The 58998-nt window shown below is 52.0% G+C and overlaps 1 long non-coding RNA gene and 1 other non-coding gene across 2 annotated transcripts; both read left to right on the top strand.

The window, feature by feature from the left end:
• Nucleotides 1–20839: 20839 nt before the first annotated feature.
• LOC131516345 (uncharacterized) lies at nt 20840–24823 on the top strand. The gene is made up of 2 exons (XR_009264005.1): nt 20840–21764; nt 24567–24823. It is a non-coding gene; the product is annotated as an uncharacterized LOC131516345 (long non-coding RNA).
• Nucleotides 24824–57377: 32554 nt separating this feature from the next.
• Nucleotides 57378–57450, top strand: TRNAK-CUU (transfer RNA lysine (anticodon CUU)). Its single transcript has one exon. It is a non-coding gene; the product is annotated as a tRNA-Lys (tRNA).
• The last annotated feature ends 1548 nt before the right edge of the window (nt 57451–58998 follow it).

The following is a 58998-nucleotide window of genomic DNA, read 5'->3' as shown; positions in this document are numbered from 1 at the left end:
TCAGCTCTGGCCCCGATTCACTTGTGTGAGTGAGACTTTCCTGTGTCTCAGATGTCACACGTGGAAGGGTAGAAGTCGCTCAAATGGTTTCTAAGGCCTCTGCAGGTTCTGACACCTATGATTCTATGAATTAGGATCACTGTAAAGGCTCCTTCAGTTGTTGGTAACAGAAATCCAGCTCCAACCAGCTTAATCAAAAAGATGAATTTATTGACTTCGGTAATTGTAAAGTGTAAAGGTGGGCTAGGATCAGGCATGGCTGGATCCAGGAGCTGACGGAGGAATCCTTAGGCTCTGTCTCCCTCCCACACCATGCCCTGGTTATGCTTTCTTCTCTCTGTGCTGGCTTGTCTTGCCATCAGAAGGAGACAATCTCCCCACGATCCCGCCCTTCTTTAAAAAGTTTATTTATTATGAGAGGGAGAGAGAGAGGGAGAGAGAGAATCCCAAGCAGGCTCTGCACTGTCAATGTGGAGCCCTACATGGGGCTCGAACTCACGAACCATGAGATCATGACCTGAGCCGAAACCAAGTCAGATGCTCAACCGACTGAGCCACCCAGGCGCCCCGATAATCTTTTTTGATGGTTCCAACACACTAACTCCTAGGAGCTCAGTCCCACCAAACCACAGAGAATGGTTTCTTCTAGAAAAGAAGGCTTCACATACCAGCTGAAAGGGGATAGGATAGACAGCAGGCAAAAAATAACAGATGATCTCCACATGGGTCTTGTATGCATTTCAGGTTCAGATAGGAAACGTGGAGGAGGGGAGGAACATTCCCAGGAGAACTGCAGGGTCACAGCTCTGCCACAGGCCTGGCCATAACATTTGTGAGGCCCAGGGCAAGAGCACAGATGGAGGCCACAAACCATATGTCTAAATATTAAAAAGTCATAACTCACACTAATGATCTGTTAAATGAAATAGGTGTCTCTGCTTATCTGGATGCATGTATCTCCATAATGGCCCGAAGGCGGGTTCCTGTTCAGAATTTTCAGAATCCTTGGAATTTTCACCAGATTGAGATAGAGGGTCCCATCCCTCCCCTGACTCTATCCCGTGCCCAGGCGACACCTCAGCACATACACCCAAGCTCTCAACACAGCCCACGTAGACAGCTGGCCCGGGGTGGGCATACTGACCCGGTTCACCTTTTTTTTTTTTTTTTTTTTTAATGTGTATTCATTTCTGAGAGAGAGCGTGAGTGGGGGAGCGGCAGAGAAGGAGGGGGACAGAGGATCCAAAGCGGGCTCTGTGCTGATAGCAGTGAGCCTGGTGTGGGGCTCGAACTCACGAACCATGAGATCATGACCTGAGCTGAAGTCAGACGCTCCACTGACTGAACCACCCAGGAGCCCCTGGCCCTGTTCACCTTTAAGGGACTAGCTTGGGGGGAGGCCTGTGCAGGTCCGGCAAGGGGGCTGGGCCTTCTGGAGCAGTGAATTCTTTAGTTCTGGATACCGGAGTCTGGCATGGGCATGTGGGCTCCCGGTGGGTGCTCCTTCATGGCCCCATAGATTGCTTGTTCCAAGGAGAGGGGCATGGCAAGACACCTGGTCAGACCAGGGCCCCTTCCTTGCCCAGTTCTAGGGCTGGTACTGCAGTGAACGTTCCTGGTGGAGAGCGGGGAAAGCTGGGAAATAAAGCTGAAAAACGTATGGGCTTGAATGAAGACGACATTGAACGTCAGGCTGCAGAAACTGGGCTTGCTCCTATGGGCAATGGGGAGCCTTAGGGTTCTGAGCAGGAGGATGGCAGGACTGGACTCAGGTCCAGAGTGACTCCAGGGACCTGGCATCTGGGAATGCTCCGGAATGCTCCCCCCCACCCCTGCCCTCAGGTGCTTGTTCCCTGCATCTACTCAGGCTCCTTGAGATTTAGCTTTGCTGTGAGGATGGGTCCTTTGGGGGAATCTTGCCCCGAAGCCCGACTGAATGGCTCTTACCCTGGGCTCCTGGTGCCCCTGGGGTTTCTTTCGTCACAGAAACGGTCCTGCAATGCCTAGTCTCGGCAGTTGGGTCTCCTTCCCTCAGCATAGGGACTTCTGTAAACCAGGCCCCCAGAGATGTTGGTGGAAGGAAGGAGATTTGTGCAAGAGATACGAGGGAGGTGGGGTGAAGAGAAGGCATGTTGTAGAAAGCGTCTCATGGACTTCCCTCCTCAGAGACTTGGTTCCCACCCTCCGCTCCCCTTTAGAGCTACATCTAAAACATGGGGTGCCTGGGTGGCTCAGCTGGTTGAGTGTCAGACTTCGGCTCAGGTCACGATCTTGCAGTCCGTGAGTTCGAGCCCCGTATCCGGCTCTGTGCTGACAGCTTGGAGCCTGGAACCTGCTTCGGATTGGGTGTCTCCCTCTCTCTCTCTCCTCCCCAACTCGTGCTCACTCTCTTTCTCTCTCAAAAATAAATAAATGTTAGAAAAAGTTAAAAAAAGGAAAGATCTACATCTAAAACCCGACAGCTTTCACGGCCTCCATCACAGCCAGCCGGAGCCGCAGCCGCTGCCCCTGCTCGGTGGGATTATTGCAGGCCTCTCCTCATTGGCCCCCTCCGCACCCCATCTCTTTTCGACCCAGGAGCCTGTGAAGTGTGAGATCATGCCATCTGTGGTGGTGGCCCATGTCACTCGGAGTGTCAAAGTCCTGACAAAGGTCGGGAAGGAGCTTATATGCACCAGGATCCCCTGATGACAAAGCAGATTCTGATTGAGGAGGTCTGAGGTGGTGCCTGGGACTCTGCATTTCCAGCAGCCCCCGAAGTGAGGCGATGTCGCTGGGTGGAGGCCCACGCCGCGGGGGACAAGGCTCTGGGCTCGAGGCTCCTGGGGCGCCCCTGTTCCCCTTGCCCTCCTTCCAGGGTGACCAACTGTCTCTACTTGCAGAGGATTGTCTTGGGTTTAAAACTGGAAGTCCCATGCCCCAGGCATTCCCTGTGTACTGGGAAAGCTGGGACTACTGGTCCTCCTGCCTCTGACCCTCCCCTCAGCCTCACCTCCTCCGGAGGGGTCCTCTCTCCCGGGCCATCTCTCAGGGAAGCTTCTGTTTCACACCTGCCCTCTCCCCACCCCATGGTCTCTGTCCTCTTCCCCACTGAGTTTTTGTTGTTGTTTAAATTTACTTATTTTTTAAATGTTTATTTATTCTGAGAGAGAGTGAGAGACCGAGAGCGAGTGAGCCTGAGCAGGGGAGAAGGGCAGAGGGAGAGGGAGAAAAAGAATCAAGCAGGCTCCACACTCAGTGTGGAGCCCGGCGTGGGACTTGATCCCACAACCCTGAGATCGTGACCTGAGCCGAAATCAAGAGTCAGACGCTTGACTGACTGAGCCACCCAGGTGCCCCTTCCCCACTTAGTTTTTATCCTGGGAAGTTTTCACCCCGCGGCATACTATTTTATGTGTTTCTCTTATTTATCGTCTGTTTCTTTCCATGAGGAAGCAAGCTCTAGAGTTGGGATATTCTCTCTTGTCACTGATGTACCCCCAGTGCCTATAACAGTGCCAGGCATATCATGGATGCTTAGTAAAAAAAAAAAAAAAAACATATATATATATATATATATATATATATAGAGAGAGAGAGAGAGAGAGAGAGAGGGATTAAATGAATGCCTGATTCTCCAAACCAGTGCTTCTCAGACTTGAATGTGCACACGAATCCCCCGGGGAGATCGTTAAACTCCAGATGCTGACTCAGGAGGTCTGGGGTGGAGGCTGAGATTCTGGACGTCCGAAGGCTCCAGGTGCGGGAGGTTCCGCTAGTCCATGCATGGCTGGAGGCTCTAAATGCTGGTCCCTTTTCTTCTTTCCCACTTGGCCCCTCCCTTCCCGGGGAAAGAGGGAAGTCTGGATTTGGAGGTAGGGTAGGGGGGGCTCTTGGAAGTGAGAGGGGCAGGTGGGGCAATCCCAGTCCCCATGATGAGGGGCATTCGGCTCTGGGGAACTGGGTGGCCAAGCAGCTGGCCCATCTGACTGATTGAGTCAGTGATGAAAACGGCCCGGGCCAAACTTTCCCTGTCCTGTGCTGCCTTTCAGAGAGAGCTGTTACCCCTCCCCCGTGTCTTCGCGGTCTCTACAGCTGGCTTGAATGAGCAAAAGATTTCTCTCCGGAGCTGGGCTCTGCTGGGCTTTGCACCTGCTGCCGGCAGCTGTTGCTGACGTTCCCGTTAATGGCACAAATGGAGTCTCTAATGGCTGGGGCCTAAGCCCTGGTTGGCAGCGGGGCTGGGGGTGTGTGGGCTGTGCAGACAGATGGGAATCCTGCCAGCTACCGGGATCCAGGCTGCGCTGTCAGTCAGACGGCTGGCCAGCCAGACAGCCAGCCAGCTCAGTCTTCGCCCTAACACACTGTTACAGGAGCCTCGGGGGAGTGTAGACAGGCTCTCAGCTCCCCAGGAGCTCGCGGCTTAGTTGAGGTGGGAAGACTTCAATGTAGAAGAGATTTGCACAATAAGATAAGACCCCGGCTAAAAGCCTCGGCTTGTGTCTGTGGAACCAAGTGGAAGAAGTGCAGGAATTCTGATAAACTGGAATATGACTTCCCCCAAAGACTCTGATACACCTTAACAGACTGTTTTAAAATTTGCAACTGGGATGCTGTCTGTTGGACATATATTTGTAAGGACCCGTTAGAAATTTGTGACGTACAATAGCTTTTTAATTTATGGAAGCAAAATGAAATCATGGGTGAGAGCAAATGAAATCATGGATAAACCATTATCTAAAGTTGCTAAGAACGCTAAAGGATTGTAAGGGTTTGCATTCCCTTGTGCTGCTGATTTTTGGAATGTCTTGCTTGTCGATGCACTTACCCTAAAGTTAATAAGGGTGATGCTGATGCACGTGCCAGTGATAGCCACATTCACTGAGAACATTCTCTGTGCCAGGCACATAATCCCACTGCACACGCATGACACGCCGTAGGGTAGTGGTGGTCATCAACCCCGCGGCCAACCAGTTTCATTTGCCTTCATCTGGCCACTGTGTCCCGATTCCCCTGGGGGTCCCCTCTCATCCCCTGACCTCCATTCTTGTGCTTTCGTGGATGACTCCGCCCCCAGTGCAGAGGTGGGATATGTGCCTTGTCAATCACAGGATTTCTCTGGCCTTGGGGTTTGGTTCAGGGATGATCACATGACCCACGGAGAGTCAATGACGCCTGGGGACATGACCTTACCTTTCCCTCAAGGATGTGAAACTGACAGGATATAAGACCGGGAGTTTCTACCTCCAGCTCGTGACCGCGAGAGGAGAGCCTCTCTGGGAGCTATGGGGAAGTGATATCTCCCTAAGGTGGGCAGTGCTGAGCCTGAGGATAGAAACCAGGACCATGTTTCCTAGTTTTTGCTTGAGCCGCTTTGAGCGGTTTGTTACTTGCCACTCAACATGTCTTAGCGGATACGGAAGCAAGTATCATTTTGCAGACAGGAAGGCGCCATCTATGAAGCTCAGGGGTCTCAACAGCGGTGGGCCTGAGAGGAAAGGCAGAAGGCTGGATGGAATTGCTTTCAGATGGGATGGCTGGGTGAATGGTGGAGCCTCTTCCGAGAGAGAAGGTATAGGAGGGCCGATTTGGAGGAAAGGGGATGAATTCAGTCTGTAGAATGCCCAGGTAGGTGGGAAGGGAGTCTGGAATTCTGGAGTGAAGGTGGGTTGGAGACAAGGTTTTGGATGCAAAATAGAACCAACCAGCCAGCACCACTGAGAAACAACAAATCAGCCACTCTGCCGGGAGCCACGTGGTAGGTGATGTCCCTGCAGGAGGGCCAGCTGTAGGGGTGGGGTCTGTTTCCTTGCGCAAGGGTGTTTGGATGTCAGGTGCAGAGGGGCGGAGTTACTTTAGTTCTCAGGTCGTGGCACTCCAGCATTACTGGTCCCCAGAAGGCCCTATACGTTTGTTTATTTATTTATTCCCTGGAGTGCCCCTTCCTCTTCTCCATTCCCACCGCCCCCCCCCCCCGACAGGCGGCCGTTCTAACATGTATGTTGTTGTTTGTATGTGTTCTTGCCAAGTGCACTTTGTTGTTTTATGTGCATGTATCTTTCACCGATGTGAATGAGAGGCTACAACAGAACTCATTCTGGGGGCGCCTGGGTGGCTCAGTCGGTTAAGCGTCGGACTCCGGCTCAGGTCCTGATCTCATGGTTTGTGAGTTCGAGCCCCGCATCGGGCTCTGTGCTGACAGCTCGGAGCCTGGAGCCTGCTTCGGATTCTGTGTCTCCCTCTCTCTACCCCTCCCCAGCTGTACTCTGTCTTCTGTCTTTCTCAAAAATAAATAAACATTAAAAAATTAAAAAAAAAAAAGAACTCATTCTGTAGTTCACATTTTTTCCCCCATGTTTTTTCCCACATTTTAATTCCCGTGCACCATGTCTTATGATGCATGATCCATGTTGCCAGGTGAACATTTTTTAAAAATTTTATTTTAGAGAGAGAGAGTGAGTGAGCAGGAAGGGGCAGAGGGAGAGAGAGAGAGAATCTCAAGCAGCCTTCACACTCACCGCGGAGCCCCATGTGGGGCTCGATCCCACGACCCTGGGATCATGACCTGAGCAGAAACCAAGAGTCGGACGCTCCGCTGACCGAGCCACCCAGGCGCCCCGCCATGTGTACATTTAATTCTTTTACCTGCTGCACAGTGCTCCGTCAGAGAGGGGGATGTGCCCTCCACGTCACCCCCCTGCTCAGAGCACTCCCATCCCCTGCCTCCCCACGTACTGCTGCAGTGACCTTGCACACATCCGCTTCAGGTCCCGGTGAGAACTTCTGGGGGGTGTAGGCCTGTGTCGTTGTCAGCCTGCCGGCTAGCCCAGTGTTCCTGCCTCCTGGAATTCACACCCTCCCCTATGGAGTAGGGCTGGCCTAGGTGGCCGGCAGGATATTGCAGAAAGACTAGGGTGGCTTCCAAGGCGAGGTCATAGGTGAGATTACAAACAAGAGTGCTGTTGGATCACTCACTCACTCTGGGGGCCGGCAATGGCCGTGTAGTGAGGGCACTCGAGCAGTCTTGGGGATCCGGCTCCGTGTGGTGAGAAGCGAGCTTCCTGTCAGCACCCAGCCCTGACGCTCTCTTGGGGTGAGCGAGCCACCTTGCAGGTGGGTCTTTTGGCCGCTGGCAAGCCTTTGGATGACTGAGCCCCAACTGACATCTTGACTGCAAGCCAGAAGCATGTAGTGACACAACTCCTAAGTTTCTGGACCACAGAAGTGGACCTGATGGATGCTTATTGCTGTTTTAAGGCACTAGATTTTGAGGCAATCTGTTACCCAGCGACGGATAACTAATAGAACCCCAGAGGGAAATTGCTGGGTCATACACTGTGCTTGTACAAATTCTGACTGTGGGCATCGTTTAAAAGTCAGTATGTTTTTTAAGTTTTTTTTTTTTTTTTTTTTTTTTTTACTATTTTGAGAGAGAGAAAGAGAGTAGGTGCAAGAGTAGGGGAGGGACAGAGAGAGGGAGAGAGAGAATCCCAAGCGGGGACTTGATCCTACGAACTGTGAGATCATGGTCTGAGCCGAAACCAAGAGTCGGATGCTTAACTGACTGAGCCACACAGGTGCACCGGAAGTCAATAGTTTAAAAGTGTTAAAATATGTTTTATTTATTTATTAAAAAAAATTTTTTTTTCTTAACGTTTATTTTTGAGATAGAGACAGAGCATGAACGGGGGAGGGTCAGAGAGAGAGAGAGAGAGAGAGAGAGAGAGAGAGAGACACAAAATCTGAAACAGGCTCCAGGCTCTAAGCTGTCAGCACAGAGCCCGACGTGGGGCTCGAACTCACAGACCGCGAGATCACGACCTGAGCCGAAGTCGGACGCTCAACCGACTGAGCCACCCAGGCGCCCCTGTTTTATTTATTTTTGAGAGAGAGAGCGCGCATGCAAGTGGGGGAGGAGCAGAGAGAGAGAGGGGGACAGAGATACTGAAGCAGGCTGTGAGCTGTCAGCACAGAGCCCGATGTGAGGCTCGAATTCACAAGCCGCGAGACCATGGTCTGAGCTGAAGTTGGATGCTCAACTGACTAAGCCACCCAGGCGCCCCGAGAGTCAGTGTTTTGTTTTGTTTTTTTTTAAATGTTTATTTATTTTTGAGAGAGAGACAGACAGAGTGTGAGCAGGGGAGGAGCAGAGAGAGAAGGAGACACAGAATCCAAAGCAGGCTCCAGGCTCTGAGCTGTCAGCACAGAGCCCGACGCGGGGCTTGAACTCACAAACCGTGAGATCATGGTCTGAGCTGAAGTTGGATGCTCAACTGCCTGAGCCACCCAGGCGCCCCAAGCGTCAGTATTGTCAAATCTATGATGGAGTTTGTTGTTATTTGGCCACTTCTCCATCTGGGTGGTGGAGAGGTGAACAGATTCCCGAGGCTCTAGAATCGTGTCTGACTCCATTGAATGCTATTGGGAGAAGATTGCACCAGCAGTCGGCATTTCCGGAGAAATCCCGAAGGATTTCCCCAGAGTTGAAGCACCCTAGACCTTGGCTGGGGCCAGAGAGAGCCTGGGGACCCCTGGCATGAGCTGACCCCCCCTCCCCCCCTCTAGAGGGGAGTTCTGCTAACCTGACCTGCCTCATGATATGCTGACAGAAGTGCAATTGCATTTAACGAGGCCGCTGAAGAGCTTCAATTTGTAGACTGAAGCGACAGAAATGCATTTTCTCTTATTTTCCCCATCTTTGTCTGCAAAATAGATTTCTGCAGTGTCATTTCTCTGCTCGCTCCAATCTCTGTTAAGGAAATGAACTGTTGGAGCTGGATGTCTGTTTTATTCAGAGCACTTTAGCAATCTCCAGATACAGGGGCCACTTTGATGTTCTGGACCACTGGAAATTGAATTGCTCTGGCCAAGGATGTTTTCCTTTTCCTTTTTACGTTACTTTCTCACGGTATTTTCTTTTTCTTCCAACTGAAGAATCATTGACACGCAATATCGTGTTAGTTTCAGGTGTAGAATACAATGTATTTGATACATATACACATTACAGAATGGTCACCAGATAAGTCTAGTTACTGTCACCATGCCAACTTGCTACAATATGATTGACTACATTCCTTGTGCTGTGTATTACATCCCGTGTGTTATTTATTTTATAACGGAGCGTTTGTCCTTCTTAATCCCTGTTACTATTTTGTCCTTCTTAACCCCTGTTACTATTTTGTTCATCTCCCGTCCCCCTCCTCTGTGGCAACCATGAGTTTGTTCTCTGTATCTATGAGTCTGTTTCTCTTTTGTTTTGTTTGTTCGCTTGTTGTGGTTTTTTTTTTTTTGTTTTTAGGTTACACGTATAAGTGAAATCATACAGTATTTGTCCTTTTCTGTCTGACTTATTTCACTTCACAAAATACCTCTAGGTCCGTCCATATTGTTGGAAATGGCAAGATTTCATTCTTTTTTATGGCAAGTCATACTCCAATGTGCCTGCTGGCTATCTGTGTGTCTTCTTTGAGAAAATGTTTATTCAGGTCCTTTGCCCATTTTTTGATCAAATTGTTTGTTTTACTGATATTGAGTTGTAGGAGTTCTTTTTTTTTAAATTTCTTTTCATTTTATTTATTTGAGAGGAGAGTGAGAGGATGGGGCAGGTGGGCGGCGGCGGGGGGGAGAGAGAGAGAGAGAGAGGAAGTCTTAAGCAGGCCCCACGATCAGTGCAGAGCCCGATATGGGGCTTGATCTCACAACCCTGGGATCATGACCTGAGCTGAAACCAAGAGTTGGACATTCAACTGACTGAGCCACCCAGGGGCCCCGAGTTGTAGGAGTTCTTTATATATCTTGGATGTTAACCCCTTACTGAATATATCATTCGCAAATATCTTTTCCCATTACTTAGGTTGCCTTTTGTTTTGTTGATAGTTTCCTTTCCTGTGCAGAAGCTCTTTTAGTTTAATGTAGTCCCATTGGTATATTTTTGCTTTTGTTGTCCTTGCCTGAGGAGACAGGTCTAAAAAGATATCCCTGAGACCAAGGTCAAAGAGCTTTATTGCCCAGGATTTCTTCTAAGAGTCTTATAGTTTGAGGTCTTCTACTTAAGTCTTTAATCCATTTTGAGTTTATCGTTGTGTGTGGTATAAGAAAGTGGTCCAGTTTCATTCTCTTGCAAGTAGCTGTCCAGTTTTCCCAACACCGTTTATTGAAGAGACTGTCTTTTCCCTGTTGTATATTATTTTCTAAAATTAAAAAAAATATATTTATTTTTTTATTTTAGAGAGAGAGTGTGAGTAGGGGAGAGGGGCAGAGGGAGAGGGAAAGAATCACAAGCAGGCTTCATGCTGAGCACAGAGCCCGACATGGGGCTTGATCTCACGACCGCGAGATCATGACCTGAGCCAAAACCAAGAGTCGGATGCTTAACTGCTCAGCCACGGGGGCACCCCATATTCCGTTGTATATTCTTGCCTCCTTTGTTGTAGATTAATTGAGCATATGAGTGTGGGTTTATTTCTGTTCCATTGATCTATGTAGCTGGTTGTGTGCCAGTACCATACCATTTTGATTACTGTTGCTTTGTGGTGTAGTTTGAAATCTGGGAGTGGGATACTTCTGGCTTTGGTTTTCTTTCTCAAGATCGCTTTGGCTCTTTGGGGTCTTTTGTGGCTCCATGCAAATTTTAGGCTACGAATTATTTTCTAGTTCTGTGAAAAATGCTGTTGGAATTTTCATAGGGATTGGATGGAATCTGTAGATTGCTTTAGGTAGGTGGACATTTTAACAATATTAATTTTTGCAACCCATGAGCATGGACTATCTCTATGTGTCATCTTCAGTTTCTTTCATCATTTTCTTATAGTTTTCAAGGTACAGATCTTTTACCTCCTTGGTTAAATTTATTCCTAGATATTCTATTCTTTTTGATGCAACTGTAAATGGGACTACTTTTTAAAAATTTATTTATTTATTTAATTTGAGAGAGAGAGAGAGAGAGAGAGAGAGTTTTAAGCAGGTTACACACTCAGCATGGAGCCCACAGTGGGACTTGATCCCATGACCCTGGGATCGTGACCTGAGCCGGTATCAAGGGTCAGCCGCTCAAACAGCTGAGCCACCCAGGTGCCCCTGGGATTGCTTTCTTAATTGCTTTTTATGATACTTTGTTATGAATGTATAGAAACACAGCAGATTTTTCTGTATGCTGCTTTTGTATCCTGAAACTTTACTGGATTAGTTTATTAGTTTGAATACTTTTTGGGTGGAAGTTTTATTGCATCCCTAGAATAAATCCCACTTAATCATGGTGTATGATCCTTTGCGTGTATTGTTGAATTTAGTTAGCTAATATTTTGTTAAGGAGTTTTGCGTCTATGTTCATTAGGGGTATTGCTTGTAATTTTCTTTTTCTTTATCTTTGTACTTAGTATCTTTGTATCTTAGTGTCTTTGGTTTAGGGGTTTAGGTATCAGGGTAATGCTGGCCTCATAGAATGAGCTTGGAAGCATTCCTTCCTTGTCAATTTTTTGGCAATAGTTGGAGAAGCATAGGTATTCACTTGTTTTTGAATGCTTGGTAGAATTCGCCTGTGAAGCCATCTGGTCCTAGACTTTTGTTTGTTGGCAGTCTTTTAATTATGGATTCAATTTCATTATTAGTAATTGGTCTGTTCGGATCTTCTGTTTCTTCCTGATTCAGTCTTGGAAGATTGTATGTTACTAAGAATTTATCCACTTCTTCTAGGTTTTCAAATTTGTTGGCATATTAAAAATTCAGAAATTCAGGAGGGCTGGAGGATAGGGTTCAAGGATGGGTGGCTAGAATGGGGCCTACGGAGGCAGGTAGGGGTTGGATCTGCAGGCCTTATAAGTCCCCCAGTAGCATTTGGACTTTATCCTAGTACAATGGGGAGCCACAGAATGCTGGCATGGGGGTCGTATTCAAATGGAGAAACCTCACTTTCACCATTGAGTAGGGCTAGATCGGTGATGGCAGGGCTATATGTTGGGTCCCTGGCTGGGTGAGTGGGGAGCAGGCTAGATTTCAGCCCCTTTCCCCGCTTTGGACAGGTGCCCTTGTCGAGTGACCAGCCTACACAACCATACGTGATGTTCCTGCTTCTATCAGAAGCGTTTACTAAGGTATCACCTCAAAGTGAGACTGATTTTCCCATAAGATAGATTCTGGGGCCTGCTGCGATGGCAATGACTTTCCTCCACCTCACCCTCACCACGCTCCTATGAGCCGGAGATACTGTCTCCGCTTTATAAGGGAACAAACACAGAAAAGGTTAATTATAGGTCCGAAACCACAGCCAAGCGGGGACTCCAACTGAGGTCTCTCCGAACCTAAAGTTTCTGCTCTCCCTTCCCTCCCCTCGTGCCCTCTGCCCATCCCGCCATCCATGTGCCTCAAACATACTTCACCATGTCACCAAAAATCTAAACACCAAGGGATCTAAACATTCCATTCCCAGATATATATCCCCCAAACCCTGAGAGCAGGGGACTCAGCCAGATACTTGTACAACGACATCCGTATAAGCCTTGCTCGCAACGGCCAAAAGGTGGAAACAATGCAGGTGTTCGTCAACAGAGGGACGGAAAAACAAAATGTGGGAGGTACACACAATGGAATAGTGTTCATCCCTGAGGAGGAACGAAATTCTGACACAGGCTACAACATGGGTGAGCCCTGAAAACGTGATGCTAAGGGAAATAAAGCAGCAGGCAATAAAAGAACAAATATTTTATGATTCCACTTGTGTGAAGTAGCTGGAGTATCAAATTCACAGAGACAGAAAGCAGGACAGCAGTTCCCAGGGGCTGGGGGGAAGGGGGAAGGGGGAGTGACTGCTTAATGGGCATAGAGTTTCAATATGGAATGATGAGAAAACTTCTGGAAATAGGTAGGGGTGATGGTTGCACAGCAATGCGCTTAATGCCAATTAGTGGTACACCTGAAACGGTTCAAATAGTACATTTTATGATTATGTATATTCACCACAAAAATATTTATTTATCTATTTATTTATTGAGAGAGTATGAGCAGGGGAGGGGGGCAGAGGGAGAGGGAGGGAGAGAGAGAATCTCAAGCAGGTGCCATGCTCATGCAGAGCCCAATGTGGGGCTCGATCCCATGACCCGGGGATCATGACCTCAGCTGAAATCACGCGTCGGACGCTTAACCGACTGAGCCACTCAGGTGCCCCTACTACAAAAAGTTTTTATTTTTTATTAAAAAAATTTTTTTTTCAACGTTTTTTATTTATTTTTGGGACAGAGAGAGACAGAGCATGAACGGGGGAGGGGCAGAGAGAGAGAGGGAGACACAGAATCGGAAACAGGCTCCAGGCTCCAAGCCGAGCCATCAGCCCAGAGCCTGACGCGGGGCTCGAACTCACAGACCGTGAGATCGTGACCTGGCTGAAGTCGGACGCTTAACCGACTGCGCCACCCAGGCGCCCCTACAAAAAGTTTTTAAATAAGAAATGTGCCTCAGTTCACACTGCATTATGGCTTTCTGTTCGGGCGAGGGTCTTCTAAGTGGGGGCTGGGGGCTCCTCCCGGGCAAGACCACCTTGAGTTGTCTTCATCTGTGTGTGTCTCGTAGCTTTCAGTCGCCTCCCTGCCTCCGAATCTTGCCCTGTGCTGCAGCGGGACTGGTCGACCTCACGGCCTGGAGACTGGACCTCTTCCCCGCGGTCCTGCAGACACGGCTGGACCAGCTTCATCGTCTGAGTGTAAATAATGCCCCTTCCAGTAACGGCCAAGAGCAGGGCGTAAGCCCCCTCGTCCCCGGCGTCTCCTGACTCTCTCAGGCACCCTTCTCCCAAATGTCCAGGAATCCCCCAACTTTCCAATCGGCCAGTCCCATCTGTTCCCAGAGCTGGAACAAAGAGGCAGGCTCCTGAGGCCAGAGGAGGCTTCACTGGTCTAGAAACCGCAGTGCCACTGGGATCCTCTCCAAGTTAGGGACAGCTGAAGTCTGAGTGGGGGCTCAAAAAGATCCTCAGTCTGCGGCTCCTGGCACTGGAGAGTGGCGCCTCTGGCTGGGTCTGAAATGGGCTGCCTGGGGTTGCACCAGGGACCCAGGTGGCTGCCTCCTACATTGCTACACATTCCAGTTCAGGGTTCGGAGCTTCGGGGAGCACAAGCGATCCCGTGGTCCCATTCTTTAAAGCCCCACCTGGCAAAGGAAGTTGTAAGTGCGTATCAGTGAGGACAATGTTGGTTGCAAGTTCAAATCAAGTTAGCCTGAGGAAGAGGGGAAAAAAAGAAATGGGCTCTCATAAACGGGCAGTCCAGGGGTTGGCTTCTGCATGGTAGAACCAGGGGATGTTTGAAGGCACCACGACTGTCTCTCTCAATTCTTCTTCTTGGCTTGTGTGGTCTCTGCCTGGCTCTATTATTCCCCTGGGTCCTTTCCTTGGAGCAGGCAGAATGGCGACCGGCAGTTTCAGATCAATATTCTTTCAGACTATCCTTTCAAACTAGCGATAGCAACGGAGATAGGTCATCTTCCCTGTTAGCTCTGGCAGGAAAGTCGTAGGACGATCTCTAGTTGGCCATGCCAGAATAATTTGTGCCTCCCTGAATTAATCACTGCAGTCCCTTTGAGAGGGGTGATCTGATTGGCCGGGCCTGGACCACACTATTACCTAGGGAAGGTGGAGTCATGTGATTGACAGGTCCATCAGGACCAACAGGGTTAGGGGAGCAGCACAGCCAAGGAAAAGTGGATGTGTTATCAAAGGAGGGAGATGGGAAAGTGGAAGGGGCCGTCAAGGACTTTGGGAACCAGAGTCCACATCAAGCCCCCGATGGGCCGGTTCCCAGTGTGGCTCTTTAGATTAATTCCTACATCTCCTCCCCTAAAGTGTGAGACTCTTCCGGAAGAGCTGGCTGAGGCCAGATTCTGGGGTCCATGGCTACACTGACCTCGAGCCCCAACTTCGCCGGTGACTCCTTTGCCCCAGCACATAAGATACCCTTCCTTCTTTGGCCCCCAAGGCTGGCCTCATCTTGTGCCTCAGTGCAGGGACTCCTGTCTCAGGGGAAAACGCCGCCTGGCCGGACTTCAGTGTGGGCACAGCCCTGGATGTCGTGGAGGTGCTCAGGAAAGACTCGTCTCATCTGTTCATCCTCCCCGTGGCGATCCCTCCCCACCTCCATGCCCTCCTGCATCAGGGGCTTCCAGAAGAGTCAAGCATAGTGAAAGGATGTGGGGCCCGGAGCTGGCACGCCTCAGGCAAATGAATGAGGGAGTGAATGAATGAATAAGTGTGTGGGTAGACTGACAGACTGTGCTAAGCTTCAGAAGGAGCTGAAAAAAATGAGATGCTCTCTTCCCAACGTGCATTGGCAAAAGGCGTCTCTGGCCAGCTCAAGCCTGGGCGCTATCATAGCCCAAATCAATTTTCAGACTTAGGACAAAAATGCATATCTATTTCTCTCCGGTTCTCTCTGCCTCCCCTCCCAAAAGAACACGTCTGCGGGGACAGATGGCCCTGTGTCAGCGTCCCTGTGTGATATTGATGTGAACAGCGAGGGAAGGCGATGCGGCTCATGGCTGTAAAAATAGACGTGCATTAGGAATGCATGAAGTCAGACCCCTCCTCTGGCCACGCCAGGCATGCTATTCTAAACCCAGCACTCATGGGTTTGGTATCCAACCGGCAAGGCAGAACAGTGGTCTGGAACTTGACATTTAAAGGGTTTGAAAGAAATAGAAAGAGGCATGGAGATTTCTTTTTTTAAGTCAGTCTGGCTATTTCTGAATGTGACATGCCAAGGAGACGGGAGATCGAATTCACAGCATTTTAGAACCATAGCGTCTGAGAGATGGCATGGGGCTGTATGAGCTGTTCTGTCTGGTTTCCCTCCCAATGCAGGGATTCCTTCCATGGAGCTTCTGACGGTTGTCTGGTTTCTGCTTGAATACCTTGAGTGACAGGACGCTCTCTCCCTCAAGGGGCAGCGTTTTGTTGTTGGGCATTGTTGGGCACATCTAACGGCCACTGCAAAAATACTTCTGAGAAAATAGCGAGTCGGTGCCTGTCTCTCTGAAACGCCTCTGCACTGACCCTGGGGGTCGGGCCCCGTTTATGGTATTGAGATGGATTGCCGCTGGTATTTCTTGGGCCCCTGCTATGTGCTCAACCCTTGAGGAGCCTCAGAGGCTAAAAAAGAAGACAGAGTTTCCAAAAGCCAGCTAGCACCCAATCTGGGGAGATAATGAACATGTGTGGAATAATGAGATAGTGCACAGCGACAAGATATTATTAAATTTGACATTGTGTGATACCACCTGTTTCCTTCCCGGTTCGAATCAGTGGCAATTTTCGCCACCCCCGTGTCGATTAATGACACCTACATTTTAGCAGTCTCTCTGACTTGGGGGCTTGGAACGACCTTGGCTTACGCTTAGTTTCCCCCTCCTCCCCATCTGGTCTCTCTCAGGGGGTCCGGCAGAGGCAGGGTCTCACAAACTCCTCCCACCTCCTGTCCCTGCTTGTACTGGCTGCACAATCTCCCGCTTGAGGTTCAAGACTCCCTCATAGTTTGGCCCCGTATTATCCTTCTCAGACTCCGCCTTCTTCTTACCCTTCTTCCACGTGGTTGCCCCCACACCTCTCCCGTCTCCTTCAGATACCTTTGGCTTGCTCCCCTTCACGCACCTTTTCTCTCCTGCCTCCCCATTTTGTCTGAATCCCATTGCTTCTTCCAGGCCTGGTGGAAACTTAAACCATCTCTGTGGTCCCTGCACCTCAGTATCAACAAATTGTGTTATTTCCCGACGGTTGCGGTTTGCTCAATCGCCAAACTGCCAGGCACCCCTTGAATCCTCTCTTGCCTTTTAAGGCGCACCGACCCCTATGATGGAAGAAATATAATGGGCTTGGTGTCCTAAGACCTGGGTGCAAATCACAACTCTTGGCCACTCGCTAGCTTTGCTCTCAGGCAAATCAGAGGCTCTCCCGGGCCCTCAGTTTCCACGTCTGTGTTGTGGGAGTGGTTCCGCCCACCACCCTGGGTTGCTGATTAATTGACATCATGAATGTGGCAAGTCTGTTTCAAATATGCAATGCCTCACAGGTATTGGTTACTACTAGGGCTGTGTCGCCTTTTAAAAGAGGAAGCTGCTGGGCTTGCACTCTTTTTATATCCTTGGAATTTATATCGGCAACAGCAGTTTATATCACCTGCTGTTTGTCTAGCTTTGTGCAATGAGCTTAGGGGGTTAAAAGTGAAGGCACGGTTTCCAGCCAACGGCTTACACACTCTGGGTAGAGATAATGAACACATGCGGAGAACTGAGACAGTGAGATTGGACAGGGTATTATTAAGTTTGACTTTGTGCGAGCCTGCCTGAAAGCAGGGTAGAGGCTCTGAGAGGGGGGCTGGAAGAGCTGGGGTGATAAGGGAAGGCTTCCTGGAAGAGGCAGCCTAGAGGCTGAGCTTAAAGGCTGGGTAGTCCCTGCGAAGGGGAAGAGGAAGTAGGGGGGTAGTCCAGGCAGGGAGATTTCTCTGCAGCACGTCGATTGCCCTGTCCAGGCTCACCCGGCAGAGGGACTCCCCTTCAGTCAGGAGCTGTGCTGGACGAGAGGCAGGAGGGTGGCTCATTTGCCAATGAGAAAAACTGCTGCTCCCGGTTGGGAACGGCTTAGGAAGGGAGGGGCAGGGTGCTTCCCAGCGCTAAGTGTGTTGGATATGCTGAGAAGAGTTACGTTTTGGATGCAGTGTTCTCTGGTCTGACTTCCTCTAGCTTCCTGGAGAGTCACACACAGGTTGGGGGGATTCATGGGCACCGCCTCCCACTGGGTGTATGCCAGCCGTACGTAGGCGGGGGGGGGGAGGGGGGTGGATCTAAGAGTGTCTCTAGAGAAGGGGCTTAGGGGTGGTAGTGGTCCCGTGCCACCGCCTGTGTGCTGCACTCACGTGTAGATTACACGTAGCGGATGTAATGCGTAATATGTAGATTACATCTTTAATTTGGAGAGGCTTTGGAGAGGGGCTGATGGAGATGATGCAGGGGCTAACCGCCTCCCCCCCCCACCCCCCCCCCCCCCCAGGATATATCTCTTGGTGAGACCTCTAACTGGAAAAATCTCTAGGTCGTGCTGTTATCAGCCCCACCCATTTTTCTGGGTGAGTAATTCATTTACCTGCTGTTATTGCTAGGGTGTCATCATTTCCCTGGTTCTTGGTGGAGCTAAAGATAAGCTCTCGGGAGCCCTTTCAGAAAGCGCCTTGTCTCCCGTCCAATCTTTATAGCCCCGCATCTCAAGCAACCTTGGCCCACAGCCTGTTTAGGGGATGGGGCCCTGAAGGTTGCTAAGCTCGGGATGAGAGCAGGTGATAGCTAAGGCCCCGCTGATGCTCACAGCCTCTTTTCCCCTTTTATTTGCCCAGCCTTGAGCAAACAAGTCACAGTAAACTACATGGCATTTGGATATTGGAAATGCAAAGAGAAAGTGTCTCCAAGAACAATAAAGGAGTTAGGGCGGAGGGTACGGGGGTCCGTGCGGCAGATTACATTGTGTAATCCCTCTCAGAGGCAAGGTGGCTTCCCAAACCAGGAATGGGTATAGGAAGCCTGGGGGAGAGCCTGCTGTCCACACTTCACTCTACAACGTTAACCTCATTCGACTGGATGCTGACTCAGAATGTTCTAGGCAGGACGTATGCACCCATTTTAGCTCAGCCCCGTGAATGATACAAGAAGAAGCCAGGCCTCAGAAGCTCCAGTCTTTTGGGGGAGGAAAATCAGGTAAGAACAAAGCAGCTGGGGAACCATAAAGGGCTAAACCAAAAGGCAACGGCTCCATAAGCCTCTGTCTTCCCCTCGACAATCAATTGCTTCTTCGCTCCCTCTGCACTTGGCTAGCACAGAACTGGGTTTATACCACATGTGTCTCTCTCATTAGACCAGGGGGCGGCACACTAAAGCCCGGCTGGTTCTTGTAAGTAAAGGTTTATTAGCACCTGGCTGCACTCCTTCATTTGTGCCCTGTCTCCGGCCCCTTTTGGGCTAGAAGGGCAGAGTTGGGTTCTTGGAACAGAAATGGTCTGCAAAGCCGAAAGTATGTACTATCTTGCCCTTTGCGGAAGAAGGTTGCTGACTTCCTGATTCAGATCAGGGACTTCCTGATTCGACCATAGGTGGGTGGAGGGCAGGGACTGGGTCTTGCTCATATGTCAACCCTTAGGCACAGCGCTTTGCACACTTATGCTTAATTAAAAGAAGAAGTGTCCAAGCTGGAGAGAGTGAAGGGCATCCAGGGGAAACAGTTCAATTACTTAAGAGCAGGAGCCGTTTTCAAGGACTTTAAAAGCCTTCATTTACATACACAGAGTTGATAAGCTAATTGCACAACAATCTTGTCCTAAATTAAAGCAGCCCCTCAGGTCTCGTTAGATAACACCTTGTTAACCTAGTTCAAGGAAACCTGCTGTTTCTCGACAATAATACAAGTGCGATTTCCGTAACCCAGACTCTCTCCCACCACCCCAGTCTCTTTTTAGTCTGAATTAGACATCAGACAGACATTTCCTCTGGAGTGGAAATGACCGTGAACATAATCCAGTGTAGCATCTCTCAAACGGTAGCGGCTGGTAAGTGAGACACCGTTTTGTGCATTATGCGGTGTAGACCTGGTGCTCAGGGGCCTCGAGCTCCCCCGGGGTCTGAGGAAGTGATCGCGGCACGGACATTTTTAACATGTTGCCTCCAAACTTAACATTCCTTGTGACAGAGCAAAGCCAATATGCAAGCATGTTTATTTAAAGTCTGCTTGGGGCACCTGGGTGGCTCAGTCAGTTAAGCATCCCGCTCTTGATTTTGACTCAGGTCATGATCTCACAGTTCATGGGATCGAACCCAGAGTCCGGCTCCCCGCTCCAGCCTGCTTGGGATTCTGTCTCTCCCTTTTTCTGCCCTTCCCCTGCTAGCTCTCTCTCTCTCTCTCACCCTCTCTCTTTCTCTGTCTCTCAAAAATAAATAAACAAACATTAAAAAAAAGACCATTCTTAAAAAAAAAAGTCCACTAAACAAATGACATTATTCCATCTCTGACTCAATTCCTAGAGTTATTTTTAAATTATATTGAACAGGAATGTGGGTACATTTTAAGCTGTGTGGCATGACGTAAGGGTGGGGCCTCCAGATTTGGGGATGGATGCAGACAGAGGAGGATGTGTGTTCTGTGGGGTCCAAAGGTCGTAGAATTTTAGCGGCTCTCTTTGAGAATACGGATATATGGCAGTACCTTACTTCTGCAAACGTGACTTTGTGGGGTGGATCACCATACCAGGTGAACATTTGGTGAGGGTATTTCCAGATTCTTGGAATGATCTAGATGGGTGGGAGGCCCTGAGGTTCAGTTCTATGGACCTGATGGTGAGCACTCCCCTGAGTGACTGGGTCACTCATTATTTGCCTCATTAGATGAATGGAGTCAAATAAGCCTGGGAAGTGCTGTCAGTGCAGTGTTCCAGAGTCCCAATTCCTTGCAACTCTTTAAAGGTTCTGACAAGTCCTGCAGTTCAGAACATTAACTTTATTTGATCCAGAGTTTCTAAAACTTGTTTTTGCCGTAGAGGCCCTCTCTGGGCAAATGTTTTCAAACAACTGAGAAGCAGGAGGGAATGCCCCCCTCCCTTGCCCTCTCCTATCCTATTTCCTTTTATGGAGTAGAGGGGGCTGCTGTCTCAGGGCTGAGCTGGGACTCTCCTCAATTTGGGATTACAGACACAGCTGGTCAGACAGGTGCTTTTCGGGCAGGGGCTGGTTGAGAGGCGAGGACCGGGTCAGACCTACTCGTAAGGGGTTTCTGTTGTAATAAAATCCTTTCCTAAAAAAAAAAAAAAAAAAAAAAAAAAAAATTCTGTGGCTCAGACTTTCTCTTGCCCAGAATTTTAAAAGAGTGGGGCATTTTGACTCAAATGAAGGCAAAGGGGGTTGACATATGGATTCCTGAGTCTCACTTTCTATTAGCATCGTCTAGTTTTTGCATTTGACTTGAGTGCAAGACTGGTGACACGATTTCCAGGTCCCTGTGCAAAACGAAAGTGCTGGGGGCCCCTGCTCAGAAGTTAAGGTCAAGAGAGGGAGGGCGGAGCATTAAACGGCGTGGGGGCTCCTTCCGAGCTTGGGCCTCGGTGACTGTGCAGGTCACGTGCCCATGGGGCCTGTCCTGGCCTGGTGCGTATTTGCGCTTACCCATTTCAAAGTTCACAGCTCTGAGGACCTGTAAAGTCTGTAGGGAAGACGCAGCGGCTTGGGAGAGGACTGTGACCTTCGCATAACGGGCTAGATCTGGGCCCCGCGTGGAGGGGCCTCTGCGGGGTGGATCCGTAATGGAGCTTTTTTAGCCTCACTCAGCACTCTCCCTGATTCATCAGCGATGATGCTGCTGCTGCGGCCCGGCCCCGGGCCCCGTGTAGTTCACATTATCATCGTAATGAGCTGCTGCTTCTCCCGTGAAAACACTGCTCTAGCCTGGGCGTTTCCAAAACAGTGCTAGTTACCGCATCCAGGTAGATGGGGTCAGCCTACGACTCCCTCTTTTCCTGGCTTGTAATAATTAACCATTCTATCAGGGGACTCAGTCTAATTGTCTTTCCTATAAGCAGTTGGTAATTATGAGCACAGCGACCGGGTGAGAAAGTGGGAACACGGGAGGGCACAGCTTTCCCTATTCTGAGCGCCTGTATCTCCAGCAGCCGCGGGAGCGTGACAGGTGTGGGGGAACCGCGACAGCAGCAGGATGGGGGCCCATCCCTTCTCTACCTCATGCCCTAGGCTTCCGCAGTGGAGGGGGGTAGTCTCAGCAGGTAAGGCAAAGCCGGTGCCTTTGGCAAGGGCTTTCTGGGCCCCACTGTGGACTAAGGAAGAGTCAGAGGCACACTCTGAGCCATCCCGAGAGAGGCTCCCAGAAACCCTTTACCAAGTTCATGCTCACTGGCCTTCTGCTTCCCACGCTTTCCACCTGGGAAGCCTCGCCTACCCGCTCCTGCCCCCAGACGGGCTGCAGAGCGGCCGCATCTTCTCCTGCAAGAAAGGCGGACGTGGTCCGACCGCCATGGGTAAGGTCTGAAACCCGAGAGTGACCAGGGAAGGCGGTGGAGGTGCCCACGTGCCCTATCTTTTTGCCTTCAGGCCAGCGAGGGCATCCTTCCCTGACCCTTGAAAATGGCAGCAGTTGTACTGAACAAGTTCTCCCCCTTTTACTTTTTACTGGTTTTGGTTCACGACAGTGAGCCTCTGCATCACGGTCCCTTGGAGCTGCGGAGAGAGCTGGGAGGGAGGACTTCTGCCCGTGCTCTGGGGAGCATCGGAGGCCAGCCACGGTGGACTTAGGCCAAACACATGATCTTGACTAAGAGCCTTTTCCTTAAGTGGGGGTGGGGGGTGGGGAATCGTCTGGGTTTATTCATATGTTAGGCTGTGTGGATTGGGGAAATATAGTTATCTCTCCTTTTTTTTTTTTTTTTAAACTTTGTTTATTTTGAGGGGGAGGGAGGAGCAGAGAGAGAGGGCAAGAGAGAATCCCAAGCAGGCTCCACACTGTCAGCATGGAGCGGGAGGCGGGGCTCGAACCCACCAACTGTGAGATCCCGACCTAAGTCGAAACCGACTGAGCCACCCCGGGCGCCCCCTAGCTTTCTCTCTGTAACTGACGCCATAGATTACCCTCGTGTTTCCTGTCCCATTCCCAAAGCAAAGGGTTTTGAGGCACTCTCTGTTGAGACAGTCATTTCATCGAGGGCGGGTTAATCATTAGGTTGAGGGCAAGGGTGTCAACACAGGTACAATTTACTTATTTGTTTCTAATTGCAGTAGAGGCGCCCTGATTAATGAGTAACTGTCTGGGGAGTGGAGGTGAAGTAGGCCACTATCCCCTTCTGTTGTAAGGCCAGCTTTCACTTCTCCCTGATAACCTGTCAGTGGTTCTGCCTTGGGAGACCCAGCCTCCTCTGCCCATTTCCTCGTTGTCATAAGTGGCTGGCTCGCTATCCGGCCTATGCCGCACCCTTGGGCAAGCCCGTCCCTTTCTTGGGGCTTCCTCTGACCATCTGCAAGCGGAGGCCAAGAGACCATCTCTGTGATGGGGAGCTTTGTCTTGAGAGCCCTCTTGCTGCTGGAGTCAAGTGCGTAGGAGCGGGAAGCCTCGAAGTGTCTAGGGGGGATGTCAGTCTAGAAGCTCTCATGGGCCATGCCCGTAGAAACATAGGGCATTTTTCTCCTCTGTGGTAAAACCTCCATGCTGACCCCAGTCTCATGGTAGGTTGTCTAGGCCAGGTTGGCGGACTTCCTCCGTGGGGACAGGGGCATCTCCCGCAGTCTCATACTGGCAATGACAGCTTGTTCCAGGGTCTGCCCTGTCTATGTCACAGAGACCGTGTTGAGTCCCTACTATTTACTGAGGGCTGACCATGGGGGAAGGGCAGCACTGAGGGCCTAAGACACAGTAGCCCGTTTAATTCTTATAACAATCCCTTGTATTATTATTTCCGTTTTACAGGGAGGGATGTTGAGCTCAAAGAACTCAGGTGGCCTGCCCGTGGCCGCACAACTCACAGGTGGCAGACCTGGGATTCCATCCCGTGCCCTTGACTATAGCCCACGCCCTTGACCGCTTTGCTTACGTCTTTCCATTCCGTGTCTGTTTAAAGATCCATTAAAATTGGGAATGCCCCTTCTCTGAGCCACAGCCTTCTTGGTGTCTTCTTATCACTGTGAAACCTGACACCAAAAGTCAGAGTGGATCCAAATGGTTAACATACTCCTTGTACTCTTGTAGATACAGTGCCAAGTAATACTCTGGGGTATTACTCACTGCTCAGGGCCTCAGGTGCAGATAGGAATCAGTCTTCCCAATGGGCCAGTGCTCAGCGTGGGTTTGCCCCCTCCTTGTTCGGGGGTGCATGGCCACGTTACCTACTTCCTACTCCTGGCCTCGACCGGCACAACCAGGGGGCCAGGCCAGGCCGGGGAAGGGGATGCGAGGGCAAGGGCGAAGATCTTATTTTTTTTCCGTGGCTTTTGTCGAGGAGAAACTGTAGGCCAGTGGTGATCTCTGATCAACAGCCCCTCTTACCTCATTTGGAATACTGAGGAGCAGGTGTTTTGTCAGCCTGTGCTTTTACAGAAATACCAAGAGGTTTTCAGCCTTTGCAAGGAATTTGCAAACATCCCATATTCCCTTCCCTCTCCATCTTCTGTCCAGTCACTCGCCTGGAAGAACAGTTGACAGACTTGGCCGTGGCCCACGCCGTTGCCACGTGGTAATGCCAGAGGGTCTCGGGCCCAGGAGGGGCGTCCCAGCAAACTGCCCAACTCCTGATACGGGGGGCAGTGTTTCTGGCTACAGAGTGTAGCCAGAGTGAGCTTTTCTGGCCCGAGCCGTTGCATATGCCCAGCAGGGGCTGGGTGCTCGACTTGGAAGATGCAGGAAGCTGAGGCCCAGCGAGGTGACGGACGGATGGCCGGCCAAGTGGGGCCAGCAGCTGCGGGAAGCCCAGATTTCTTGGCACGGACTCTGGGATTCTTTACACCGACCAGCTCTTAAGTCCGGGCAGCTCGGGGATCCAAGAAAGCACCTTTATTTCTGACTTTCTTCTTCTCTCCTGTAGCCTTCTGACTAATGTTCAGCGGGGGCCGTGCACCTAGAAAGTCTCCGTCTGAGGCTGCTCCCTCTTGGGAAGAGCAGAAAGTCCCAGTTGGACTTAGGAAGAATGAAATCCGTCCCAGGCCCCGAGCTCTCTGAAAAGTTGTTATTAAATTCCGCGCGTGGCCCTGACCTGGATTTAAAGATTTGCAAGAAGACAAATTCCAAACAGATGCCCATTAGGGCCCTGACAGCCGCAGCTTAAAGATAACATTTACATTCTGCTGGGGTTCGTATCTCTCTGTTCCCTGCGCAGCCCCTCTCCCGCCTCCAGTGGGATCAATACCTCGGTCGAGGTTACATGGAGGTGGCCACATTCTTTTAAGCTGTTTGCTCAGTGCTTGGTTTGCTCTGCTAACATGCCAGGCACTTCTTCCAACAGGCCTGTTTGCCTAGTATTAGGGCTGTTTGCCGAAACACCTACCCCAATCCGAGGGGGCTCAGCTTTCCAAACAGTTGGTCCCCACATCTGTCAATCAATAACAGCAATCGGGTTCCTGATATGGACAGCAAGTGTGGCCAAGTCCAATATTTGCCCAAACACCGCCCCCTCCCCCTGCACCTGACTCTCCCCCCAGCTCAACGAGGCGGACATTCGCCAAGCGCACAGGCTGCTGGGAAGAGGCGATGCTGGAAAACGGGGAGCTGATTCCAGGAAAGAAGGGCACACGAACAAACATGATAGCTCCTTTATGAGAGGTAATTTACTGAAATACACAGTGATTACCTGCTCACCCAGCCCTGGCGTAATTAAAAATGGCAGGCTCGGGGCTCTGGATTCCCTAGCGCTGGCCAAGGAAAGTGGGTTGCAGCTTGTGAAGCTTGAGGTTGGATCCGGGGGCTGGTCTGGCGTCACAGGGGATCAGAGGGACATCAGGATCGTATCAAACCCAGGAAATCAGCTCCCAAGAGGGACAAAATGCTAGCAAGAGAAAATATACCCTAAGAAGAGGGTGACATTTAGGAGGGACAGTCTTCGTGTAGTTTCGAACTTGGAGGGGTTGGTTCACAATATTGTGAATGCACTAAATGCTACTCAATTGTTCTCTTTCCGATGGTTACTTTTATGTGGTGGGACTATCACCTCAGTTGGGGCGGGGGGCGGGGGTGGGAAGAAAAAAGAATGAATCCCAATGAGCCCAGGACGTTTACATTTGAGAGACTCTAATGCCTAACTCAGGCTTTGGCGCAGAGTAAATGCTTAATAAATGTTTATTGAAAGAACAACCTAACATTTGCACAGTCAACAAAGCTCTTTGTTATACATTAGCTCATTTCATCCTTAAAGAGCCCTGCGCAGTGGGCAGGGGTAAATCTTCTTGTGTTGTAAAGGAGAAACTGAGGCTGAGGGAGGAGAGTGGTTTGCGTAATGTGGCACGGCTAGAAGGGGAGGTACTGGGATTCAAACCCTGAAGTCCCTGGCTTCCAAGTCTGTGCTTGTATAGCCTCACTATTGTGCCTACCTCATGACTTCCAAGGCAGGAGAGAAAGAGAGGCTTACAGATATTACTTCCCCCTTCTTTTAGGGTATTTATTACTAAAACTATTTTAATGTTTTTTAATGTTTATTTCTGAAGGAGAGAGACACAGAGGGCTAGCAGGGGAGGGGCAGAGAGAGAGGGAGACACAGACTATAAAGCAGGCTCCAGGCTCTGAGCTGTCAGCACAGAGCCCGACGCGGGGCTCGAACCCACGAACCGCGAGATCATGACCTGAGCCGAAGTCGGACGCTTAACCGACGGAGCCACCCAGGCTCCCCACACTGAAACTATTTTAAAACTGGACTGTCCAGCCAAGCCACCCATTCTCCCTCGAAGCTCCTAGCACCGTGCTTGATAAATATTTTCTGATTCACTCAGCCGCAGGGAACAAGCTTTCGTTGCTGTGGTGACTGACCAGAGCAAAACTCAGGGAGGTTAGGGTATCAGCGATGCCGAAGGACCCTGGCCGCCAATGTCTGCGAGGGGGAGCTGGGGTCCGTGGGGGGTGACTCCCAGAAGCATTGCTGGGTGCAGGGTATCCTCTGCGAGGGGGAGCCTGGTGGTGCTTGGGCCAGCTGGGCCACTGTCACTTATTGGTCTAGATGGTGGAGGGGTGGCCCCTCGTTCAAAAGTTAGTAATTTCAAGACAGTGACGGCAGAACATGAAGCCCAGCACATGTCTGTCTGAGGACAAGGTGTGAGAGGCTGCACAGCTTTCTGTGATGTGGCCCTGGGGCAGGCACGGCCTGGGCTCCCGCGGGGCATCTCTGCGGGTGCTGTGGATGGAGACAGGAAGTGGGGAGGGCGGGGCAGAGGTGTAGAAGGCCATCTCTTTTCTGGATGAGGGTGTCCCTCATCCCCTGGGGAGAACCCCGGTATGCTCCCCCCTCCCTCCACGATCATCAGAGCAACCTCCAGGCCTGCGTGGGGTTCCGCCCTGGTTCTGCTACCTGGAATCCTCGTGATGGGGCACTGAACTCAGAGCCTCCGACTCCTTGGTTATAAAATGGTGCCAATGCTTTCCTCGGCGAGTGATCGAGGGGTCAGATGAGACGATGCCAAAGGACCTGGCCGTGTCCCTCATCCCAGATGACAGCACCGTCTTCTCCGGACTAAGTGGGACTGAGGTCCCCATCAGCTGGACCTGAGTTGGCTAACAAGAACACACGTACACGGACTGAAAACTCAAGTGCTTTCAGAGGCGGGGTGGGTAACAGACACGAAGGAGACAGGCCCCAGAGCAAGGCTTTAGGGAGGGGTAGGGACTGTGGTAAACTGGTTTGGGGCCCTCCCTCATGCCACTGCAATCCAAAGACCAAGTTGATACGGGAAAACACTGCCAGTTCATTAGGCGGCGAGGGAGGTCATCCTGAGAACTTTCAAACACTAAGTCGGAAACCGGGACATCAGGCTGACACCAAGGGGGGAGGCATTAACAGGCCATAAGGTCCTACACGGTGAGCTACAAATTTGGTTCCCTGCGCAACGCGAGGAGGGCGACATAATTGGTCGCGTGGTCCTCACCGTCTGTGAAGGAGAAACGGATAGTAGGTGCTGGGAGCCAGCTCGAAAGACACCTCCTGGGGGCTGCATGTAGGGTCTCGTCCTGGGTACCGAGGGTAGGGTGATGGGTGCAGGCTTCTGGTGCGGGGAACAAGCAGGTGCAGAGGAGTTAAAAAAAAAAAAAAGCAATAGATTTGACTGAAATTTGACCTGCTTTTATTGTCCCTGTGCACTGGCAATTGCAAACAATGTCAGTGACAAAATTCTCCTCCACGAAAATTCTTTCTTGGCATCAGGTGTAAGGGAGTGGAACTTAAGAATAAATAGTAACAAGTATAAGCTTCACATCAGGATGGTTTTATTACCTCTCCTTTTTTCTTTTAATTAAAAAATTTTAAAAATTATTTATTTTATTTTAGAGTGAGTAAGAGAGAGAGAGAGAGCATAGGAGTGGGGGAGAAGAGTAGAGGGAGAGAGAGAGAGAGAGAGAGAGAGAGAGACAATCTTAGGCACAGAGCCTGACTTGGGGCCCGAACCCATGGCTCTGGGATCATGACCTGAACTGAAATCAAGAGTCGGATGCTCCACACACAGACTGAGCCAGCCGGGCGCCCCTCCTCTCCTTTATTTTTAAAATTTTTTTTTTCAACGTTTTTAATTTATTTTTGGGACAGAGAGAGACAGAGCATGAACGGGGGAGGGGCAGAGAGAGAGGGAGACACAGAATCGGAAACAGGCTCCAGGCTCCGAGCCATCAGCCCAGAGCCCGACGCGGGGCTCGAACTCACGGACCGCGAGATCGTGACCTGGCCGAAGTCGGACGCCCAACCGACTGCGCCACCCAGGCGCCCCTCCTCTCCTTTAATAAACATTGTAATCGTACAACGAAGTTAATTTGGAGGACTCCCAGTTACAAGCATTGGCTCCCCAAACGCGGACTCGCCCCCAGGCATTTGTTTCGAGAGTTATTTTGTCAGGCTGCAGAAGTGTTTGCTTTCTCCCCGGGTGCAGTCTCTGTCCCCAATCCCCCGTGGTAACCTGTGTTCTCGAGCTTAAAAGAGTAGATTTGAAATGAATAATGACAACATAGCCTTTGTGAAGATGAAAAACATAACGTGAGTTCGTTAATGCAATGCAGTCACTCTAGGTAATCACTGGAGTTTAGTGTTTTTTTTTTTTTTTTTTTTTTTTGAGAGAGAGAGAGAGAGAGAAAGAGACTCTCAAGCAGGCTCCACACCCAGTGCAGAGCCTGATGCAGGGCTTGATCCCAAGATCAAGGTCAAGATCATGACCTGACCCCAAATCAAGATTCAGTTGCTCAACCGATCGAGCCACCCAGGTGCCCCTCGAGTTTAGTTTTGTTTAAAATTGGAAACAACCAGGACACCTTGGCGGCTTAGTCAACTGAGCGTCCAACCTCGGCTCAGGTCATGATCTCGTGGTTCGGAAGTTCAATCCCCGCATCGGGCTCGCTGCTGTCAGCACAGAGCCTGCTTCAGAGTCTCTGTCCCCCTCTTGCTCTGCCCTTCCCCCTTTTGTGCTCTCTTTTCAAAAATAAATAAACATTTACAAGGAGTAACATTTGAAACGACCAAAGAGTGTGAATTGCGAGATGTTATGTTTTTGCTTAGTGAGTATTTTAGTTCATGCTTGAAATAGTTAACTGAATTTGAATGATGTGTTTGTATACATCTGTTTACATAGATACATTTTAAGTAGGCTTCATGCCTAGTGAAGGGCCCAGCACAGGGCTTGGACTCATGACCTTGAGATCAAGACCTGAGCTGAGATCAGGTTGGATGCTTCACCAACTGCACCACCCTTGAATTCAAGGCGCCCCTTGAATAACATGTTTTGAATTGATACTTATTTTTTTAATTGTTTTAAAAAGAACAAAATCCAGAAAGTGGTTTTTATCAATAAATTGTGTCTTTGGCTGACGTCATAGTCTTATTAACATCCTCTTGTTAGTTACTGGATAATTGTTTACATAAATTGTTATTATATCAGACCATAACCAAAGGATTAGAGTTCAAGCTGCTGGGCACGTATAAACACCATTATACAAATCGTTGTGCTTTTGTGTCCTATAGGAACTTGGAGTAACTTACAATGTGTGGTAGTATTGTGAGACCAGCAACTGGTTCATAGTCATAAAGGTGTTCTGGAGAAATTTCAAGTGGGGCACCCGCACCAACCTAAAATGACAAGAGTTCAGTGGTGCTCCATAGAGAAAAGGGAGAAGAACAAAGGAGGAGGCAACTGAAACAATGTCTGGATAGGTTAAAAGTACATAATGCTTTCAAAATCGCGTGTCGTTAACGGGGATTCTGAAGAAATGACACATGGCCTGTGCAGCACACCTATAATATTGTTGTTCGTTGTGTTTCGTGATTTTTACAGAAAACAATTTTGGTGTTTGGAAGACGATTGAGTTTAAAAGTGACCTGTTGGGGGCACCTGGGTGGCCCAGTCGGTCAAGCGTCCGACTCTTGGTCTCGGCCCGGGTCATGATCTTGCGCAGTTGGTGAGTCTGAGCCCCATGTCAGGCTCTGCACTGAGCGAGTAGCCTGCTTGGGATTCTCTCTCTCCGCTCTCTGCCCCTCCTCCACTCGTGCTCTCTCTTTCTCTCTCTCAAAAATAAATGAGTAAACATTAAAAAAAACAAAAAATATGTTTTCGGGGGGGCACCTGTGTGATGCAGTCAGTGAAGCCTCCGATTTTGGCTCAGGACGTGATCTCGCGGTTCCTGAGTTCGAGCCCCGCATCGGGCTCTGTGTTGACAGCGCGGAGCCTGGAGCCTGTTTTCGATTCTGTCTTTTCCTCGCCCTCTGCCCCTCAGACAGAATCTGAAGCAGGCTCCAGGCTCCGTGCTGTCAGCACAGAGCCCGATGCGGGGCTCAAACTCAGGAACCACGAGGTTATGATCTGAACCGAAGTCAGGTGCTCACCAACTGAGCCCCCCGGGCACCCCAATAAATAAACATTAAAAGAAGAGCCTGCTGGGGTGTCAGGCACTCTCCTTATGCCACTGATTGGCTATCTGTGGTCAGGCTGCATGGTTTCTGTGCCTGGGTGGGGGGTCTTGGTCAGGGGCAGAGGAGGGGCAGGGTCAGTTACCATCACACCATCTTTCTTAGCCGGCTGCTCCCTTGGGCTCTTTTGTTCGCAGGAGCAGACGCCCACTTGGGCTGCTCAGCTCGGGTTCCACAGTCCTGTCTCATCCTTTCCTGAGGCGTGGCACCAGGCCCGAAGGGAGACGAGGGTAATGTCACCAGCCTTTGGGGTTGCCCCAGCTCGTAGCAGCCCCTCTGTCTACTTTCCAGCAGCCGCCTTTACAGTGGGGTCACCTAAAAGAACACATAGGCACACAGTTTCTCCAAAGGCCCTCTGGGAAGTTCTTAGTAATTCCGTCAGCACGGCTATGGATTATGTGCTTTCTGCAGCCACAGGCCTTGACGGCCACCACCGGGTCAACAAAATCAGACAAGTCCCGCGGGGGCATGGGGGTGGGGGGTGGTTCCTGTGTGGCTGGCATTCAGGGAAGGGTGGACAAAGCCCTAGGAGAGGTGGGTGAGTTGTCAGGGTTGTTCAAAGCAGGGTGACAAAATTCACCTGAGGGGTCTCGTAGAAGGGCGGGAGCCTCTGTGGAGTCTGAGATACAGTCACAGAGGACATCTTCAGAGGCTGGTGTGCAGTGAGCACATTCTAGAACCAGTACTTACCAGCTCTGGGACCCCTGGCAAGTTCCCCCTCCCTCCTCTGAGAAGCTGGGGTGGGTGGGGGGCAATGGTCCAAGCTCCCTGGTGGAGGTTGGGGAGGACAAAGGCTGCTGTAAAGCCCCAGGCCCTCCCCAGAGTAAGTGCTTAATAAATGATGGGTGATGAGCTCCCAGGGGCTCCCGTGAGACTCCCCCTTCTCGGTGGTTCTCCACCCAGACGCGCCGTGGAATCTGGGGCTTAACTTGCACCTACACTCAGGGAAGACCTTTCCACAGGGGCTGAACTCGTATTGCGCGTGCGATTCTGGCGAGCGAACCCAATTCAAACTCGGAAGGCCTAAAAAGAACCGACAGATACCATGCCCTTTGGCTCCCTCAAATATAAATGGTCTCAGTGGAGCTTTGGAGAGAAGCTGGATAGCTCTCATGAAATCTAAGTTGTCATTTTCGTTGGTAATAATAATGATGACAATCCCTGGGCTCGGGAGACACAGAATCCGAAGCAGGCTCCGGGCTCTGAGCTGTCAGCACAGAGCCCAATGTACGGCTCGAACCCACGAACTGCGAGATCATGACCTGAGCCGAAGTCGGACGCTTAACCCACCGAGCCACCCAGGTGCCCCTCAGCTACTTTTGATATGTCACTAATCTGATCTCACAGCTACCCCGTGGTGAAGGTCAACTGGTCTTTGCTGTGCCCCAGAGAAGGTCAGTGGCTTGCCCAAAGTCACGCAGCCTAAAAGAGCCAGAGGTGGGATTTGAACCAGGGCTGGCTCAGTCCAGAGCCCAAGTTCCTAAGCCTAGCCCCTGCTATTTGATGGAAACGGTCCCATCTCCGGGAGCTACAGGCTGAGATGGCCGCCCTGAAACCGGCTTCTAGGAAAGGGAAAGAACATAAAATAAAGGTCTTGACCTAACTCGACGGAATGTCTTACACGCAGTTAGCACCGCGTCAGAATTTGTAGGAAGTCTGGTCAGCGCTTCGCCAAAGTTGCCTGGAGCACTCTCAAGGTGGCGAGAAGCTGTTGAATTAATAAAATGCGTGAAGATGATTGCAGGGGAAACACTTAATCTACGGAGGATAATACACTCCGTGGAGGCATTTTTCAAGTACTTTCAAAAACTCCCTTTTCCACACCAATAATTGATAGACTAACCTCACATTGTTCTTATTTGTTCATTAACATAAGGCCCCCAGGGTCTCGCTATGCAACACTTTATTAGCCTGGATTGAGTAATATATTTTAAAGTAATAAAACGACATTATTTTTAAATTATTTTTTAATGTGGACTTTCCAGCCATTGACTGCCCTCTCTGATAGGTCTGAATTAGTGAGTTTTAATTGTGTGCGAAGAAGCAATAAAATAATCATTACTAAGATGATGGGGGCTTCTTTCATGGCAGACACTGAGCTGGGCACGTCACACGGATCTTCCCCAGTCAGCCCGACAAAACCCTGTATTGGGGGTACTATATGCCCTTCCTGACAGACACAGAACTCACGCTCCGAGGGATTCAACTCCTTGCACTGGGTCCCTGGGCTAATGAGCGGGGGAGCCAGGAGTCCAGCTCAGGCTTATCACCCCGTGGGCCGCCTGGGTGGCTCAGTCGGTTAAGTGTCCGACTTCGGCTTAGGTCATGATTTCGAGGTCTGTGAGTTCGAGCCCCGCGTCGGGCTCTGTGCTGACAGCTCAGAGCCTGGAGCCTGTTTCGGATTCTGCATCCCCCGCTCTCTCTTTGCCCCTTCCCCGCTCGTGCTCTGTCTCTCTTGCTCTCAAAAATAAATAAAACATACAACGCCCATCTAGACGCGGCTGTGAAGGTGTTTATCGGATCTGAGTAACATTTAAATCTGTAGACTTGGAGGAACGCAGAGTATTCTCTACAACACGGGTGGGCCTTGTCCAATCAGTAGAAGGCCGTAAGAGCAAAGATCGAGTTTCCCAAAGAAAAGGGACTCCTTGTCAGGACTGCATCATGGGAATGCTGCCCGAGTTTCCATCCTGCTGTCCTGTGGAACTTGAACTTGAGATTGCAACATGAACTCTTACATAAATGTCCAGCCTGCTAGTGTGTCCTACAAATTTTGGATTTTATTCCAGTACGCCGTTCTATGCCATGATAAAATTGAATCACGGCCCTGCGTAACTGGGGTTTTTACGTAGTTGACGCCTTTGAGAAAGAACCAAAGAAACTAAGGCAAATGGTGCTCAGGGATTTATCTGAAAATGCCACTCCTGAGCCCGTCTGACGCTGCCTGCTACAGTTACCTCTGGTCCAGGCCCTGGGCGGTGTGGCTTTGCAGCCTGGCATGTGCACCCCAGCCAAGCAACCTCCTGACTCAGTCCCAGTGAGGCTCTCTCTCTGCAAGAGTAGGAGGATTTGGAGCCACAAGACTTCGAATCAGAGGGGCTTCTAATCATGCAGAAAACTCAACTCTCCAGAATTTGCCGGGGAATCGATTTCTTCTCCAGCGTCCTCTTATCAGGCGGCATTGAAGCCACTCTTACTCTTATCTTTTACTCAGATATCACTTCTGTAAAGAGACTGACTCAGGCCCTCCGGGACTCACCTCCATTCCTCCCAGAGAGTGGTGGCAGGGCAGTGGGGATCCTCCCCATTTTACAGAAAGAGAAACCGAGGTGGGGAAAGGATGCACCTAGCTTCTGATCCTGGGAGGCACCTGCGGCAGGCCGGGAGAGGAGCCCTGGGAGGAGCCCCCCAGGTGCTGGCCCCAGGGAAGTACTGGTCTGTCACTGGGGGGTGGGGGGGGCACGGCACCTGGCCTTGCCAATTAGAGCCAGCCTTGCTTCTCCCAAGAGGTCCAGGCCACGGATAGGGGAGCCTGTGACAAGCTTTAAAGTCATGATTTTTTTTTTTTTTTCTTTTCTTACAGTTCCCTGAGATCCAAGGCAGCTCATTGTGTGCTAATGCTCTGTCCCTCTCGGTTCCCTCGCCCAGGGAAGGCTTATACCCTAAGTCTGTCTTTGCTGACTCCGGCAGGAAAAGTACTCTCTCTGGGGAATGAGGATTGCAGCCATGAACTAGAGGGTGAGGGAGAGACATGGTTTGAGGTAGAAGGAATGAACTGTGTGACCTTAGAAAAGTCACTCAACCCCTCTGAGCCTGTTTCTGCCTCTGTAAAATAATTGCCTCCCAGGGGGTCGTCAGTGATTTTAAATGAAATAATGCATGTAGCCATGTTGGATAGACTATAAAGTGCTGTACCAACATTAGCTATTTTTTAAAAAATATTTTTATGTTTTTATGTTTATTTATTTTTGAGAGACACAGAGAGACAGAGAGAGACAGAGTGCGGGCGGGGGAGGGGCTGAGAGAAACGGAGATACAGAATCTGAAGCGGGCTCCAGGCTCCGGGCTGTCAGCACAGAGCCCGACGCCGGGCTCGAACTCACGGACCGGGAGATCAGGACCTGAGCCGAAGTCGGAAGCTTAACCGACTGAGCCACCCAGGTGCCCCAGCTATTGTTATTTCTGATGGACCCTAAAAGGGAGGAAAGGAAAGGCAAGATTTAGAATTGGGGAATTTTGCCTTCTTGGATCTCACGTTACAGGGAGGTCACAATACTGAGAGTTTAAGCCATCTGCCGCAAATCGCAGAAGGTGAGAAAGCAGGTTTAGGGTTGGGTAGTGAGGACGGGTGGGAATGAGGGGCATTGTCTGCTTAGGGCCCAGGGACTGGACCATGATGGGACAGACGAGGGTCCTAGGAGGAGGGTGCTTGGGCAGTGGGCAGCGAGGCTGGAGGGAGGCCAGGTAGGCAGTGGCTCCAATGCTGGGCCTAGGAGTCAAAGCTGTCACTTGGGAGGATGCCAAAACCCAAGGAGGGTTTTGCCAAAACCCATGGGTTTACCAAAACCCATGTAGGGGACACTAGTGCAAGGACACATGGATGGTGGAAATCACTCCCGAGTGTGACTTCTGCTTCAGCAACAGGGCAAAACACACATCCCACGCAGGCCCCCTTCCGAGGATCACAGCCCAGGGGCTAAAGAGGTAGGTCAGGGGTGGGGAGGAGGGCAGAGCTTTCCAAGGGAAAACCCAGCACTCTCATTCTCTGAGGTCAAGAAACGTGGGCTGCAGTCATTTTGCGATGATCAAAACTAGGCCTGAGTCACTCTTGGGCAGAAGTGAGAGAACATGGGGTCCGGGGTGGCCAGGGGGGCGTACCTATGCGGGCACCACACCCACACACATCGCCCAAAAGCTGCTTTGCCACCCCAAATGACCCGAGGATTCTGGTAATAAGAGTTGTCATTCAAGACAGGCCTTGACTCATTTCTCCCACGAAAGGAGGAAATGAAAAGTCAGCAAGAGAGAGTAGAATTCCTATCTAAGTGGATCATGAGTGCCCCCTGTCTCCTTCCTTCCTTCTACTAAAATATTCCCTCTTTGGTCTCTCTAATTGCCTATTTCACCATTAGAGATTTATTCCTTTGGTTATTCAGTCTCCAAGAGTTCTTTTTTTTTTTTTTTAATTTAAAGTTTTAATTTAAAGATTATTTCTTTATTTTGAGGTGGGAGAGGGGAGAGCGAGAGGGAGAGAGAATCCCAAGCAGGTGCCACACTGTCAGTGCAGAGCCTGACTCAGGGCTCAAACTCACGAACTGTGTGATATCATGATCTGAGCCCAAATCAAGAGTCTGCAGCTTAACTGACTGAGCCACCCAGGCGGCCCCCCCTCCCCCAAGAGGTCTTCATACAAAAGCCAAAGTTCCTGGGAGAGGCAACAAATAAGATTGGAGTGTGATCCAGCTCAGTAACTGGGCCCTGGGATTGGTTTCATCGGAGGGGGGCGTGAGGGGCTAAAAAGCGGTGAGTAAAGGAGAGGGGGTAGGGACAGAGGTCAAAATCTGCACCTTATGGACGAGGAAACTGAGGTTTAGACAAATGAAGAAACACTTAGTCTGTGTTGGGAGTAGGCCGAACCTTATTTCCCACCCCAAATTAATTGTGTGTCTTCTTCAGAGTTGTTCGGAAGCAACTCGGAGACATTTGTTTCAGAGCAAACGTGCCTTCCTTGCCTTCCCGTCTACGTCCAGTGCCATCCGGGAGGTGGGAGCAACACTCAGGCCATTCCTGAGTGGGCCGTTCATGAGCTGAACGGTAGCTGTGACTTGTGCGTCAGGTCCTAAATGATAGAACTGCACCAATCAGATGAGAAATCCTCTCCCTCCCTCCCTTCTTGCCCCCCCTCATCTCTCTCTGTTTCTGGAATTTGAGGTGTCACGCTGGAAGTTGGAGGTGGGGTGGCCATGATAGGGCTACAGACACCCTAAGGTTCTGAGGTAGGAGAAACTCAGGGAGCCAGCCAGACAAGGGACAAGGAGCACAGGTACAAAGAACTGTGAGGAGAGATGTCCCGGGGACAGCCTCTGTCTGCCTGATGCAGGAAGATGCCTCCCTCCCAGGGCGGGGACCCTTAACACGTCTGCCCAGTGGGGCAGAGCCTGCTGAGGTACGTCTCCCGTGTTTCCTCTTTCTGACTCAAGTATTCACTGATGTTATCTTGTACTTGTTATATCATCCAGTAGTGAATGGTCGGGAGGCAGATCACTTTAGTTCCTAGGTTGTTGGTCTCTGGATCCAGAGGCCACATCTGTACCCGATAAAAGGAATTACTGTACCTCACTGCTGATACGGAGATCCCAACACAGCCCTCTGACATCCTGAGTGTGCTGTCCTGCCTGGTAGGACCCCGGGGCTGTATTCCTTGGGGAGGGGTGAGTGCATTTTGCTTGCAGGAGGGAGAATGGGTCACTTATGTAGTGACCCCAAGAGCAAACTGGCCATCGGCCATCACGAAGGCTGTTCTCTAATTATTTCTTGCTCTCTGAGTGCTGGGCCCCAGGTAGGATTGCACCTGTAGGCCCCTGGTGCTGGGGTGGGACCAGTGAGTTGCGAGTGTGAGTTTTCGTGGTCTGTCTGAGGCCCTTCAGGCTCTTGCCCGGAAATAGCCACATTCAAGATGGCGCCGCTCCCTCGGCCTGGACCCCGGGAGCAGAGGGGAGTACGGAGCCCCAGACGACTCAGGTCCGAGACATAAACCTTCGCTGTCACTTGCTCTGGGTCTTTTTGGAAAGTAGATAGAGGCGCTGACACCGTGGGGACGCCCAGGCACTGGTGACATGCCTTGGGTTTCCCCTACTGGCCTCAGCCCCATCCCTCAGGCTGTGGGACAGGAGCGCAGGACAGCAGAGGGCACCAGAGGCCTGTCTCCACTCTTCCCATGATGAGCCATCCTACTGTGTTGGAGGAACTGGCATTGCAGGAGGGGCCCTCTGGCCGCTAGCAGGCAGAGAGCGCAGGGCCTGTCCCTCGGCCCTGTTAGCGTGGTTGTGGGCAGGAGTCTGTAGGATGCAGACTGAAGCCTCGGGAGGCTTCAGAGAGCCCGGGCCCCACAGTGGCCTCTAAAGCATAGGCTTTCCGCTTTCTCTTTCCCTCTGGGCCTGGCTCTGCCTCAAGGACCATCATCAGACCCAGAGGAAGGCTGGGAGGGGACGCCGGGGGCCAGGACAGAGTGTAATGGGCGCTGCTACAGGGAGCCCCCCGACCCTGGCACGGAGCCTTGGGATCTCGGGCCTTCCCCAAGGCTTCGGCTCTTGAGGCCTCAAATGCCACCATTATACTTTGGCCATTATGCACAATGGGTTGTTCTGAGATGTTGAAACGCAGCCCTGTTTCTCCCCTTGGTGGGGGGTGGGGGGGTGCGGTGGAGGGGGCGGGGCCAGCAGTGACTTTCCTAGATTAACTGGACTGAGAGCTTCCTCAGCACAGAGAGCTTTGTCCTGGGAGTTGGGCAGCTGCGTGATCACCTCGATATCCCCTTCCCTCCCTGGGCCTCAGTTTCCTCCTCTGTCAAAAGGGGTTGGGGCCGGCCAAGCTCGGGGCCCCCTCCAGCTTTATAACCTGCGCTTCTGGGAGCGGGTTTCGCTGCTCGGGACCCAGGAGGCAGCCTGGCCCTGGGGAAGGGGTGGGAGGGAGGAGGGGAGGGGAAAGGGTGCAGGACAGGGAAACCCAGGGCTACTGAGAGTCACTAGCTGGATGCGACGTTTTGCCAGGAGAGGCTGGACTATCTGCGTGCACTTGCTTTATTTCAGTGTTGGCATACGCCTCAATATTTACACTTCTCCAGAGCATATAGAGACCAAGGTCAGGTCAAGACTGTCCATGGAACCTTAGCTGGCTCAGCGTCAAAAAGACGAGGGAATGGTGCCCGAGTCTCTGGCCCTCCCTCCCTGCCTTCTCTGGGTGCTGTTCCTGGCCTCCGGGTGCTGGTCCCTCCCGCCTGGGCAGGAGGTCTGGCCTGGTGTCTGGATCCCCAGTCAGAAAGCCTTCCAGAACATCTAGCAGATGGACTCCAAGCTGTCACCTTGCAGGGGTGAGGTGGGGGGGGGTGTCCACCTTCTGCTTGGAATGCTTTGTTGCCCTTCTTCCACCCTCGCCAGCGAGCCAGGCTCTTTGGTGGGGAGGTAGCACCAAGCTTTCCCCTGCAAGGACCCAGGAGCTCTGGGAGGTGGGGTTTCCCTGGAGAAGCAGTGTCTCCCCCAACCCTTTGACCTCAGTTTTGCCAGGATCCTGGGAGGCTGGGCGGGAGCATGGAGGCAGGCCACTGTCCTGATCCTCCTTCGGCTCCTCTGAGCTCCAGAGAGAATGGGGGCCTCGCAGAACTCACTGCAAACCGTTCTGGTTTGTTGCATGTTTTGAGAGTCTCATCTCTCTCTCGAGTTGGTTGTAAACTGTTTAGGGCCTGGCAGACGAGGTTTTGGTGTCTTTCCTCCTCTTGACTTGTTGGTATTGTCTTGTCCCATCCCTAATTCCACCAAGTTCACCAGTCTCTGCACCATTCATTCATTCATTCATTCACTCACTGAGGCTCACCGTGGGCAGGATGTCACCAGGGGCTGGACATACAGAATAAAGTCTAATTCAGGGTGGTGGGTGCTGTGACAATGGCCTGTGTGGGGCCCTCATGGGTGCATCTGGGGGAGAGCCTGGCCTGGGCTTGGGGAGGTCAGAAGGGGGGTGTGTGGGCTCTCAGAGAAGGTGAGATTTGAGTTAGTGTTGAAGGAGAAGCTGTAAAAGTTTCCTAGGTGGGGGTGGAGTGGTGGGAGAGAATTTTCTAGGAAAGGAAAGCACACAAAAGCTGGCAGGGGGAGAGAGCAGGGCCCCTTTGGGACTGGAAGCATTCACTTCCTCTGGAGCAAATGCAGGCGAGTGGAGAAGAGCTGGGGAGAAGGCAGGGCCTGGTCATGGAGGGCCTTGGGGCATAGGCTACAGCTGAAGAGGCGATGTGGAGACCAGCACAGCGGTCATTGCTCTAGTTCAGGAGAGGAGGAGGAGGCGACTGGAGGAGAGGGCAGAGGTGAGGCTGACCCCCAGGGTCCTGGCTCAGGGGGCTGCCTGCTTGCAGCCGCTCACCACTGGCCAGAGTGGGGGAGAGGAGGAGCAGACTGGGAAGGAGTTGTGAGGGTGAGTCAGGGGTGCACGTGCTGGGTTTTGGACACCCAAGGCCACTCCAGGAGAGGGTGTCCAATAAGCGGTTCACGTAGTTGGTGAATGAACCTGAGCATCCTCAACAGTCAGGGTAGTATTTGCACCCCCGTGCCGTAGATGAGATGATTAAAGGGGTGTGCATAGCCAAAGACAGAAAAAAGGGCTTAAGACAGAACTCCTGGGAGCCCCTGCATTTCAAGAGTGGGTGGGAGAGGAGGGGAAAGGAGTTGGTGTGGTGGAGGTCAAGGGCGGACCGGCAAAGAATGAGTGGTTGACATTTCAAAGGGTGGCAGAGACAGGTGCACAAGTCTAGGGTTGGCCAGGAAGGTCCCTTGGCCAGAGGGATGATGGTAGAGTGTCTGGCAAGGTCATGGGCTGCGGTGCCGACCCACGAGAGGCAGGCTGCTGCGACCTCTCCTGCCTGCACAGCTCTGACCGTGGTGCTGGGTACTCAGTGCTCCGTATAACACATCGTCGGGAGAGTTTGTTCGATGAACGACTGTGGCGTTGAAGAAGAGACTTGTTTGTTGTTAAGTCGGTGAGATTTGAGATATGAATGCCTCACCTCTCCCGCCTCCCTGCCCTCAGAGTGAGTCACAATCAGAAAGGTGCCGGATGGGGGTTTCCAGGTCTTATCCAGATCTGGAAAAGATGAGCTAACCCGGGAGAAATGTGGAGGCCCTTTGGAAGGTCACAAGTGCTCCTGAGCGAGGGCTGAGAACTCCGTTCTCTGGAGGCTTTCCTGCAGTTCTAGCCTCATCGGCACGGTAAAGCTTTTCTCCTTGGAGGACTGGGTGACTGGAGAGCCTACCCAGGCCAGCAGCCATCATAGTCAAGGCGCACTGAGGTAGGAGTCCGGGGCTAGGATGCTGGCCTAAGCTCCGCCATTATCTTGTGTGAGGCAGTGGTCTCTCTGGGCCTTAGTTTCTCCATCTGTGAAGTAGGAATTCCAATACTGCCTCCCCGGGGGGGATCCCAAGGATAACAGGGAATAATGGATACAGAGATGATGTGAAAATGAAAAGGGTGATGCATGGCCCAGGGGTTCCTTCAATCCTTCATTCATTCATGCACGCACATGTTAATTCAGCAAAAAGTGACCAAGCGCTCCCTAAGTGCCGTGATTACAAAATACTAAGCGCTCAGGGCAGAGTAAGTGAGTGGGCAGATGTTGTGATAAGAGCCTGCCTTTGACCCTGTTTGTCCCTGGCCCACCCTGCCTGCAGGGGAACGAATGGGGTGGGGCTGATGAGGTGTGGCATCAGTGCCCCAGGCTGGGCGGGTGGCCACCGCCCGCCCGTAGGCTCTGCTGCTGGGATTGGGTGATGCTAGCATTTCGCTCTCTCTCCTTCTCCGTTCTGGTGGTGGGTGGGGGTGGGGAGTTGAGGGGGAAGGGGGAGGAGTTTATACTGAGTCGGGTCAAAGGTTGCCCCTCTTCTGCTTTGTCCTCTGGACCCCGAGGCTGTGTCCCCTGCTACTTGGTGGGCACGGACGTGGGCACAGATGGGCACGGGAGAGGGTAGCACGGGGTCATCAGCTGGCTCCTGGGGATGCAGGATCTGTGTCCGGATCCGGTGGGTGAACTAGGATGAGGTGCTTAACCTTGATGGGACTCAACTTCTCCACCCGCAGCATTCCTAGTACCTGTGCTCTGTGCCGTGTTGAAGATGAGGTGGGCTGTAAGAGAATTTCGAAATATTCGAAACTCCTGCTCCTTCTCTTCCTCTTCCCCAGACATCAACTCATCATCATCAAAATCATCAGACCACCTTTCTGGGCTCCTTCCTCCTCCCTCCTTCCTCTTATGGGCCCCTCTGTGCCATGTCTCCTCAGCCTGATAGCCAAAGAGACGTATCCCCAACTTCGCTTTCCACGAAATGACCCCTGGCTTGCCGGTCAGGATTGGCTGATTTCTTGTCATGGCTCGATTCCATTACAACTTATGGGGGTCATAACACAAAGGATTCTGGGCCTCAGAACCATGAAACATCAGAGTAGGAGGAAGCTCTGGAGATTGCGTGCTCTGGCTGAAAAGAATGGGGGATAAGAAATTGATTGGATGACACCCCTCCAGTACGAGTGACTCTTGTTGGCAATCCTTCCAGCCCTCTGCCCTCTCCGGTCAATCTGGAGGGCCAAGGTGGGTGTGGTTCAAGTGCAGGGCCCCACACAGGTGCACCTCATCCCTCCACAGGGATCCATGCAGACGTTCAGATTTGGGCAGCCTTGCGGCAGATTACAAAGGTGCAGGGTATCGTTGCGTTTTACAGCTTAAGCTTTGAGGTACAACTACCCACGAATGACCCGAAGGCCCATGCGTGCCACCATTTGTAGATGGGCTGAGGCTGAATGCGGATTGTCGGCCCTCCAGGGTTGTGGGAGAGGAAGAGATTTGGCCTGGGGAGGGTCCTGCTCATGGTGCAGCCTCTCATCTGCGTGTGGATTAGCTGTTCTCCACCTGTCATCAAACTCTCGAACCCACGAAGTGACGACAAAGAAAACCACCTGCTGGGGCCGGAGGTGCCGTGAGGAGGAGGTCATGGGGCATAACCAAAGCAAGGATTTAAAGCTAGAAAATAGAAACTTAAGGTAACTTAAACGTTTCAAGTTACGATTTTATCTTATCACACGGGAAGTGTTATGTGTTATCCTGATGTTAGCAGCTTGAGGGATTCACAGAGACCTTGGGATCTATTCTTTGGAAATGGCTTAGAGTGCCGAATAGCAGCAGCAGAAACTCTAAACAATTGCAGCGCCACTCAGTAGGAGACTGGATAAATACGTTGTGGAGCTTTCGTGCTTTGGAATGTAGTGCAGTTGTTAAGAAAAAGGAGGAAGGAATGGTTTCATAAACGAGAAGAACAAGGTTTAGAGAAGAATGTATGGATCCATTTGTGTACGTTTTTTAAAAAACCTTGTGCGTACGTATCCCAGGAGCCACCTTCGGTTTTACTTTTATTGTATTGTATTGTATTGTATTGTATTGTATTGTATTTTTTTCTGGAAGGAACATAGGCATCTGTTAATGAGGGTTCCCTTATGGAATCCTCACATCAACTCTCCGAGCCTCAGTTTCCCCATCTGGACAGGGACCCTTATAATCCCATATCCTAGGATGTAAGGGCAGTTCCCGTGGGACACCCTCTGAGAAGCCAGCCTTGTGCCCGCCCTAGAGCCTCACGGGAACAGTAGTGGTTTGCAGCAGGAGGTGGGGGAGGTGAGGAGGACCCTGTATTCCGGCACGTCTTGGCTGCCACTGTGTTCGTGGGATCAGAGGGGACCTCAGTGTAAAGACCCTGTTGCAGCTCCTGGAACCGAGAGTGCGTTTGCTCCCCACATCCACCCTGAGGGTCTGTGTGCACCACAGGCTCCCGGCAGGAGAGGGGCTTCCAGGGACCCAGACCCAAGGCTGCCCGAAAGGCAGCCAGGCACCCCGGCGTGCCCCAGTATGGCATCTTCTTCCAGGTCGTCGTCGTGCCTGGAGGTCTGTCTCCTCGGGGGCGAAGGGGAGAGAACTATTCCCTGGGAGCTTGTGTTCTCATCCGCCAGGCTCCACGCACTCTACTGGCTGGTGGACAGCCTTCTGGGAGCAGCCTAGACACCCCAGATCAATTTGCTAAAAGCCAATTTACCAAATGATCAATTCGCTGAATGACTAAGTTGCTGTAGGACCGAGGATCCGTTTTTTAAATTTCAGTTTCCCTGCGGCTTTGTATTGCAGTTCTGGCAGGAGAATTCTGCCTGCGTGTCAGATTTCTAATGCTGAGCCTGACTCTAGCACTCAATATTTTATATGGAAAGGCTAGGCTGGCCCAGCCCCCACCCCTGCCCCAGAATCTACTTCTGCTCTGCTTTCTAGGTGGGCCTTCTCTTGGAACGTAGTTTCCGTCTTCCATCTTCGGGCCGGCCTAGCCTGGGTCTGCTCTTGGACTTACGTGATGAGAGTGGATTCCTGTTGGACTTGGGGCCGCTTTCCCGGAGGGGGCTCAGGACCTTGCACTGGGGTCGTTTGAGAAGTGGAAGGAAGTGATATTTTTCCCAGACCTGAGTCTGAGATCTAGGATTCACGCCCCTGGTATTATTATTTACCATTGTAATTGAGGTAGTCATAAACATCGAAATGGTGAGCATTTCTAAGTGAAAGAACTAACCTTTTACTCACTTATTTATGAAACTTTTCAGAATCTGCATTAGAGTTTAGAACCATCTCGCTGCCAGCTCACATTACCATAAAATTTGCCAATTACCCAAAACGAGCAGTTGAAGACTTCAAGTTACGGGGGAAAAAAAAATCAGTTATTCCAACTCTCAATTTTCTATACATGTTCCCTGTACTTGTATCTATATCTGTATCTGTACTGGTACCTGTATCTATCAGTAGGCAATTTAAAAAAGCGGATTCATCCCAAATATTTTCATACACTTTGGAATGGGTGATATTCTTTATTGCTACTTTATTTTCTTTCTTAGGCTTCACTTATGTTGGCACATGTTTGCCTACTCGTACCTAGTGAGTGCTGATTTTTCTTCTTTGAAACCTTTTCATCAGGCCACCGTAGTATCTTGCACAAAACACGGTGGAGGTGACCTCGGGGCAGGTTAATTAATTTCACCGAGTCTTAATGACTTCATTTGCAAAGCAGGGCTCAAAACACCTACCTGATGAGGTTTCTGTGAGCATGAGAAGAGACAGTGGGTGGGAAAATGCTATAATCATTCATGTAGCTGTGCAGACGGAGGATGTTACTGTGGCATGAATTCTGGACAGGAGAAGCAAGTCCTGATGTTTGTGGTCCTTTAGAAGAGAGATGGCAGGGAAAAAAATTGCCATGGCCAAGTTGAAAAGCATAGAGCTCTTTCTTTGCTGAAGTTTTTCACGGGCTCCCCCATCTGCCCAGGCTCGATCCTTTGCTGGCCCGATCCTTTGCTGGCCTGGGAAGTTCTGCTGCTGTTTCAACCTTGTTAGACCCCCTCTTCCCTGAATGGCTCTGAGCTCCAACCATATGGACGCTCTAGATTTCTGGGACAGTCCATGCTCATTCCTGCCTCAGGACCTTTGCACAGGCTGTTTGCCCTTTGCTTCCTCTCCCCTACAGACCATCTTTCGGTCTTAGCTAAAACATCACTTCTGTGAACTTCCCACTGGTAAGCTCCTCCTGGAAATTGTTCTCTGTTAACTAACACCTGCCCTTATTAATGTTTCACAGCATCAGTTATAACAGCAGTTAATTAATTCATTGTGTAATTATTTGTTTAATGTCTGCCCTTTCGACCGGTCTACAAACACTGTGAAGTCAGAGATTGCGTCTTGTTCCACTGTGGAACTGGCACTGTGTGCCAGCATTTAGCACTGTGCCTGGCACGTAGCTGGTGCTGGGTGAACATTTTTTGAATGAGTGAATGAGTGAACGAATGAATGAAAGCGGGGCAGCAGGGTCGGGGAGGGTGGATGTCTGCTGGACTCCTCTCTTTTAGACTCATTCTGGCACTCCTCAGGAGGGCCTGATTCGCTTTCCTCCTCGGTCTGTCCGCAGTTCAGGTCTTTGCCTCTGGTCTGGGCTGGAGTCCATCAACCAGCAAACATCCCGTGAGGTGAAACAGAGGGCAGCCCGGGTGACATAGAATATGAGGTCTGTGGGCTCTCTGAGGAGGGTGATAGCTCTGGTGGGTGGAGTAGGTGGGGGCTGCATGGAGAGGGTGGGACCGAAAGCCCAAGCACATGAAGGTTGGAAGGGGGCCTGGCCAGCTGTCGGCAGCCCCAGCGGGACCTTGGCCAGCCCCATCTGCTGTCTGGGCCACGGCTGGCCCGGCTATGGGCAGTCCGGGTGAGCAAGCCCTGTTGCTCTGGCAGGTCCCCTAGTTAGCCTGGCCCCTCGGGGAGAAGGGCTGCTTGAACCCGGGCAAGCTTCTGCCAGTACCTACTTTCACCTGCTTGCTCAGGGCGAGTGGGCACGGAAGAGGGGCGGGGGAGGGGCTGGGGGAGGGGTAACCCCTAACCCTCTGGCTTCTCGAAGGCACCCCGCCCCTTTAGCCTACTTCCTGGCCTGAAGCTTCAGGGGGCGGGGAGCCAGTTCTGCTCCTCTGGAGACAGTCCTCCATCTCACCGGACATAAAAATACAAGAACTAAAACCTACAAAAAGTCAATGGACAAGGGATAGAATTATACCCCCCTCCCCCACCCCTTATCAAAAATGTTTTACGGAACCAGAAAATGTTGGAATTGAAGGGAAGCTGGGGCAACCTGACCTTTTGTACGAGAAGGACGTTTAGACACTGGGAGGTGAACTGAGACCTCCCTGACCCACCTACCACACTCTGGCGGTGTGTGCCTTCCATTCAGAGTCCTGGACGCTAATGCCTGCAGCCATCGTTGGGTGCCCATATTTGGGCGGGCCTGTCCGTGGGCTGAGAGAGAGAGGGAGACACAGAATCCAAAGCAGGCTTCAGGCTCCGAGCTGTCAGCACAGAGCCCGACGCGGGGCTTGAACTCACGGACCGCGAGATCATGACCTGAGCTGAAGGCGGATGCTTAACCGACTGAGCCACCCAGGCGCCCCTGAGTTGTGCTTACTTAAGGAAAACTCAACATTTCCTCTAGCATCTGGTGAGGGAGCTATGGAACGTGCTTCCGCACCATGGGACTCCGATGTCCAGGAAGCCTTGGCTTTGCGGAGCCAATCGGGGGGCCTTTGATAGGAAGGAACTCGCTTAGGTCAGCGTCACTGAGAGAGAACCTTGCCGCGTTCAGGGTGCATCCCTAGCCTCCCCTCCCCAGTCCTTAGGAATATAGAGCTTTGGTCCTGCTGAGACCCTCTAAACCCAAGCAGGAAGGACACTCTGATGGTGATATGCTCGTCTCTCCCTCCCACTCATCCTGGCTCCCTCTTCTCTGCCGAACACAGGCCCCTGTGCCAAGGCCTGTGTTGTGGCCCATCCTTCTCCCTCCTGTTCCACAGTCTACCTTCCCTTCCTTCTTTCTTCTCAGCTCACACACTGAGCTCACGCACTCAGCTTACACACTCAGCTCACACACCAGTGAGCCGATGGCACGGAGAAGCAACGAGAATGGAGAGGCCCGAGTGGTTGATGGGGCTGCTATAATCAGGGCAGCCTTCCTGAAGGAGGCGGCCCCAGCTGGGCTTTAATGGATGGACAGGGTTTAGAGAAGCACGGAGGAGGAGTGGTAAGCGACAGAAGAGTTTAGGGATGGGTGTGGGGGGCCCGGTTGGAGACCTGGGGGCAGCGGGCGGGGTGGGTGTGTGCGTGGAGGGAGGTTGGCTCTGAGAAGGTCAGGAAACCAAAGTGCAGATGTTTTGTTTGACGAAGAATCCAGTGTCCCGGCTGTGGTCGTTCCAGCTAAATAAAGCAGTCACTGTGATTTTGAAACCACAGTGGACTTGTTCCGCTGTGATGGCAACTAATTATGGATCGTAATTGTTTAAACACAGGGAGGTGTTTTGACCTGAATAGTAATAATGTGAAGGGGCTCCTTTGGTGTCTTCCCACAGCCGGCCCAGGAGCCAGGGCCCGGCCCCACGCACCCCGCCCTGACCCACATGGGCACGGCAAGGACAAAGATGCAGCGTCCCCATGGGCTTTTCTGGACCTTCGTGACTCAGGCTGCAGCGGTGGGGAGAGCCGAGAGGGGCCTGGGTCAGCCCCTGGCAGGGCTGTCGTGAAGGTGTGACAAGTCCCCATGAGGAAGGCGCCTGCGTGTGGGGGACACTGGATGCGTGGGCTGGCGGACGGAGCGCGGCAGAACCAGGTGACCTCATCGCACAGAGGAGGACCGACCCAAGTCGCACAGCCCGGCGGAGACCCGGGGTTTTCCGAGGACTCTCATCGGCCTGGGGCACCAGGGCTGACGATCACCCACGATCACGATCACTTGTCGTGTGGACGAGTTGCTTTACCCCCCTAGCCTCAGCTTTCCCATCTGTGAAGTGGGAATAAGGGACGCCGAGCCCGAGGGAGTGATCATGCGGACGACGGCAGGGGAGGATAAGAGCAAAGCCGCACAGCGCCTGGCGCGCAGAAGGAGCTTCCCAAGTGGTGGCTCTCCCCAGTCCTCCTTCAAGAAGCATGTCCCAGTCGAGGCCTGCGGAGACACTGGCCGTCGCTCTGTCCACCCCTGTAGGGGCCTCTGGCTCTGCAGCCCGGTGTCCCAGGGTCCAGGCGAGGCTGACGGTGCACGGATGTGAACTCCCCTGAACCCTGCAGCGGGGCTGGATTGCCTTGCCTGGGCCAGGTCTCCTCTTACAGCTGTCACACCGCATTGGGCTTCCTCCGTCTGTCTTGTCCGAAAACCGAGTGGGGCTGTGGCCTCGGGTGGCGTGCCCTCTCCCTGCCCCCGTGTAACCTAGCAGAGGCCCTCCTGAATATTTCAGGGATCTGAGCGTGCACTGCTCACTTTACAGCCAGAGAGGCTCCGAAGGGGATGGGATGTTCCTGCAGAGTCACAACACGAAGCCAGGTCTCCTGACCCCACCTCAGTGTTCTCCCTGAGGACTCACTGACTTCCCATCAGAGTTGTCCTCTCGGGTTCAGTCTTGGTCCTCTGCCTGGAATTCTTCCCCAGCCCATTTGCTTATCAGGCTTCACATGTTCTTTAGGCCTCAGCTTCGGTGTGATGGCCTTGAGCCCCTACCTTGACCTGCTTGGATCCCTCTGTGTTCTGTTTTCACGTCATCTGGGACAGAGACTGCTGGTTCCTTCCTGATCTACATGATTACTCCTTCTTTTATCAAATCCCCGTTTAACAGGGAAGCAATGTGTACAGTCGAAAAGACTATCTCTTACAGCCTTCCTGACAGCTAGGAAGTTGCTGAGTAAGGTTTCTGAGAAATTGACAAAGGACTAATTTTTCTCTTTGCATTTTGCAAAATGCATTCCCCTTCATTTCGCCTGGGACGCGGATGTGGTGGCTGGAGCCCTAGCAGCTGTCTTAGACCTTTCTGTTAAGGGAATCAAGGATACTTTTATGTCAGAGCAGAAGCGGAGCAAGGGTGGGGGCCCTGGCAGGCTTTGTGGGAGCCATCACTCCAGCCCTAGGCTGTCCCCATCTGGACTTGTTTTATGTAAGAGAGAGAACCCTCACTTGTTTTCATCACTGTAGTTGGATTTCTCTTCCTGGCAGCCAAACTCGATCTCAACTGATAGAACATTCTTTGTGGCTCTTATCATGGCTGATGCTAGCTGTATGCAGATCCTTTTAATGCCACCATCATGAAACAGTGTGCTCAAAGAGGGCAGGATTCCTTTTGCCTTATTTACTCCTGTGTCTTCAGCAACGAGTACAGTGCCCACGTTAGGAAATTTTTTGGGAATGGATGAATATATCCCGATGAGTACCTGGTGTCTAGCCAGGGGTCCCATGGGATCATTTAGGGAAAGGGTGGCTCTGACGGTGGCCTTTGTAATAATCATGAGAAGCAACTTTAGCTGCCCAGGCTGCTGGGAACTACCGTCCCTTTCCCTATAAATTGGTTCCCCAATATCATCCTTGAATAAAAATATAAACTGGGGGGCCTGGGTGGCTCAGTCTGTGAAGCGTCCGACTTCAGCTCAGGTCATGATCTCGCGGTTCGTCAGTTCCAGCCCCGCGTCGGGCTCTGGGCTGACAGCTCGGAGCCTGGAGCCTGCTTCGGATTCTGTGTCTCCCCCTCTCTCTGCCTCTCCCCCACTTGTGCTCTATCTCTCTCTGTTTCTCAAAAAGGAGTAAACATTAAAAAAATAGTAAAAAAAAAATTTTCCCATTTCTTAAGGGCTGGACTGCATTATACTTTTTCAGTGGATATATGGCAGCTGGGTTTCCATCAAGGGGAATGACTTTGCCTGCCCCCTTCTTCCGGCACTCTTTGTCGAAATGATGTTGTAATGACCACCTTTGTGCCCAAAGCTTTTCTCGTGCTGAGGGTTATTTCTGTAGAGGAGCTTCTCAGAAATGGAGTTATTTGATCACAGGAGATCAACGTATCCCAATGTCATTCTGCAGAACCGGAGTCAATGCAAAATTAAAGGGAAAGAGAGACTTGGTCCTTTTACTTTTCTCTGGGCTCAGTTTCTCTAGCTGTAAACTGAGCAGGTCAGATTAGAGGGCTCCAGGTTTCCTTACAGATCGGAAGTGCTGCTGATGGCTGGGAAGGAGGCCTCTGACATTCTCTGGGGCGCGAGGTCAGGAGGTGAGGGAGGGGGGGCAGAGACCCGGATGTGTCAGCCAGTACCTCAGTTCCCCCCACTGGAGATGACCCTGCCTGTGGAAGGGAGGCCTCGGAGCCTCCAGGCCCCTTTCCTGTGTCTCTCTCACCTTCACACGTCTTCCTCCACTCCCGGAAAGTGTGTGCTTTATCGTAGCCCTAACGGTTCCAGAGAGGAAGGAGGGCTTCAGATCCCCACCGAGTCCGAGGGCCTGCATGGGGACTCCTGTGGGGCCAAGGATTCACCTTTGAAGGCAGATGTAGGAAGGGGGCAATGCTTAACCTGAAGGAGGACCTCTGGACCAGAATGTCCAGACCCTGTGGCCGGCCCCTGAGGGACCTGAGCACAGCACAGGTCATTAAGTCATTATGAGCACAGCACAGGCATTAAGTCATTCGTGTGAATGACCAGAAATGCTCCCCGTCCTCTGTCATGAGGCTCCCTAACCTCCCCTCTGGACTGTATTATTGTATATATTCATCTGTGCTCCACCTCACTATGAGCCCTGTCTCTGCATCTGGGATACAGTAAGTCCTCGATACTGTTTTAAGTGAACAAGAGACTGGAAATGCCCGAATGGGATGGGAAGGGAAGGTAGAACTGGGATAGGAATTGGGGGGTGGGGGTGGGGGTGGGTGGGGAGTGGAGAGAGGAAACGGTGCAGAAAGTCCTGGGCTGTCTTTTTCTGTCAGGGCAGCAAGAGCTGAGCCAGCCCCAAATCCCTGCAGCCTGGTCCTTCTTGGGCGGGCAGGTTGAAGGGCTCCTGGGGGACAGCCATGGGCGGGGGGGGGAAAAGCAGGTGGCAGAAGGAGGAGGCCGGGGCCTTTAGGGCTCATTTGTCCATCGGAAAACATTAGTTATGTTTTCACTCGCTCTTTCACCCAATGTTTGCACCACCCTCTGGGTGTTGTGTTTTGTGTTAGGTCTGATGTTCAAGGATGGGAAAGAGAGCTCTGGCCCCTGGAACGCCTGGAGCATACGAGGGCAATGGTACCTAGGAAGGCGGTGGGAGTCGGCGGGCAGAGAGGGTGATGGGATGTGTGGGGGCATCCTGGGGGGAGCGGCCATGCCTTTCCCAGGTGGAAGGGGCCTCCCCAGCTGTTGTTGGGCCCCATGAGCCACAGTGAGGCCCCTCACTGGGGAAGCAGAGCCGGGGAAAGGGATTATTCCATGCGGTAATAAGTGGGTAGAGCTCTGAGCGGGGTTGGAGGCCTTGCATGGAACACGAGCCTGGGACACACTGCTCACACCTAGAAAAGTGGCAGATGAGATCAAACAGTAAATTACAGCCTGGGGGCACCTGGGTGGCTCAGTCCGTGAAGCATCTGACTTTGGCTCAGGCCATGATCACATGGTTCACAAGTTCAAGCCCCCTGTGCTGACCCGCTCAGAGCCTGGAGCCTGCTTTGGATTCTATGTCTCCCTCTGTCTCTGCCCCTCCCCCACTCATGCTCTGTCTCTCTCTCTCTCTCTCATAAAAAATGAATAAACATTAAAAAAATATTTAGGGGTGCCTGGGTGGCTCAGTAGGTTAAGTGTCTGACTTCAGCTCAGGTCATGATCTCGTGGTTCGTGAGTTCAAGCCCCGTGTCGGGTTTTGTGCTGACAGCTCGGAGCCTGGAGCCTGCTTTGGATTCTGTGTCTCCCTCTCTCTCTGCCCCTCCCCTGCTTGCTCTCTCTCTCTCTCAAAAATAAATAAACATTAAAAAAAATTACAGCCTGAAATGCATTACAGGGTCTTGTCGATGTAAAAACGCTACCCGCGGAAGGTAACACGCAAATGAGAAAATACCCATGGAAGGTAATATATAAAAAAAGGGAGAACTGCTGACTGCATTAATGGCAAGGCTGAGTGATTTGTTAGACGGTTTTACAAAGTTTAATCTCACTATGTTAGTAGTTATAATATTTTTATTTCAGCAATAATAAAATTGAGAAGTAGGACAATACTAAAGCTTATGGGGATGGGAGATGTTTCCTCGAGATTCCTTATCACGTAGTAGAAGGTACCCAATAAAAATAGGACAGGATGGATGCCCTCCAGGTCCCCTGTGCTTGGGGTCAGGGCAGCTGTGAGCCCTTCAGGGAAGTTTTTTTAAATTTTTAAAAATTTTTTAATGTTTATTTATTTTAGAGACAGAGCACAAGCGGGGGAGGGGCAGAGAAAGAGGAAGACAGAATCTGAAGTAGGCTCCAGGCTCTGTGGAGCTGTCAGCACAGAGCCGGACACGGGGCTCGAACCCATGAACCATGAGATCGTGACCTGAGCCGAAGTCAGACCCTCAACGGACTGAGCCACCCAGGCGCCGCCCCTAGGGAAGTTTTGATGCTATAGGTGGTCCAGCTACATTTTCATTTCTTTTAAGGATTAATGATTTGGTGTTTATTTCCCTTCATGAGCAATGATTAGCTACTACCCCTCCACATGTTAGCAAAGTAAAAGCTGAATCTGTCTCGACACTTCTGGCTGGGTTGTCGGGGTTACTGGTGGATCCTAACTGCATTAGGGCTGGTAGCACATCGGAACTGTTCCTCTGTTGTGACGGGAAAATAGAAAAAAAAAAAAAAAGGTGCCTACATTTTCTCTGTGGTCCTGTAAAGTTTGTTTGTTTGTTCCAACATATCTTTGCTGGGGTTGGGAGATAGCTTGATGGATGTTTGTTGAGTGACTAATGACTGACCGATAGGCTAACAGCCTCCATTGAAGTAGGCTGAGCAAGCAAACCACTGTGTGGAAGGAAGTCTAGGCTACACAGTGTAATCATCTGCTAATCACTGAGCCACCCTGCTGGTTCTCATTATGGGAAACACTAAAAGGAAGACATGGAAATACCAGGAGAGGAAGGCGTCAAGTTAGATGTAAGGGCGAGGAAGAAGTGGTGCGACACTCGGTGTTAAACAAGTACAGTCCAGAAAACAGGTGATTTCTTAACAGGTGTCTTGGTCAATGACGGTTCGGTACAAGAAACAGAACTATAAACTTAGCTCTTGATGACGATGATGATGAATTTGTTGGAAGGCTACCGGGAGACTTGTTGAGTCCGAGGGCAGGGATGACAAGCAGTGTCCACAAGAGGCTCAAGGTGGAGCTACTGGAAAGTCATCGGAGACCCAGACAGCTGCTTTGTGTCCCTCCCTCTCTGGGACCGCGTGGATTTTTATCTCAGCCTCTCTCCGTGGGTCTGTTTCATTCTTGTCTCTGAAGACTGGCCTTCTCCAGGTCTAAAAATGTTCGCCTCCGTCCAGACCTGATCTCTCCCATCACAGACCCAACACCAAAAGTCCAAACTTAAATTCCCAGCAGAAAGAGTCTGATTGGCCAGTGGCCAGCCAATGGGGGTGCCTCTCCTGAGTCAGGTGTCCCATCTCTGTTCCAACGGGGTGCATTCAGGTGCAGGACGGCAGAGACACTTTTACGGGCGGGAAGGCGTTCCTCAGACGAGGCGGCACGGGCCGGGCAGGCGCATTGGCTAAATGGAATGATTTGGTGTTGAAGAAAAGCATTCAACCACGTATAGAAAACGCCCACCATGTACTTTTAAAAACGAATAGCTTCTGGAGCTTAGCGTCCAGGTCTTCACAAGGGCCTACAGAACTGCTGATTTCTGAGGAGGTCCCCCCTCGTTTTCCAAGTCTTTGGAGAGAGCAGTTAGTAGAAAATGTTAATGACCAATTTCAGCAAATGACCATTTTGGTGCTCCCAGGCCACTAGGGCTGGCCAGAGCTAATTTTTAGAATGCCCCCTCGATGATTCTGGCAACTTGTTTAATGTTGACCTAGAGACATGGGATGGGCCCAGATCCAAACGTACAGCTAAGCCTAGATTTGCTTTACTGTGGGCAAGGAAAAGCCGCCCCAAGTACTCCGTGCGGATTTCTCGTCTCTGAGCGCTCTGTGCGCTCTGTGGCTTGTCCGTGGAGCTGCTGGCTGCGGCTGGGCGGGTGGTGCACAGCCGTGTGAGGTGGCCGTGCCCATGACCCTCACCAGAGCTCCCATTGATCCCACACTGGCTTCACAGTTTTGTTTCTGTGCCTCTGGGCTCCTTCTCTGGACTGCGGGAGACATTGCCTTCCTCTTACATCACTCATGTGGCTTGTGCAGGCCTGGCTACTGGTTTCTGTCCCTTGTTCCCTCTGCCCCTCGGGATGGCTCTCGGGAGGAACCTGACATCCACGCTCGCCCCAGACATGAATGGAGGTCACTGTCCTTCTCTGGGACTCCATTTGAAAGCCTTTTGCTGTGGTATGTTCAGTGTTGGCTCCCGTTAGAGGGACTTGAGCCCAGCTGGCAGGGAGAGTGCTTTTCTGAGAGCGGGTTGTCGTCAGTTCTGAACTCGTGCCCAGTGGCTGTACTCCCTTACAACCAGGACCGGCCCCAAGACGGAGGCTGTTTTTCTAGGTCTTCATCCTGAAAACATGGTGGCCACATTAGCCGGTCCACAAAGGCCCTGCCAGTTCTCAGCTTCTGGTTCTAAGGGGTGCAACATCTGGCACCTGCATTGAGCCCTCGGTTATCGGGGGCCCGGTTGTTGGAACGATTCACTGCTTGGTCACCCAGAGCCAACGAACCCCAGTCCTTGGAGACCTTTCCCTGCGGATCCCAATGTAGGGTTTGGCCGATGGCCTGGGGCTGCCTCACCATCATTATTCGCTGGTCCCGCCCCGGGGGGGGGGACGGCCTCCCGCATGTAACCTTTTTCAATTGCTCAGGCTTCCCCGGAGTGTTGACTTAGCCAGAGAGCAGGCTCCCTCTCTAACCTCGGTGTGTTTGCTCAGTGGAGGGGTGGGCATTAGGTCCGCGGGACTCCAGGAGCACATTCGTTCCTCTGTCTCTGCAGGAGCGTCCCACGGAGGGGGTGCGGCTGGGGGAAGGGGAGGGGTGCCTAGGAGGGAGGCGCAGCTTCCTGTTCTGCTGCCGGTTATCACAGGCTGTTCTAATGCTGCTCAAACAATATTGAGAATAACCCCGGCTCAATAGCACCAGTGTTAGGCTGCAGAGTCAATATTGGCTGAGCAAACACGGCAAATAAGGAGTTGCTATTTGCGTAGCTATGAGTACTTGTGTGCTCTGGGTGCCTCAACAGGGCCCTTGGAAATGAAGGGGAAAGGAGGTGGGGTCTGGAGGTGGAGGGGACGCGGGAGAGGGCCAGGCCCGGGTTGCTCACCTCAGCCCTAGTCACAACTGGGGCCCGGCCATCTTCTGTCGTGGGCGGCTGTCCTCTGCGTTGGGGAGCGTTAAGCGGCATCCCTGGCCTCCAACCACGAGATGCCAGGAGCTCCCCGTCCCCCACCCCCCCCCCGGCCGGGTGTGCCAAATGTCTCTAGACCTGGCCAAATACTCCCTGGGGGGCATCTCCCTCCCCTGCCATGCGCTGGCACAGCCCCGGGCCAGACCGAGGAGCCGGAGGGGGCGAAGGGACGGGGGTCGGAAGGGCCTCCTCGCCCCTCCTGACCCTCTCGCTCTCCAGATTGCTTGGCCAGTCTGGTGAGCGCCAGGAGAAGCCAGCCTCCTTAAGAAATCAGTGCAATATGAAAGTGTCCCTTTCATCGAAGAGCCTTTTCGGGACCTGGCCAGGGGTCCGCGGCCACCTTCTCCCCCTTCTCGCCCTGTCTTAGAACCCACTCCTGTTCTCTGCCCTGAGACGGAGAGGTTGTGAGATGCTCAGATGAGCTTCATCTGTCTCTCTCTTGTAGAATTTCTGGCATGTTTCACTCTGGCTGGTGACCTTCTCAGTCACACATGCCTATTTATAACAATCTGTCCCTGGCTGTCCGTCCTCCTCTTTGTCGCCCGGGGTTGTCCTGTGCTCGCTCAAGTCCTGTAGTCAGCCAAGGCTGGGCCCCGTGGGAGGGCATGTGCTGGGGAGGACAGCAGGGCGTGCCGGCCACAGAGGCCTCCCTGGGGACAGGCTGCACCACTTAGAGCTCGGCAGGGTCCCATCCAAGCTCACTTTGGGTCCCTCCTCAGGAGCGCGGGAGACAGCCTGGGGCAGGGACAGGTTGTGGGGGACGTTGTCTGGGTCACAACTACATCTGGGCTGTTGGGCCTGACGCTGGGGCCAGAGGCGATGGCCAGAGAGCCCACACTGAACAGCTCTGGCCGCGTGCTATCGCCTGGAACCTTCCTCTCCAGTCTGGGCTCTCAAGATGCCCCGGCTGGGGTGGATTAGCAACGAAGATAACGACATCCAGAGCAAAGGGGCGCGGAGTGCAATTCCTTTTCTACATGTTGATCTCTTTTGCTGCGATGGGACCGGGAGCAGGGTCGTCTGAGCAACTGTGTCGGCATGGGGTCCTGACCACCACAGCCATCGGCTTGGGCCCCAGGAGGTAGCATCTTAGGAGGCAGGGAGGCTCCTGGGTGCCTAGACGCGGAGAAAGAAGGAAGTGTGTTTATCGTCGGGGAGCAGGGACACGGGCAGGCAGAGGTGGGCAGCTGCTGTGTATTTAAGCAGCTGCAGAAAGGCAGCAAGCTTTTGTTTTGTTTTTTTCTTTCCAGAAGCGGACACACACTTCTCCATGCCCCACACCACTTGGCCTCCCTGCCACCTGCTTCCCTCCTTCCTCGCGCCTCTGTTCTTTAGATAGAGTTGAAAGAAGGTATTCGAGAAACCTGCCACACATATTCCTTCCCAAAGGCCTTCCTTACAAAGCCACCCTGTTTGTGGGGTCGCATGGGGAAATGGGGTCTGTATTTGGAGCACCTGGGGAGAGAGTCCTGGGGCATGGCTCACCCCAGTCAGAGCCTCCCTGTTGCCTGATCCTGGCTGTCCCCTTCGCGGCTCCCCGCAGGTGTATTTCTCTTCCTGCTGGGGAGGCCACGCGTGTGCCATGAGCGGCTGTGACTGGTGACAAGAAGCCTCAGGGGCAGCCCTGGGGTTGGGGAGGGCGGCTCTGGGTCCTGCAGTGGGCCCCAGCCGGAGGCTCTCCCTCTCACTCTTGCATCTTGAGAGCCTGTGTCAGGTTTCATTTGAAGAGAGGCTTTTGCTGTTCCAAGACAAGGTTGTAAGGTTCCCCAACCCCCCCCTTCCCCCCCCCCCCGGCCAGCACCCCCCAGGTAGTCTCAAAGGCCCCGCCTCTTGAGCTGCCAATCACATCCTTCCTCTTTGACAGAGGAGAGTAACCGAAAGAACATCAGTGGCAGTGGAATCGAAGGACTTGGCTTTGAACCCTGACTCAGCAGCTTAGTGGCTGCAAGACCTCGGGCCAGGGACTTAGCCTCGCTGAGCTCTGGTTTCCTCGTCTGTATAATGGGCCTGATGATACTTTCTTCAGAGGTGACAGGAAGGTGTGGGAAATGTTGGAATAGTGATGAGGCCCCCTTTGGAACTTGTTTACAGTACAGATTTCAGAGGGGCCTGGCTGGCTCAGTGGGTAGAGCGCGTGACTCTTGATCTCAGGGTCGTGAGTTCGAGCCCCATGTTGGGCATGGAGCCTACTTAAAAAACGCCGCTTTCTTGGTATCACTACCAGAGTTTCCGATACAGTTGGTCTGGGGTGGAGCCCAGGAAGCTGCATTTTTAGATCGGTGGGCAGGTGATCGTGATGTACAGTGTGTATGTGATCCCGGTGTCCTGGGGCCTCACCATGTACCTGGGAGGGCACCACTTTGCACACACGCACTCTTCCCTCCAGCTTCTCGGGCAGGGCTACCGGCTAAGTTTCCCTGAGTACTTCTGAGACTCCCCCCATCACCACGTCGTGCCTGCCCAGTTCTTTCTGTCCTGCCCCGTTCCCCACCCATCCGTGCCCTTCTCTCCCAAGGCTGCTCAAGTGGTCCTCCCAGTCTGTGACGAGGGCACTGTCCCCAGACGTGTCCAAAAGTGCCCATGACGCGGTGTCAGATGGGGGGTAGGTCCAGAGCAGAGAATCAGCCCCCCAGACTGCCTGAAACGCTACAAAGTGCCTTATACTAAAACCTCCTCAAGGCCTCCAGCCAGCACCCTTACCGGAGCGGAAAACAGTCCCAGGGCTGGGCAGGGGACGGATGCCAGCCCTTCTGTGCCGGATGCTGAGGTCCGGACGCGGCAGACGTGGCTCTCCCCTCTTTCCCCCCTTTTGTACTCTTTTGTGCGGAGTACAAGCCCCAAAGTGCTGGCGGACTGGCGGGTAGCTCCGGGCAGGCTCCGGAGGCTGCTCCGTGGGCCGGTCTTTGCTCTTTCCTCCGCTCCATTCTTTGCCACTGGTGGTGCTGCCCGGGGATGCTTGAGGCTCCGACCTTCAGTACACCTCCTCGTGGCCACCACCCCTATGAGATCACACCCCCACAGTCATCCTGGGTTTGGTACCTGATCAGTCGTCCTCCTCCCAAAGGCCTGCCACCATCGCAGGGGACATCGGGGGCCTCGTGAATGACACTGCTGTCACCCACGCGTCATATGCATCCCACACCTTTCAGATCCGATGGCCGTCGCTGCCACTCCCTGCTAGTGCCATGCCCTCAGTTCCGCCCTGTTAGGGATTCCTGGCTCTGGATGATCGTCAGTGCCATTTGGGGAGCTTTAAAAACGAGATTCTCAGGTCCCAGAGATTCTAGAAATGAGACCCAGGAACCGGATTTGGCTTTCTGATGATCAGCCAGGGTGGGGACTCCTGGGACTTGTCATCCTCTCTTGAGGTTCCCTTTGGAATTCAACCCGACAGCAGCACCCCCCCCCCCCGGCAACTCCACCACAACTGGTCACCTCCAGGCACCCCCCCCCCCCCCCTGTACCTGAGTTTCCTCCTCAAGTCACGGAGGCTTCCAATCCTCTCTTTTCCTCCTGTCCACCGGTGTCCTCCTGTCCAGGCAGCAGGAGCCACACTTTGACACTTGTGCCCATACCCCTGTCTCTTGTCCCTGTTGCCTCCCACTACTCCTGTCTGATAAAACCAGAGGTCTGCCTTCTTCACCCCGGACATGAGGTTGTCCCCGACACCGCCTGGCGTCACTGCCACGTGCCCATGCAGGAAATCCACACTCCCGGCAGGAAATCCA

The sequence above is a fragment of the Neofelis nebulosa genome, chromosome 7 (assembly GCF_028018385.1).
Source record: "Neofelis nebulosa isolate mNeoNeb1 chromosome 7, mNeoNeb1.pri, whole genome shotgun sequence".
Lineage (NCBI taxonomy): Eukaryota > Metazoa > Chordata > Mammalia > Carnivora > Felidae > Neofelis > Neofelis nebulosa.
Note: the sequence above shows the minus strand (reverse complement) of the source record. Positions and strands in the feature narration are given on the sequence as shown.